The sequence below is a fragment of the Medicago truncatula genome, chromosome 5 (assembly GCF_003473485.1).
Source record: "Medicago truncatula cultivar Jemalong A17 chromosome 5, MtrunA17r5.0-ANR, whole genome shotgun sequence".
Lineage (NCBI taxonomy): Eukaryota > Viridiplantae > Streptophyta > Magnoliopsida > Fabales > Fabaceae > Medicago > Medicago truncatula.
Genome location: NC_053046.1, coordinates 20,426,304 through 20,498,392, shown reverse-complemented (window position 1 = coordinate 20,498,392; position 72,089 = coordinate 20,426,304). Strand labels below are relative to the sequence as shown.

General features: G+C 32.9%; 2 protein-coding genes across 2 annotated transcripts; both read left to right on the top strand.

Moving 5' to 3' along the window:
* Window positions 1-28,431: 28,431 nt before the first annotated feature.
* On the top strand, window positions 28,432-49,562 carry LOC11442092 (agamous-like MADS-box protein MADS2). Its single transcript, XM_024783947.2, has 8 exons — window positions 28,432-28,917; window positions 36,921-37,002; window positions 44,929-44,990; window positions 45,084-45,183; window positions 46,816-46,857; window positions 46,947-46,988; window positions 48,949-49,079; window positions 49,309-49,562. The coding sequence occupies exons 1-8, from the start codon at window positions 28,733-28,735 to the stop codon at window positions 49,397-49,399; spliced, it is 735 nt and encodes a 244-aa protein (XP_024639715.1). The 5' UTR covers window positions 28,432-28,732; the 3' UTR covers window positions 49,400-49,562.
* A 7,819-nt stretch (window positions 49,563-57,381) lies between these two features.
* On the top strand, window positions 57,382-63,427 carry LOC11435341 (truncated transcription factor CAULIFLOWER A). Its single transcript, XM_003614186.4, has 8 exons — window positions 57,382-57,718; window positions 59,037-59,115; window positions 59,409-59,473; window positions 59,607-59,706; window positions 60,424-60,465; window positions 60,564-60,605; window positions 62,474-62,592; window positions 63,172-63,427. The coding sequence occupies exons 1-8, from the start codon at window positions 57,534-57,536 to the stop codon at window positions 63,245-63,247; spliced, it is 708 nt and encodes a 235-aa protein (XP_003614234.3). The 5' UTR covers window positions 57,382-57,533; the 3' UTR covers window positions 63,248-63,427.
* The last annotated feature ends 8,662 nt before the right edge of the window (window positions 63,428-72,089 follow it).

Genomic DNA, 72,089 nt, shown 5'->3' with positions numbered 1-72,089 from the left:
GAGTGTCTGAATATGTATAAGAATGATTAGGCAAGTTTTTAGATTGAAATTGAACATGGGTAAGTTAAAAATGGGATTTTTGGGTGAAAAATGTCAAATTCCCGAGAGCACCCAGTTTCTTGTTCGCCAAGGCGAAATGCCAATTTTCTGAACTCGCCATAGCGAGCAATGTTCCTCGCCTCGCGAGCTGCACAGAGGCAGACATCCTTGTTTAGGGTTTTGCGATCCTTGTCGCACGAGATGTTATGAGTTGATCTTTGGGGTAGGAATGGAGGTTGATTTTACTATTGTTGATGTTCTGTGAGTCTGCTAAATACATGATTTGATGTTGTTAGTAATGTAATATAGTTGTATATGCATTATGTTGATGTGTCTTTAGGTGCTCTGATACGTAAGGGGATGGAATTTTGTTGCTATTTTATATTCCTTACGTATTACCTTATGAATTTTCATGAATAAGTTGTTGTTTGAATTATTATGAGATGTTATGATGAGACATCCGTGCCAAAGACTATTTTAGATGTTGAATAAATTCCACTGTGAAGTATTAATTATTATGTTATTGAATTTGATGGAAAATTAGTTAATTATTCCGTTTATGATTTTAAGAAAAAGAAGTGTGACATTCCGTTTATGTGGATTACTCTGATTATTTATATGAAATTTTTATGTTGGGAAAACGGGGTGTTACACCACCTCCCAGGACAACTTTTGTTGCTTTTGCTTAGATTTCATGCTACTCTACTTTAGTCTTACCAAAAAGCCCTTTGCTTGTGGAACAATCTAGTGATGTAATTGTTTAGATTCTAAGTCGAATGTAAACTATATATAGAGTAGCTAGCCATCACAAATATTCATCTTTTCTTCGAATTCAATTAGTGACAATTGTCTTTCTAATAAAAGTTCTTTTCTTTTACTTTACTTTCTTGTTATTTACTTTTATGCTTTCTCTCTTCTTCTCCATGTCTACGATGAACATGAGTGAGTAGACTTCTTCTTGTCTTGGGATGGTTGGATAAGTCTAAATGACATGATCCTAATCAAACCAACCTTTAAACCTTAATCTTATGTAACCCTAATTTCTAATCTAAATTCACCGTTTTAACATGAATGAACGATTATCAAACTGTGGAAACGAAAGTGGATGGTTTGATAATTGTTAATCCATCATCTCAAATATCAATTCATAAAATGAAAGTGGAGCTTTGATATTCGAACAAGTGAATTTAGACAAAGATTGTAAAGGCAGCAAAATAGTCTTTACAATCTTTGAGACAGAATTTCGAACTTCAAGGATTCTAATTGTGATCAAGTCAGCGAAATAGGCTTGGTTGCAACCTAGAACAAAATTCTAATAGTAATCAAGTCAGCGAAATAGGCTTGGTTGCTAGAGGAACAAAAGAGAAACTGTCTCTCAGCCAAACCAAATGTGTCAACAGCAATATTCTAAAATCAAACAGTAAACACATTATACGAAAAAATAATAGAGTTACACTCTCCTCTCCTCAAAGATGCTTGAATCACACTCTCCTCCCCTCTTATGTTAAAATATACACTCCACTCCCCTCTTATTCAAAACATATTAGAAAATATTTCACTCGATCCTCTCTCCCTTGAGAGAAGCTTGAATTACATTCCCCTCCTCTGTTAAGTTGAAATCTACGCTTTAGTCCCACAATTTTTTTTCTTCTAATAATCTAGCAAAAAAATAATCTACCACACTTCAAAGAAAAATAGCATGCGGGTTCATTTTAATATAATCAAATTTTGAATACATATCTTTCTCTATATTTATTCACAGTTTCATTAACATATAGTTTTAAACCCCATTGTAAAATATGAAACAACCCAAAATGAAATTAAAATATGTGAAAAAGTACTAAAATCGATTAAGTATGGTTATGGAAAAGTGAATTTTATACTCTAAATTATAAAATTAATAACACAAAATTTAAATTTAATTGTCATTGACATTTAGATTATAAATAAACGAATTTACATTTAAAAAATGGTGATTCAAAATTAATATATATTATAAAAATATTTATTTATATGTTAAAATAGATTAAAGTATAGTCCATACTTAATTATTAAGGGAGGGGGTTGTAATTCAAGCATCTTATAGGAGAGGGGAGTATTAATTTTATTTTTCAAGGGAGGGGAATGTATATTTTAACATAAGAGGGGAGGGGAGTGTATATTTTAACATAAGAGAGGAGGGGAGTGTAATTCAAGCATCTCTGAAGGGAGGGGAGTGTAATTCAAGCATCTCTGAAGGGAGGGGAGTGTAATCTACTCAACCTTAGAGACTATCAACCTTAGAGATTACCAGTATTACCTCTGGTCTTGTAGTTGCTCACTAATACCGGTTTCTTCTTCCATGTTTTATTCTCTGACTTCACCATCTGAAGCCGTCATTAGGTTGCACCGAAGAGCTACAATCAAGAGCTTCAAGTTGTAACAACAATCTATTTTCTCCATCCTCATCTTCAATAATATTTGCCCATGATTTATCCAAAAATGCTTTGTTTTTCCTTTCCAGTGCAGCTAAATCCATACCAATGCCATGTTCACTTTCAGAATGAATTGGTGAGATAATATTATTGTGATCAGAATTTTGTGCATTGTCTACACAAACTCAGAATGAATAGAACCATATGTTTCTGCCGTTGCACTATCTTGGGCTTTACTGATGCTGTACATCAGCTTCTCATTCACTTCTTTCTCAAGTTGCAAGTCCTGCGCAAGCATGTCAGATTTGATGTTGTTTTCCTCCTCATTACACAAGACATCAAATTTGTTCTATTTCAGTAAATTGTTGGCTGATGTGTTCTCTGGCTGCTGCGCAGCAATCTTGACCTTGTTGCTTAAATTCACCTCTCTCTCGTCGTTTTTTCCTTCCATCATGGACTTGGACAAATTCTTTCATGGGCTCTTTATCCACTCTCTTTTGTGCAGCAGTAACATTTAGTGTCTCACTTTTATGCAGAATTTTACATATGTTAATGTGATGGCCTATCTTCCTGCAATTGGTACAAAAATCAGGGATATTCTCAAAGTATAAATCAACAAAGAACGCATACCCCTTTCTTTCCACCAATACTTTCTATCTCAGCTCTTGAGTGACATCCATGTCCACAAGAACCCTAGCAAAATGGCCGAAAGTTCTTTCCATCATCGGCTTTGTTGAGGCAGAGTCCGTGCAAATGGGAGTACCAACGCTATTGGCTATTGTACACAATTTTTTTGGACGCCAATATTCCCGTGCAAGGCTATAAATCCTTACCCAGACTTTAGCAGTAGTGCTAGTTTGCAAACTAGGGCAAAAATCTTTTGTCAAGGAAAACAGTTTCAAAATTCCAGGATTCAAATTCCACGAAGCATTTGATCTAACTCTTTTAAGATCTTCAAGGGTTGAGAAACAAAACTCATAATAGCCCTTCCCCAAAGAGGTAACACCCCACTTGCCCAGATTCTTCCACAAAGGAGCTAGCTTGTTCCGTAGGGCATACACAGTTAAAGGTGAGGATCCTTTGGGCCATAAAATTCTAGCATGCAGGTTGTGTTTACAAGTCTCCATGCCTGCATCATATTTACCATGCATGATATATATAGTCCACGTTTCATAGCCGAAACCAAATTCAGGCTGAAAACTAAATTTATTTTCGTGAATTAAACCACAGAAGAACAAAATTTGCGAAGCAAAAATTGGATTCAAAAACGATTGTAATCTTTATCCCTTTAACACTTTCTCGATAGAGGGATTAATTGAAAAATAACAGAGTTAGATAGGTACAACCTGATATCATAACCTCTTCAACCACCAACGTCGGGAGATCATACGACAAGGCCGCCTTTGCCATCTTCTTCGGCGGCATCGAAAAAGAAAAAAGGCCATAAGGGGGCGAAGTGGAGGTTGAAAGGGTGTGGCCCACGTAAGTTTTACCGGTTATCACAGACAGCGCCAACTGTACTTCTAGAAAAGTACAATAATATAATCTAGGTTTAGATTGTTTTTCAGACACCTTGAGAATGATCTCAATGGTGGTATTTATAGCCCTTTGTGGGCTTGTTTTTACTGACTTAAGGCCCAAGCAAGTCGGGCCTTACGTCTTTTTACTAAGCTCTAGATGCTTCTAGAAGCTAGTCGAAGCGGCGCCTCTGAAAGGGCATGCCTAGGCTCAGGAGCCCATTTGAAGGGTGCTTAAGCATTTCTAGATGGCATTCGAGCCCTTAGGAATATATTGACGGTCCAAATGTCTTTAGGTGAAGCAAAGGTTATTGAAGAACAAATGAGAGCAATGTAATTTACAAAGGAAGCTTGTGTTGCAAGAGAGCATCTGAAGAAAAGAGCGACTGAAGATCATCAGAAGCTGTCTGTCAGAAGTTTTCTATCAGAAGCTGAAGACTGGAAGCTGAAGTTAGTTAAATGTTGTTATTCTAATGCTTATGATTGCAGAAGGAATGCAATCCTGGAGCAACGACTACTTCAGAGGAATTTGAAGGCATTGGATGCTTATCGACTGATGAGCGCTAGAAAAGGACAATAGTACAATTGTACAACCACTACTCCACTCACCATATCTGCAACAGTACAAGAATACAACTGCACCTACGTTGGTTACTCTCTATACATGGAATGGATTTGAAATTGTTTCCTCATAGGACAATAACCAAATCAAGAAACAAAACATTGGTGATTATCAAGCTTATACAACGACTCTTTTGATGTGTTGGCTATCAACAACATCTCTTTCACACCTCTATATAAAGCAGTAAAGACTTGAAGATTGTAAGAGACTCACAACAATTTTACTAGTGTCAAAACTCTTCTGAAATTGTTCCACATCAAAGTTCACTTAGAATTTCTTAACAACTTCCATATCTTAGAAATTCGAGAGTCTTAATTGTTCAACCTCAAACAGATCATTGTATTGTGAACACCACTGAATGTATATCAAGTGTTCAACCTCAAACATTTTCTTTATTATTCTGTTTGATTAGAAGTCTCTTGGTTTTGTGCTTGAGCATATGAAGTCTCTTGCGTTTGTGCTTGAGCAAAGGAAACCTCTTGCTTTTGTGCTTGAGTAGTTTGAAGTCTCTTGCATTTGTACTTGAGCAATTGTAATCAAATATTGATTTTAGTGAACTTTCCTTGGAAGTGCAAGGGGGACATGCCATCTTTGGGTGTTTCTCTTCATTGTTTTTTTTTTAGAAGATGATGATTGTCTCCTTCGTGGGTTTCAGAGGGAGATCTCATGTATTTTTTGCAACACCCTATTATATTATTTATATATTTTAATTGAGTTTATATGTCTTTTTATAATTTAGTCGATTTATTTTGATGAGTGATATTTTGTTATGTTATATGTTGGTATATATTAGTAAAATATATTATGTTATTTGGTGTTGAAATATTACGTTATTTGGTGTGGAAATATATTTGGTATGTGGTGTAGAAATATATTTGTTATGTGGTGTAGAAATATATTTGTTATTTGGTGTAGAAATATATTTCTTATTTTGTGTAGAAATATATATGTTATAGAAATATATTTGTTATAGAGATATATTTGTTATAGAAATATTTTATATTATAATAGAATATTGAGACTTGGAGGGCAGATTTGGAAATAAGAGAAAATAAGTAGGTTAAGGATTTATATAAAATGGAGAGTTAGAATTAGAAAATAAGGATTACGTGAAACCTGTTTTTAGAGAAAAGGGGAGAAAACCAAGAGAAGATAAGAGTCGGAGGAGAGAAAGCGGTAGAGTCCTTCGTCAATCAATCTAAGGTAAGGGTGAGACTAACTTTCTCTAATTCAAAGTTGTATAATTCTGAAATTGAGTTTAGCATGTTGTAGGTTGTAGTTATGGGAATTAGGTTTTGAAGTTGTAATTGGTTGTTAATAGAATAGAAAATCCGTAGAATTTGTGTAGAATTGGTGTTCAAATCATGGGTTATTTTTAGTGCAATGTTTTATATGGTTTTGAGTGCTTTAACATGTATAGAAATGGTTAGACAAGTTTTCGGATCAAATTTGGGTATAGAGAAGTTAAAATTGGGATTTTGTGGCGAAAAGTGGGTTTTTCCCGAGTTGCTCTCTGACAGGACGTCCTGTTTCATGTTCTTGTGTCTTTTTCATACGTTTCTGTTTTGAATTGTCCTTTGGTGTAAACATGAAAGTTGTAGATAATTGAGTTAAATTTTCAGTGGCTTTGGTTTGACGTGAAAATGATTTTTGGTTCTTGAGATATGATGAAAATACTCCAAGGAGGTCTTAGTGAAATTTTATGAAAATTCAGCATAACCGTTTCTAAGTTAATCCAAAACTTAAGGAATAATTTCAAACCTCAAAACTAGAATTACTATGAGTTCAATTAGGGTGTTTAAGAGTATTTAACCTATGTTGTGATGGATCTAATTTGGTTTGATGTGAATATCTATGTTGGATAATTTGAAATACATATATTATGTGAATGTTGTATGTTGTAGAAATATTGTTGTTCATATCATTCGAGTTGTTGTTGTTTATGTTGTTATGTTGCAAGTTGTTATTGTTGTTGTCATTGCTGTTGTTGATTGTGTTTATAATTGTATTGTCTTTCAATGAGTCTGAATTAATATGAATGTTGTTGTTGAATAATTTGAGATACATATATTATGTGAATATTGTATGATATAGAAATATTGTTGATCATATCATTGAAATTGTTGCTGTTAATGTTGTTATGATGCAAGTTGTTATTGATGCTGTCATTGCTGATGTTGATTGTTAATATCGTTAAGTTGCAAGTTATTGTCAAAGTCACTAAGGTGTAAGTTGTTGTCTAAGTTTGAAGTTGTCTAAGTTGCAAGTTGTCTAAGTTGTAAGTTGATGAGTCCATGCATACTCATTTAAAGTTGAGGGTTTGATGCTCTGTGAGCTTTTGCTCTTTACGTTGATGGCTTGATGCTCTGTGAGCTTTTGCTCTTTAAGTTGAGGGTTTGATGCCCTGTGAGTGTATTTATGCTCTTTATGTTAAGGGCTTCATGCCCTAGTTGGTACCACATGCATGATTAAGAAGTTGTAGTTGTAGTGACGAGTCGAATTCGCTGATGTCGCATTGTCGTTGTCGTTAAGTTGTCATTTATCAATGAGTTGTTAACGAAGAACTATGTGAAGTATTAATATTTATTAATCGTTGTTGTTTATGTTGTTATATGATGATGTCTATGATGTGATGATTATGTTGTTATATGATGTTGTTTATTATTGATGGATTATTGTATGAATTTATATGATGTGATGAATATGATGTTAATGATGATCAGAAGTTGATTGATGATTTAATGAAGTACTATATGAAGAATTATTATTATTAATTGATAATGGTTAAGTTGTTAAATGCAATTGATGAATTATATGCTTATTATTATTTAATGTGAAATCTCGCCCCTTCTACTTGGAAATGTTGCCTTTACAATTGGGTAACTTGCAGGTAATCAAGGTTAACTCTTGAAGTGAGTGACTCTCTCACGTGTCGTCTTAGGGTCGCTCTGATACGTAACGGGATTGGGAATCTTGCTTGTTTTCCATGTGTTACATGTTTATTATGAATTTTTGTTGAAGATTTGTTTAGACTGGATTTTATAAGTTATTTAACTTGAGGCCGTTGTGCCATTATGATATTAAATTAATGTTTTCCGCTGCATTGATATTTAAATTGTTGACATGAGATGACTGAAATAAATAGTAACTTTACTATATTTATATTTTAAAGAAGTGTAGCATCCTGTTTAGTTGTTTTACTCTGATTTTATGCAAAAAATTTCAACTTGGGAAAACGGGGTGTTACATTTTTCATGACGATTTTCGAAGAAGAAGGAGAAGAGGTCGAAGTATTTGGAGGATCCTTTCTTCCTGAGTTGGAATGGATGATTTCATGGGTATTGCCGTTTTTGTTGCAAGGAGTTTCGTCCGTTGCAGCAGATGTTGCAACTAAGATGAAGAACTCGCTTTGGTTCGTCCCATTAAGATGGCGGCTCGCCTTGTCACGTTAAGATGTCGGGCGTATTATAGCTTTCGTCTTCGTTCTCTCAGTTCTGCGGGAGGCGAGCTTGAATCTTCTCCTGGATGGGGTTCGGCGCTCGGCTATGTCTATTTGCAGTCAGACATAGTTTGGTATATTGCGGATGAGACCGTCTGTGGGTGCCTTCTTTCAACGGCAAGTGTACGAGACGGTTTCATCAAGTAATAAAGTTAGTAAGTAGAGTATCGTATCCACATGGATTGTTCTTTCGTCCAAACGCTTCTAGTTACTTATTTTTGTAAGTTTGACGGTATAAAAGTGAGTTGCAATTTTTATCTGTTTGCAACAGAGCAAATTTACTTGTTTTTGGTTGCAGAAAAGTAAGAAGCAGTTAGGATTCTTCGAATCACCTCTGTTTATTTATCTCTTGGTGACTATAGAAGTGATAAGGTCGTTGGGAGTTTCTTAAATAGGTAGGGCACCACCTAACCCAATGGGCATCATCCACTAGGTACCTAATTAGGTCTTTCCCTCCGATGGCTAACTGCACCTGTTGATCGTACGGTGATCCTTACGTGTGGGGTTTTCCTAATTCAAAGGTAATTTAAACATAGACTTAAATTGGCTTTCCAGTGTTTCCCAAGGCAATGAAGGCCAATGTTCCCTTAGGTTCGCCCATCTTTGAATCTTAGGACAGTCATAGCACACTCTCTCTAGGCTTTCCTAGTAGTTCTACCAACGGGCATCCCTAATCTACGTCTACCTTACTATGGGTTTCAAGAGAATGGTCTTACTAGGTTATAGTCTTAAGTCGGACAGCTAGGTGCTTGTTCCCGTAATTACTAACCAGTTAATTCCTAGCTTCGGTATTGCACTACAAGACCCAATAGGTATCATCCATTGGGTACCTACGTCTAGGGTCAAGAATTCCTATGGTATCTTTGGCTAATTAATAATTAGTTACTTGATAGATAGATAGTTAATGGTATCTTTTGACCCGTGCTCCGCTCGAGTTTATTGTAAAGGGATTGACATGCGAATAATAAAATGCAATATATAATTGGTAACAGTGAAAAAAATAAGTTGTAAGGTCACGTCTTGAAGGTGAGAAAAACACAAGAAGGGGGGGTTGAATTGTGTTTTCGTTTTCTCTATAAAAAATCTTCTTCTGATAAAACTTCAGAAGCAGTTTGTGAATGCTTCTGATGAAATGATCAGAATCAGATATGCAGCGGAAAAGATCAAAGCAGAGAAAATAAAAGCAAGCACAAGCAGTTATCCTGGTTCCTTCCACAAATCGGAAGTAGTCCAGTCCCCCTTGCACTTCCAAGGAGATTTCACTATAATCACAAAGATTACAAAATGCTCAATACTCTCTAAGTATGAGACTTCTCAAAAATGCTCAAGCACACAAGCAAGAGTCTTCCAATGCTCAAGTACTAAGCAAGAGTCTTCTAATGCTCAAGCACGCAGGCAAGAGGCTTCTGATCAAACAAAAATACAATGAAATAAGTTTGACTTGAACACTTGATATACAATCAGTGGTGTTCACAATACAATACGTTAAAGACTCTAGACTTTTGAATTTCTAAGATGTATCAAATCAGTGCAGAAATTCAGTGTGCTTTGTAGAATCAAATTGACAGAGTTTTGGCGCTTTTTAACTTGTGTATCTCTATCTACAATCTTCAAGTCTTCACTCCTTTATATAGAGGTGTGAAAGAGACGTTGAGATGATTAGCAAGTCTAAAGAGTTGTTTGAAATCATTTGATCATTCACCAGTAATCCTTTGCCTGATTTGGGTGTAGTCCTTTGAAGAATTAGCTTCAAATTCATTCCCATCTTGAAGGCATAGCTGTTGTCTTGTCTTGTAGCATGGACAAAACAGAGTAGTGGAGGTAGTGGTTGTACACTTGTACTTTGTCAACTCTGTTAACGAAGGAAAAATACTCAGTGCTATCCAAATGACCGTTGATACCTCCCTTTCAATTCTTCGTTCTTCTTAGATAAGGTTGAAATGAGAAACAGCTACTTTGGATCTTCAGTTTGAATTTACGGATAAAATGTAGCTTCTGGTGATGATATCGCTTCTGATGAAAACCTTGCTTCTGATGAGCTTCTGCTTCTGATGAGCTTCTGCTTCTGATGACGTCATCACTTCAGATGCACTTCAGCTTCAGGAGCACTTTAAGCTTCAGACGTAGTTTTCTTCAGATGCTATGAATTCCTTTGCTTTCCATTGTTCTTCCAAGACCTATTGAAATTACTTGACTAGTATTTGGTCCTGTATACTTGAACAATTATTAGTAATAACCAAATGACAATTTTTAATACCTTGTTATCATCAAAACTCATTAAGGTTCATTGTAAAACACATTTTGTTCCAACAATCTCCCCCTTTTTGATGATGACAAACAATAGTATTTAAAATGTTCAATTGTTGTTGATCTAATTAATAAGTTGACTACTGGGATAGAGTTTTGAAAGCTCCCCCTGAGTTTAATAGATCTTTAAGGTGAGGTTTGTAAGCTCCCCCTGAGTTCTATACTCATTAATTAAATTTCAATAAAATACTCATAAAATATCAGAAGTATTAAAAAAGGTTTAGAAGTGGTTCTGAGCAAAGCTCATCAAAAAGTTAACTTAATCAAGTTATTATAATGGGGCTCAGAGCCTTAAAATACTATACATCTACTCCCCCTTTTGTCATCAACAAAAAGTAAGTAAAAACAAAAGAAAGAGTATCAGAGCAACAGAAGGATAAACTTTAAAATACAGTGTATTAGAGCCAATGACACATCAAATATAGCAATTATTTGCAGAGCAACAACTTGTAAATAGCATGAGAAATAATGAATTGACTCAGAAGTAATGATAAACCAGTTAAAATACATAGTCAAAGCAATTCCATATTTAAAACAAAAATCTAAACATTCAAAAAAAAATTGGTGTGCAACTAAGGTTTGGATAGCTTAGACACTTGTTCCAATAAGTATTTGATCTGCTCAGACTGCTTCTGAAGTTCTTCATCCTTGGCTCTCAGTCTTCTTCTCAGCCCTTCTTGAATTTTATCAGCCCTTGAGATGTAAACAGCTTCTGGATAGAACGGAGTGTTGGCTAGTAGAGGCACATAATCAAGCTCCTTCACTCTAGCTGCTTCATGCATATCATCCAATAATTTCTTCAACATAGCAGAGTGAGATGAGACACATTTTGTGCTCAGTTGATCCAGCAGTATATTGAAGCCTTTCTTCAGATCCATCCATTGATCAAGATAGTGAATGGGAGGTACAGGAACTGTTCTGAGAAGAATCAGTGTCTGAATCTCATCACTTAACCTTATAAGCTGTTCATCAATATATTCAGATTCCAGGATGGTGTCTGGGATGGGTGTTTGAGATGTAGAAGGTTGGTTAGAGGCTGTTTGATGTTCAGAAGAGGTTAGGTCAATTGTTGGTGATTCTGGTTGTTGTTGTTGTTCTGTGTTAGTCTGGGGTTGTTCTATGGTAGTTTGATCTAGGTCAGAAACAACCTGTTCAGGAATAGTTGGTTCAGGAACAGTTTACTCAGGGATGATTGTTTCAGTTTGTGTAGTTGTTTGTTGGTTTTCCAAAACAGTCTTTTCAGGGACTGTCTTAGAGGCCTTTGTTGGTGTAGGTTGCATTTCACCACCTAAATGCTTTTCTAAGTTATGAAGGGTTGATGATTCTTGGTGTTGGGGGTTTCTGAAGTAGTTGCTTCTGAAACTACTTCAGAGGCGTTTTGTGGGGATTGATTATTTTGTGGGTTGGTTTTAGGAAATTGTATACTAACAGCCTCTGGAATAGTTGGTTGAAAGAAGTGATCAGCAGGCAAATTGAATTTTTCACAGATTTTTATCCTCTGTTTAGAGAATTCAATTTGGGTCTTCTCATAATCAATTGTTCCAAAGGTTGTTAGTTTGGTAGGTTTGCGGTTTAGAAGTTTTTCAATGTGTTGACTAAGAGGTTGGTCATCTGATTTAGTGGATGATGATGAGGGTGAAGATGGAAGGTCAGGAATCTGAGTATTGACATTAGCTTTTAAAGAAGTACCTGAAGAGTGAGCTTCTGGATAAGCTGCTTCTGGATCTTTAGATGCTGGTTCTGATGAAGTAGCTCCTGAAGCCTGCTTGTCTTTCAAAGCTTGAGATAACAGTTTTACTCCCTCCTGGACAGTTTCTTTTTCAACCTCAGCAGCCAAAGCAGCAAACTCAGCAGCCTTCTCAGGAGCAAGCTTATACCCTGCAACCTTGAGTTGTTCCTCTCTTTTCTTCTGCTGTCTCAACTGCTTCCTCCTAGCCAACTCAGTTGTAGTATAATTTCTAGCATATTGCCATTGTTCTTTTGTAGGAACAAACATTGGCATTACACTAGGCTTATTACTCTTAGCCTTCTTAGCGCTTGGCTCTTCTTCCAACGCTCCTAGCTGTTCAACATGATCCTCCGTGCTTCCTTAAGAAGTTTTTCAGATTTCTTGTTCTCTTGTTTCTGATGGTTTGAAGAGCAGCTTCCCTAGCATCAGATTTCTTGATTTTCTGCTTTTGAACATCTTCTTCAGAAGCAGCAGCTTCTTCAGAAGCAGAAACTTTTGTCAGGAATTCTTGGGCTTTTGTGCTGCAACCTCAACCTTGGTTTCTTTTCTGGTCCTCTTGGAAGGTTTCCTTTTAGCCTCTTCTTCTTCCAAGTATTCTTCTTTTGAAAGGGGTTTGCTCTTTGATTTCCTGCTCTTGGCAACAGGAAGAACACCTCCAAACATCTGTTCTGGCACATCTTTCAGGCTGATCTTCTCCCTTGTTCTTTCAAAATGTTCTCTGATATAGTTCATCTGAACATCCAGAGGATCTTGCTTACAGATGGGGGGAAAGTTTGGCATCAAATCTGATTTAGCATCAGATTCTTTCAAATCTGTGCTCAGCTTCTTAAGATCTTCTGCCTTAATCAGATGCATGGATCTCAGAGTTTCAGTATTTATAATCTTTCCTCTAACAGTTCCCAACTGTTCATCTGTGAAGATTTCTGCCTTCTTCAGCATATTAATGATACCTCCTTGATAAAAAATCTCAGAGAGTAGCCTCTCATAGGGTATCCAACACCTATTTTTCAGCTGGCTCTCTCTGAGCTGTTGTACCATATGCCTGAAGATGTATATGGGCACATTAGCCTTTACACCAGTTATGAAAAAGTGTAAGAGGATTTTGTGTTCCAGAGATGGTTGATCACTACCACCACCTTTTGGTAGTAGGTTGTCATTTTGAATTTTCAGCATCACTTTGGTCTTGGCATTCATATCTGCATAGGCGAAGTCCTTGACCTTGTTGTAGAGTGTTTTATTCACAACATCATTCCAGGGGCTATCTTTGGGCTTAGTGATTCCAGCTTTATAATCTCCTTCTGCTGGTGTTCTGAGGACGAAAGCAATCACATCCTCATTGATCCATACAGGAATCCCCATGATGCTTGATCGTATCTGAGTTTTAGTAAATGGTTCCAAGCCCATTTCCTTTCTGGATTTTCCCTTGAGTTCTGGATTGAGAAGAACTTTTTCATCTTCTTCAATCTTAGCAGCATCTCTATCATAGATACTGGCTCTAACCCAGAAATGTCGTACCAAAGTTTGATAAGTTGGATCGTTCAGAAAATTGAAGTAGCTTCCCAAGCCTTGCGCTTCATAGAAACTTCCAATATCACAGTTGTGAGCGGCCAAAGAAATAAAATCCACTGGATTTTCTGATTGAATCTTCAAATCCCATTCCTCCAAGGACATGGTTCTTCCTTTAATCACGTAGGCAGGAGCCTCTTCTTGTTGCATGTTTGATGATGAACCAGGTGCAGAACTTGAAGAAGCCATAAGATTGATTGAAGAAGAAAAGGGTTTCTAGGTTTTTTGGAGTTTCTTAGCAGAGAAGGTTTGAAGTGAAATGAGAGTGTGAGTTGTGAAGTGAGTAGTGTGTGTTTGTTTAAGTGTTTTTATCAAAAACGTTTGCAATTCAAATGAGACAAACAAACATAGCATTAATGACAAATTTGGGGCGCGTGTTAGTATGTTTAAAAGCAAATAAAACATCATTGCCCTTTTTGTTATACTCCAATACAAATAGACCACGTCAGAGACTTTTCAGAAAACTAACATTTGGGTAATGAGACAGCTGTTACAAAAAAGTAACTGCAAACGATCCCACTAGCCATGCTATTCAGAAGCAAAGAATACCGCTTCTGAAGTTTTAGTGCTGACGTCATCTTCAGAAGCACATTTTCCTCAGAACTTCAGTTAAGAGCTTCTGATGGACCAGATGCTTCTGAATGGACTTCAGAACCAAACTTCTTATTCAGAGGCAAGCAAATTTTCAATCAGACACAAAGTGCATGTTCAAATTTTTCTTAATAAAATCAAATCTTTCAACAGATAAAGGTTTTATAAATATATCAGCCCATTGATGTTCAGTATCAATGAATTGTATATCTAAAATTCCTTTTTGAACATAATCTCTGATAAAATGGTGTTTGATCTCAATATGCTTGGCTCTAGAATGTAGAATTGGATTCTTAGACAAACAAATAGCAGTAGTATTATCACAAAAGATGGGAATACTGTTAGCATTAATCTGATAATCTTCCAACTGATGTTTCATCCAAAGTAGTTGTGTGCAACAACTTGCAGCTGAAATGTATTCTGCTTCTGCTGTAGACATAGCAATAGTTGCTTGTCTTTTGCTTGCCCAGGATATCAGATTCTCTCACAGGAATTGACAATTTCCACTGGTTGATTTTCTTTCAATCCTGTCACCAACATAATCAGCATCACAGAATCCAATTAACTTATAATCTAGGGATTTCCTATACAGGAGTCCAAGATTAGTTGTTCCTTTCAGATACCTGAAGATTCTCTTAACTGCAGTTAAATGAGATTCTCTAGGATCTGATTGAAATCTTGCACACAAGCATACACTGAATAAAATATCAGGTCTAGATGCAGTGAGGTATAACAGAAAACCAATCATACCTCTGTATAGCTTCTGGTCTACTACAGTTCCAGTATCTTCTTTGCTTAAGGTGCAGGTTGGATGCATTGGAGTGTTCATCACTTCACAATCTTCTAGCTTGAACTTCTTCAGAAGCTCCTTTGTATATTTTGTTTGATGAACATATACTCCTTCTTTACTTTGGTTGATTTGAATTCCAAGAAAGAATTTCAATTCTCCCATCATGCTCATTTCAAATTCATCCTGCATTAACTTAGAAAATTCCTTGCAAAGAGATGCATTAGTAGAACCAAATATTATATCATCAACATATATTTGCACAATCAAAATGTCTTTCTTAAGAGTCCTTCTGAAGAGTGTTGTGTCAACTTGTCCTCTTTCAAAATCATTTTTAATTAAGAAATTACTTAGCCTATCATACCAAGCTCTGGGAGCTTGTTTCAAGCCATATAGTGATTTCTTAAGTTTATAAACATGATCAGGATGCTTAAGATCCTCAAACCCATGAGGTTGTTTGACATACACTTCTTCTTCAATGACACCATTAAGAAAAGCACTTTTGACATCCATTTGATATAATATTATGCCATGATTAATTGCATAGGATAGAAGTAACCTGATTACTTCCAATCTTGCAACTAGAGCAAATGTTTCAGTGTAATCAATGCCTTCTTGTTGACTGTAACCTTGTGCAACAAGTCTAGCTTTGTTTCTGGTTACTTCTCCTTGTTCATTCAGCTTGTTTCTGAATATCCATTTTGTTCCAATAATGTTCTTTTGACAAGGTTTGGGTACCAGATCCCACACATCATTCCTCTGAAACTGATTTAGCTCTTCTTGCATAGCTAATATTCATCCATCATCTGAGAGAGCTTCTTCAACAGTTTTAGGCTCAATTTTTGAAAGCAAACCTATCAAAGATTCTTCTTGTCTGAAATGTGATCTTGTTCTTCTAGGACTATCTTTGCTTCCAATGATTAGCTCCTTAGGATGTGAAGATTTGTGCTTGAATTTTGGTTGAATAACCTGCTGAGTGTTATCTTGAATGTCCTTAGAAGCATTATCATTCTGTATTACTGGAGTAGGTTCTGCTTCTGAAATAGACTCAGCTTCAGGAGTATGTTCAGCTTCTGGACTAGATTCAGCTTCTGAATGCTTTTCAGAATCAGAAGGTTGATCAGATTCTGATGCATCTTCAGAATCAGTTGTACCTGCATTACTTTCACTTTGCTCTGGAGTTTTACTTCCAGGCTCTCTATCATCAAATTTAACGTGCATAGATTCTTCAACACAATGTGTTTATGAATTATACACTTTGTACGCCTTTGACCTTTCAGAGTAACCTAAAAAGATTCCTCTTTGAGCCTTGGCATCAAATTTCTTCAGATAGTCTTTAGTGTTTAGAATGTAACAAGTACATCCAAACTGATGAAAGTAAGAGATATTGGGTCTTCTTCCTTTAAAGAGTTCATATGCAGTTTTCTCCAACATATGTCTGATATAGATCCTATTTTGAATATAACATGAAGTATTAACTGCTTCTGCCCAGAAATGTTTAGCAAAATTGTTTTCATGGATCATGGTTCTGGCCATTTCTTGTAAGGTTCTGTTTTTCACAAAAGGATTCAAATGGCTCATTTTCAAATTCTCCACCATGATCACTTCTGACTTTCAAAATATTTAATTCTTTTTCAGATTGTATTTGAGTGCAGAAGCTGCTAAACACTTCACATGCATAGTCTTTACTTTTAATGAATTTTACCCAAGTCCATCTGCTGTAATCATCAACAATGACTAATCCATATTTACTTCCATATAAAGATGCAGTGTTAACTGGTCCAAAAAGATCAATATGGAGTAATTCTAAGGGTCTTGAGGTTGATACAATGTCTTTGGATTTGAAAGTACTTTTCACAATTTTTCCTTTCTGACATGCACCACAAAGTGCATCTGAATGATAATCAATGTTAGGCAATTATTTGACAAGTTGTAACTTGCTAATTTTAGAAATTAATCTCCAATTTGCATGTCCCAACCTTCTATGCCATACCCACTTTTTATCATTCAATGACAGAAGACAAACTACCTTCTGATCAGCTAGATCAGAGAAATTAATTTTATAGACATTCTCAACTCTCTTTCCCTTGAATGTAATGGATTTGTCATCCTTGTTGACTAGTGTGCAGTTGGTCTTACTGAACATTACATCATACCCATTGTCACAAAATTGACTAATGCTCAATAGATTATGCTTCAGACCATCTACAAGCCACACATTATTAATTGAAATGGAGGAATTACCAATAGTACCTGTACCAATGATTTTTTCAGTTTGGTTGCCACCAAACTTCACTTCTCCTCCATCTTTCATGGTAAGGGTGAGGAACAAAGCTTTCTCTCCAGTCATGTGCCTTGAACACCCGCTGTCTAGGTACCATGACCTTTGTTTCTCTCTTGCCCTTAGGCACACCTGCAATTTTAACCAATTCAGATTTAGGTACCCATATCTTCATGGGTCCTTTTGGGTTAGTTCTGGAGGTTTTACTTTTCCTCCCTTGTACCTTAAGGTGAGTGCTGAGTAGCTTCTGATCATTCAATACTTTAGGTTTAACACCTTTGGGTATTGTTTTCTCAGAAGCAGTAGCTGCTTTGTTCTTCTGATCCTTTGGCTTTGGGATTTTAGATTCTGGTTTAATCAGATTTTGAGGAACAGGTTCTGATCTTTTCAGAATTTTAATCTTTTGAGTCTTAGGATCAGATTTTGTCATAACCGTAGACTTGAGGTTTTCTGGCTTTGATGTGATCTTAGCCTTCGAACCAGAAGCTTCAGGTTCTGACTGAACAGCAGTTACAGTATCTGTACCTTCAGGCACAAAAGTGGATTTCAATCCATCCTTGATACAATCACAGTAGCTCTTGAGACTGTATTATTTGGATTTCTCCTTAGAATATCCAATCCCTTTGCCATTGTTTTTGTATGTGCTATAGATAATAGAAGGAACTTTGCTTCTGTCTATGCCAGCCATAATAAAATCATCCAAGGCAATCTCATGTTTGTTGCCTGAACCTTTATCACATTTTTCTTGTAGCTTCTGACAAAGAATCTTGAGTTTATCTTCATATGTTGTTGATATGAGGTTAAACCCTTTGAGTTCTTCTTCTGAAGCTTTCAGTTCCAATAGAGTTGTTTTTTGTTGTTTCATTAAATCAACATATTTTTCTTTTAAATCTGTCAACTCATTGGTTCCGTGTTCAAATAGTGATAAGAGTTCTTTTAGAGAATCAACAAGTTCTTGTCTAGGAATTTTGGAATATACCTCATTTTAATCTTCTGAATCTGATTCAGCTTCTGATACTGCTTCTGATGATACTGTTGCCACTAACCCCGTGGCTGCTTTTGCATCATCATCTGCTTCTTCTTTATCAGAACCAGATTCACTGTCCAAATCATCCCAGGTCGCCATCAAGCTCTTTTTTATTTGCTTTCTGAATTTACTAGAGCTGAAGCTTGGTTTCTTGGGTCTGCTTTTAGACTTCTCCTTCTGAAGATCAGGGAAATCAGCAATGAAATGACCAGGCTTCTTACAGTTGAAGCACCCCTTCTGATCTTCTTTCCTGGAGTTCTTGTAGCCACCTCTCTTGCTCAAAAATTTCTTCTGCTTCCTTGCCAGATACTCAAGTTTGTTGGACAGCATAGCCATCTTCACATATTGATCTTCATCGGAATCTCCATCAGGTGATTCTTCTTCAGATTCACTGGCTTGGTAGGCTTTGGAAGATTTTGAAGATTTTCCTTTAGATGGTAGAGCAATAGATTTACTCTTTTTAGAGGACTCATGCTCATTCAGACTCATTTCATGTACCTTGAGGGAACTAACAAGATCTTCAACACTCAAAGTGTTTAGATCCTTAGCTTCCTCAATAGCAGTTACTTTGGGTCTCCATCTAGAAGGCAAGCTTCTGAGAATCTTGCTAACATGATCAAAAGTAACATAGCTCTTCTTCAGTATTTGTAGTCCAGATACTAAAGTTTGAAATCTTGAGTACATCTCCTCTATACTCTCATCATCCTTCATCTTGAACAGCTCATACTGATGAACTAGCATTAGGGCCTTTGCTTCTCTAACCTTCTTGCTTCCTTCGTAGTTGGAACAGAGTGATGCAAACATTGCCTTAGCAGTGGATTTATCACTCATCTTCATGTATTCAGTACGAGGAATAGAAGCAACAAGAATCCCTCTGATCTTGTGATGCTTTTTATAAAGCTTCTTCTGAGCAGGAGTGTGTATTTTTCTGTCAATAGCAGCTCCTTCTTCATCCAAATCCAAATCATCAACTCCATCTTCAAGAATATCCCATAGTTCTTTATCCAATCCCATGATATAGCTGTACATATTGGTTTTCCACCATGAAAACTCTTCTGGATCTCCATTGAACTTCGGAGCTTTTCCAGAATCTCATTTCCTTTCAGCAGTATCATAGTCATGTTTGACACTATTGTATTTTATAGAAGTAGTTGATTCCTCTCCATCAGACATGTTTTTCTTGGATCTTGATCTGTCACACGGTTAAGTGCTATGATAACAGAGCAAGCTCTGATACCAATTGAAGGTGAGAAAAACACAAGAAGGGGGGGTTGAATTGTGTTTTCTTTTTCTCTCTAAAAAATCTTCTTCTGATAAAACTTCAGAAGCAGTTTGTGAATGCTTCTGATGAAATGATCAGAATCAGATATGCAGCGGAAAAGATCAAAGCAGAGAAAAGAAAAGCAAGACACAAGCAGTTATCCTGGTTCCTTCCACAAATCGGAAGTAGTCCAGTCCCCCTTGCACTTCCAAGGAGATTTCACTATAATCACAAAGATTACAAAATGCTCAATACTCTCTAAGTATGAGACTTCTCAAAAATGCTCAAGCACACACGCAAGAGTCTTCCAATGCTCAAGTACTAAGCAAGAGTCTTCTAATGCTCAAGCACGCAGGCAAGAGGCTTCTGATCAAACAAAAATACAATGAAATAAGTTTGACTTGAACACTTGATATACAATCAGTGGTGTTCACAATAAAATACGTTAAAGACTCTAGACTTTTGAATTTCTAAGATGTATCAAATCAGTGCAGAAATTCAGTGTGCTTTGTAGAATCAAATTGACAGAGTTTTGACGCTTTTTAACTTGTGTATCTCTATCTACAATCTTCAAGTCTTCACTCCTTTATATAGAGGTGTGAAAGAGACGTTGAGATGATTAGCAAGTCTAAAGAGTTGTTTGAAATCATTTGATCATTCACCAGTAATCCTTTGCCTGATTTGGGTGTAGTCCTTTGAAGAATTAGCTTCAAATTCATTCCCATCTTGAAGGCACAAAATCTGCAGGCATAGCTGTTGTCTTGTCTTGTAGCGTGGACAAAATAGAGTAGTGGAGGTAGTGGTTGTACACTTGTACTTTGTCAACTCTGTTAACGAAGGACAAATACTCAGTGCTATCCAAATGACCGTTGATACCTCCCTTTCAAATCTTCGTTCTTCTTAGATAAGGTTGAAATGAGAAACAGCTACTTTGGATCTTTAGTTTGAATTTACGGATAAAATGTAGCTTCTGGTGATGATATCGCTTCTGATGAAAACCTCTCTTCTGATGAGCTTCTGCTTCTGATGACGTCATCACTTCAGATGCACTTCAGCTTCAGGAGCACTTTAAGCTTCAGACGCAGTTTTCTTCAGATGCTATGAATTCCTTTGCTTTCCATTGTTCTTCCAAGACCTATTGAAATTACTTGACTAGCATTTGGTCTTGTATACTTGAACAATTATTAGTAATAACCAATTGACAATTTTTAATACCTTATTATCATCAAAACTCATTAAGGTTCATTGTAAAACACATTTTGTTCCAACACGTCTTTCCATTTGCAAAGCTCTAAATATCAAAATATATAATTTTTGTGTTGTGTGTGAAATTTTTACACAATTTATGGTTTTTTTTAGAGAAACACGTTTAGGGATTGGTATATATTGTTGGAACAAGATGTGTTTAACATTACCCTTTGAGAGTTTTGATCATAACAAGGTATTAAAAATTGTCAATTGCATATGCTAATATTTGTTCAAGTGTAGAGGACCATAGACAAAAATTTGACATCTTAAATAGGTTCTGGAAGAACAAAAGAGAGCAATGGAATCAACAAAAAAGGAAGCTTGAAGCATCTGAAGAGAAGTGCTCCTGAAGTGATGACGTCATCAGAAGCAAGCTCATTAGAAGCATCTCATCAGAAGCTGAAGTTCATCAGGAGATGCAAGACTTAAAGCTTCAAAAGGTTGTTCAATGGTTTTAATCTCGTCTAAGCATTGCAGAAAACTAGAAGAGTGAAGCAACGACTATTTTGAAAAGATTTGAAGGCATTGGATGCTTGTTCTTTAAAGAGCGTTGACAAATACAATTGTACGAAGTGTACAACCACTACCTCCACTACTCTGTTTTTGTCTCTGCTACAAGACAAGAAAAACAGCTTTTCCTGCAACGATGTTCCTTCACAAATTGGAATCGATTTGAAATTGATCCTTCATAGGAAAATAACCATATCAGGCAAAAGATCATTGATGATTGATCAAAGCTTCAAACGACTCTATTTTGATGTGCTGGAAATTTACAACGTCTCTTTCACACCTCTATATAAAGGAGTGAAGACTTAGAGATTGAAATGGACTCAACAGCAATTTACTAGTGCCAAAACTCTGCTGAAATTGTTCTGCATTCAAAAGTTCACTTAGAATTTCTTATCAACTTTCGTATCTTAGAAATTCTAGAGTCTTAAAAGTCTGTATCTGATTTGTATTGTGAACACCACTGCTTGTATATCAAGTGTTCAACCTCAAACATTTTTCTTTGTAATTTTGTTTGATTAGAAGTCTCTTGCAGTTGTGCTTGAGCATTAGAAGTCTCTTGATTGTGTTCAGGAGCATATGAAGTCTCTTACAGTTGTGCTTCCCCCCTCTTGTTTTTTTCTCACCTTCACTTCTTTTCAATGTCTACCGAATGAGCCTACTCGTCTTTTCCAGCTTGTTTTGACTTAAACAACTATTGTCGCTTCAGCTCCGCTTCTTGCTGGAATTCAAGGTATCCTGGCTCTTTCTCCAGCTTCTCCATAAAAGAACTAGTAACCTTCACATTCTTTAATAACTTTACCAATTGCTCGAAATTTTGTTCTTCGGTCTCCTCATTTGGTACCATTGTTTATGTGCTTTTGGTTGAGTCCATGGTTACCTATTTCACACAATAATTGTAAGTTCGAGAAATATTCCTAACAAAGAATAATTTTTTCTTAATTTTAGATTTAAACAAGGGTTGGGATTAATTCATATGCGGTTACTTGACTCTAATTATATCCTAAATGCAGACTCAATCTAAATTAACTATTTCTAGTTCATACCTAATGAAACTATTAATTAATCCTACAACTCTATTACTAAAGCTACTAAACCTAAATCTAAATGCAAAATTTAATGACCTAATTAACTACGACTCTATTACTCGATTAGCGTGTTTAATTCGATTAGCGTAGTTGCGCAATGGTAAGTGTACCCGTCGTTTTCATCAAGTAATAAAATTAGTAAGTAGAGTATCGTATCCACAGGGATTGTCCTTTCGTCCGAACAATTCTTGTTACTTATTTTTGTAGGTTAATGGTATAAAAGTAGTTGCAATTTTTACCTGTTTACAACAGAGTGATTTTACCTGTTTTTGGTTGCAGGCAAGTAAGCAGCGGTTAGGATTCTTCGAAACCCCTCTGTATATTCTTTGTTGGATAATAAATAATATAAAATCACGTTTATTCATCTTAGGTAGACTATACAAGTGACGAGGCCGTCAAGAGTTTCCTAAATAGGTAGGGCACCATCTGACCCAATGGGCATCATCCACTGGGTACCTAATTAAGCCTTTCCATCCGATGGCTAACTGCACTTATTGATCGCACAGTGATCCTTACGTGTGGGGTCTTGCTAATTCAAGGGTAATCGAAACATAAACTTAAATTGGATTTCTAGTGTTTCCCAAGACAATGAAGGCCAAGGTTCCCTTAGGTCTTCCCATCTATGAATCTTAGGACACTCATAGCACACTCTCTCTACGCTTACTTAGTAGTTCTACAAACGGACAACCCTAATCTACGTCTACCTTACTAAAGGTTTCAAAAGAATGGTCTTACTAGGTTATAGCCTTAATTCATACAGCTAGATGCTTGTTTCCCTAATTACTAACCAATTAATTCCTAGCTTCGATAATGCACCACACGACCTAATGGGTATCATCCATTGGGTACCTACGTCTAGGGTCAATAATTCCTATGGTATCTTTGACTAATTAATAGTCACTTACTTCCTAGATAGGTAGTTATCAGCAAAGGGATATAAATATCAAGATATAAGCATCCGGTTAGTGATAACAATCCTAGATAGGTAGGCGCATGAACAGTGCGGTAGGCGAATGGATGCCTACTCCATGTGCTAGGCACATTTCAAATGTGCTAGGCGCATGGAACCTCTTTCATGGGCCCAAATTCTCCGATTTTCTGTCGTTTTAAATCTTCATCTTCAAATAACTTTCCTCGGGAATTGGGAATAGAATTCCTCCCATTTGTAAGTCTTATGAGGCTTCTTGAATCTTCATTCTTTGCTTCTTGAATCTTCACAATTCTTCGGATGTTCTTGATTTTCCGATTTGCATGATTTCTCCGTGAATTACTTCAAAAAACCCCTCAAACTGCTATGTTTCGGGAAAACTAGAATTACAGACACAAATATAGAAAAATTACAAAAGTCCCGAAATCACAGGCAATCGTTCTAATACTCCTCCATTTTGTTGCTATTTCCTACTAAAATAAACTGAAAAACATGCTAGGAATAACGTAAGATGACCTGTCATCAAAACCCCAAACTTAGATTGTTGCTTGTCCTCAAGTAACGAAAGAAAAACATAATTTATTCTTTACATTTTTTGCAGGAAAAACATACCTTTCTATGAGTTGTTCTTAGGAATCATTCATCACATTTATATCAGAAGAGCAACTAAACTTACCACTATACATTCAAGCAGGTCTGGCTTGTTGAAAGTAACCTATATTATCAGCCATAATCTTTTCTATGATACACGTATGTATCTTCTAAAGCTTGTAGGGTTGCTCACGGCATTTTCCCACTCCAGTCATCACATGAATGTACCTTGCTACAAATTTACAACAATTCTAAACAGATAGTCAATTTAAAGTTATTCACACACTTGGAGGACTTTGAGGGTTATAACTTGGCTTAGGTTAAGGGTGGATATATTTTGGGAAAGTAGGCTAATAAAAGAACTTGGAGTTAGTTTACTAACCTAGAGATTCCTAATAAAACATTAATGCACTGCCATCCTTCCTTCCTTGAATCAAACAAGATAGGTAAAACAATAGAACTATTTGGCTTTTTATTTTTGACAGAAATATACTTTGTTTTGAAGAGACCATTTTTGAGCTCTTGATTTTTTTTATTTTTTTTTTCTATTTTTTTTGTGTAGATCCATGGTCATCTATATTTTTTTCATTTTTTCTTTTTCTGACCAACGTGTTCTACTGTTACCACACCCCAAACTTAAGATGTTGCTAATTCCAGAGAGCAATCCCAAACTTAGTTTCAAGGCATGTGCAGTCATAAAAAATATTTACCTATCTAACTCCAGTGAAATTAAACAGGGTTCATGTATGTACAGGACTGTGACATGATTCGTCACTAATAAAGAAAAGAATTTTTAGTCTGGAGGCTCAAAGTGGTCCCACAAAGGATAATAAAAATATAATAGGGTGGCTTGAAAGACTCTAGGTACCAAAGTAAAATTTCCTCGTTTGTAATATAACTTAACCGATCGTCCGTAAAGAACGGCCGCAAATTCAAGCAAAAATAACATTCATATGGAACACTGATAATATGTATTGGAAATATTTATGCATCTAACAACCTACAATGGATATGGAGATATTTTGAGTTTACGTGCTTAAACTTACTTTTATCTTTCTTTTATTTACTTTGTTTTAACGTTTTAATTGCAATCTTAAACTCGTCGAGAGACGGTGCCTTTTACTATCAAACTCGTCCTGCTTTCTAAGCAACCTGAGTGCATTTCGTGGCCTTTTTTCAAACTCTTTTCCAATAAAAAAACCTTTGCACAACGGTCTTGAGATTTCTAGTTTAATCTCGCTTGTAATAATCAAAATTATCCCCCATTTGCCAAAATCATAGGCAAACACTTATTTGGATTTTCAGGTTCAATGTTATTTATCATAAAAAAGCAACACTAAATTAATTTTCTTAAAAAAAAGCATCTAATGACAATATTTTTTTATGGGTTTTTCTAACGACAACATTTACTAATTTAATATGATGGTTTATTATGAAGATAATTAATATGATAGTTTAATAGAATAGAGAAAATTATAATTTTTCAATAAAATGATAATTAATATGATGGTTTATTATGAATATAGTGGTACATTTATTGCACCTTATCCTATGCAATGTTGCATAGGTTAGAAAAACCCTTTTAAAAATAAATTCAAATTCAAATTGGCAAGGATTTGTGTGGGAACTTTTTTTTAGGGTTAACCTCATTAGCATTTAATGCATCACAATTAGAGGAAAAAATCTAGATTTAGGTGTTGCATGACCTAATAAATTTTAAGAACAAGTGAAGTGATAAAATGGCAAACTACCATAGTTTCATTTTTCCTTTTCTCCTCAAATTATCTTTAAAATCATCTTCATCCCTTAACTCCCAAACAAAGTCTAATAAATGAAAGTATAATTCAAAATACATAATTCATCTTTAAAGAAATAATAGTGTAATTTTCTAGAATAATTGTTATTACTATATTCAAACCGGTATAAGAAATATGAACAACACAAATTTAGATAATTATTTGCGCTATTTATGTTTATGAAGTAGATGGGTGAGACCTATATTACCCTCTTTTGTTTAGAGGGTAATTTACACTCTCATGATATCAACCAATCAAAATGTTATATACATAGGTAACATTAAATGTCAAATAAATGAGTAGATTTTTTCTAAAAATAAAAGAGTTAATCTTAATTTTTTTTTTTTGAAGGAGAGTTAATCTTAATCATAAGGTAACTTTTAATACTTTTAATTTTTATTTAATTTTTTTTTAAACAACAAATGATTTAATTTTTTTTTTTATATTAAGGTGTTCAATCTTAATTAATTTACACTATAAGACTTATAACAAATAAAATTTTACATCAAATTTCTTTCATCTGGATGTCCTTAAATTCATCATTTACATTCATAAAATTTCTTCCATTCCAGAACCCCGAACGTGAGACAAAAACATCTCATTCTTTCGAATTTCTTCTTCTTTATTCTTCCATATTAATCAATTTTTGTTTCTTTTTCATTCTTCTTCCCATTTTGATTGTTCAATTTTGTCGTTCCAAATTGCTGCAATTTCCAATTATCGTGAGAATTGTCGTTGTTTCTAGAACCGCGTCAGGTATCGTGACTTATTTTTTTTATTTAAGCAGTCAACCTAATAAAATCTGTTAACACGCATTGATCTGTCTCACTATCAGCAAAAGCTTTTAAGTCCAAATAAATGAACAAAAGGCTCATCACATAACCATTTCAGCATCAACCAAAAAAATACTAGCAAACTGCCACAACATCATAGTGGCAACACCTGCTAACAGCCCTCAAAGTACAACGGATGATTTCTCAATTGTTATAATTAACTACCTCACAACCAAGAAAAATCAAGTCATCATACCTAACGTTGTACTGGAAATAACGGTAATTCTCACGATATTTGAAATCATGACGATTCTCACGAAAATTGAAAAATGCGGCAGTTGGGTACGACAAAATTGAACAATCAAAATGGGAGGAATAAATTTTATGAATATAACTGATAAATTTAAGGACATTCAGATGAAAGAAATTTGATGTGAAATTTTAATTGTTCTAAGCTAGTCCTGTAGTGTAAATTAATTAAGATTGAACACCTAAATATAATTAAGGTAATATTACATTATGGGTCCTTTATCTTATTTATCTGTAACATTTTGGTTCTTTGTCTTTATTTTTTCTCGTTTAGGTCCTTTATCTCTCTTAAAAGCACATATACATCTTTTTTCGCATTTTTTTTTATTAAAACATACATAATTTTATTTTTAAAAATATATTTTTATTAAAACTGAAAAAAAATCCAAAAATATGATGAAGATATTCATCATCTTCATCTTCTTCCTTTGAATCTTCATCATCTTCTTTAAATAAAAAAAATTCTACTAAAATATATCTTCAAATATCGTGAATTGAATGTTATATATATTCACCTCAAATCTTATTTTAAACACAAAAATCAAAACCTTAATTTCAAAAATGTTGCAAGGCGGATGATGGAGACTTAATCACTGACGCAAGGTTAGGCTTTACGAAAGGTAAGATTGTTCTGGAAACAACAAAATTGATGTGCAAAGCTGCTATCAATTTTGAGGTTATTTTTATGTCGGACTTGAATATTGAGTTAGAAAATAATAATAATATACAGCGTGACAATTTATATAACTAATTTTTTTTTTTTGAGGAAACTAAATCTCTTTCTCTATAGGGGTTTGATTTTTGTGTTTAAAAGAAGATTTGAGGTGAATATAATATTAATTCATGATATTTGGAGATATATTTGTGTAGAATTTTTTTTGATTCAATGAAGATGATGAAGATTCAAAGGAAGAAGATGAAGATGATGAACATCTTCATCATATTTTTGGATTTGTTTCATTTTTAATAAAAAGATATTTTAAAAAATAAATTTATGTATTTTTTTAATAAAAAAATGAGAAAAATGATGTATATGTGCTTTTATAAGAGATAAAAGACCTACATGGAAAAAATAAAGATAAAGGACCTAAATGTAACAAATAAATAAGATAAAAGATCTCTAATGTAATCATGTTTATAATTAAATAAAAACTAAAAATATTAAAAGTTACCTTATGATTATAATTGATTCTTTTTTTAGAAAAAAAATTAACTCATTTATGACATTTAATGTTTCCAATGTATATTATATTTTGATTGGTTAATATCATGAGAGGGTAAAATACCCTCTAAATAAGAGAGGATAATCTAGAAAAAACCAAGTAGACGTTGTCCTATAGACAAGTTTATTTCCACAGTTTGATCATTAAATTGATCAAGTGTATGAAGAAAAAAAAAAACTTACACCTCATACAAAATTATTTTGTTTGTGCATATAGCCAATATTTTTAATGAATAACCAAAAAAAATGACAGAAGATATTATTGTGGCATCAGATATAATGTGAGCACTAGGGCTAGTATGCTAGGATAGATAGCAACTGCATTATCTTTACAGAGGTTACTTTCACCTACTTTAAAAAATGGTCAATATATTCCCAATATCTACCTTTTATTAAAACAAAACCTTTAGGTAATAACCATAACAACCAAAACTCAAGGACATAGAATATCATATCATCATAACCTTACACAAACAAACAAGAGGTAGAGGAAACTTTTTGCAGAAAATAGTCTACAAAATATATTTATTTATATATATACTGACTCTAATTTCTCTTTCTTCTAGTATTCTGAAAAAGCAAAGTTTTTTTTTTTGGTCATAAAAAAAATATATATAAAGCAATAAAATAATGGGTAGGGGAAAGGTAGAGCTAAAGAGGATTGAGAACAAAATAAATCGTCAAGTTACATTTGCAAAGAGAAGAAATGGAATGCTGAAGAAGGCTTATGAACTCTCTCTCCTTTGTGATGCTGAGGTTGCTCTCATTATTTTCTCTAGCCGTGGAAAACTCTATGAGTTTTGCAGTGGAACTAGGTACATGAATCTTTTTTTTTATTTTTTATTAATTATTCTCTTGTGTGAAAAATCTTTGAAACCAATTATTTGTGGATCTTTTTCTCTTGATGCTTGAGTTGTTTAATTAATTGCTTAAAGATTATAACTTGTTGGTGAAAAATTTGTGCACATATTTTTCATCATGATATTTTTTTATCTCTTTTTTTGTTTATGGTCTTATATGTTCTTTGTTCTTTGGGTTTCATCATATGGGAGTAACTAGATTGCAGCCACAATCCATGATGAATTTTATTAAATTATTTCTTATTGTTCTTTCTGTTTATGTTTGATTCAAAATTTAGTAAAAATATTGCAAAAAAAATTAATGAGATTAAACTGACTTTTATTATAATTTCTTTGTCATGTCGTCTAATTATCATAAATTAAACCCTATCATGATATATATGCTTAAAATCTACAAATTATCAGAAATTAAATCCTTTTATGATATATATGCGTATATAATTGTTAGTATTATTTCTCCAAGTAGTAAATTATTTTTAATTGCAGATTGAAATTTCTCCTTCTAAAACTAAGTTTTATTTTTTTATTTTTAATTATGGAAAATTAAAGAAAGGAAAACTGTCTAGAAGAGGGAGGATGGTCTCCCTTTAATGGAGCTTCAAAATTTTATAGAATTGTTGAAAATATAATAATTCAAAGTCATTTATTTATCTTGTCTCTAAGTTGAATAATAATATGCCTAAGTGAGGTCATGTCTTTGATGTTCTGTCGGTCTTGAGCAAAATTATTTTTGATTTAGAAACATGTATGTTTCTTATCTTTGATACCCTTGTGTTGTCAGGATATGATTCTTTTTCATAGAAAGATAAATTAGCATTTGATCGTACAAAATGTCAAATAAAAAAAACAAATTATCATTCAATTTAAGGGATGATATTAATTAAATAATTTATAATATTTTTATAAGCATAATTAATTAATTGTTGAGAAACAAATCTTACTTTTGGCTTTTTGTTTGTCTTACAGCAGAATAATACCTCAAGTCTTTGTTTTAGGAACATTTTGACTGACAATGTTTTCTTTTTACTTACATAACCAAACCTGATTTATTTTTAAAAAGAATATAAACTTACTTTTAAAAAGACTATAAACTCAAAAAACACTTACAAAGAAATTTGTATATTTAGCTCATTTCAATGCCACTAGCATGATTTAAAATCACAATCTTTATATCCAAATCATGTCTTATCACCATTAGACCAAATTCTTTGAGTTAATCAAACATATATAGTTTCTGAATAGAACTCTTTTTATGGTTACTTGTATATAATTTTTGTTAAAAAATAAGTTATTAAACCTATGATATTGAACACTTTAGGTTTTTAAGTTAGTGGTCTAAAAAATAAGTTATTGGACCTATGATATTGAAGAATGGATTTTTTTTTTTAAATGAATGATTTTTGTTTCAAAAAATAATAATAATTTAGTCACATCACTTAACATTATTTAATCATTTTCTTTTTTATTTATATTTTTGGATATTGTCTAATCATTAATTTGAGATTGTGTCACAAACTTCATAGATAGATAGTTTGTTCTCATTGGACTTACTTAGAGGTAATGGAGGAGTCTTTTACATAAGGATCTCAATTAATTACCGACGACTATAAAATGATCATCTCTCTCTTCAACAATAAATGAGACCTACGTTAAAAATAGAAGAAAAGTAGATAAAAGTCGGTCCTATTATATCAAATTCATATGATTTTTGGTCTTTTAATTTTATTTTTTATTTTCAAAATGAACACATTAAAGTACATATTAGTCAACTTAAATAAAAACTCTTTTTAATTTAATATTATTAAAGTCATTGATTTCTTAACAAATACTTTATTAAAAAATTAGAACTAAATGATGTTTATACTGAGTTAGACAAATATTATCATGTCCTTTTATAAACGTGGGGAAATCCTTGAACTTGAAGTCTAGCAGAAGTAATTAATTTTAGGTTATATATAGGCCGTTTCTTCAACTGATAAATATTTGTCTGGTTGTTTTCCAGCTATATTTGGACCTTATTAATTACTGGCATGCATAGCAGCATTTTAGTATTACTTTCATGTATATCATCATATTTCTCACACACCTAGTGTTTATTCCTTTGTCATGTATATCATTTTTTTTTTTACTAGCTTTTTTATATAGTAGTGATATTTGAACAACTATTTGTAACAATTTTTGTAACAATTTACTTTTTCTATCTTTTTAGTGGTAAAAAACAGTAAAGAGAAAAAAAAAAAATAAGAAGATAATGTTTATATAAGAGATATAGTTGTAAAAAAGTTGTCATAAAATGGTTTTATAAATATTATTTCTCTTTTGTACATAATTAATATCAAAAGAGCCCTTAATACAAAACAAAAAGAGTAAATTACACTCCCCTCCCCTCAAAGATGCTTGAATTACATTCTCCTCCCCTCTTAAGTTAAAATATACACTTTACTCCTTCAATATTTTTTTTTATGTTAAATTTTATACTCCCCTCCCTTATAAGATGCTTGAATTACAAATCCCTCCCTTAATAATTAAATATGCACTACACTTTAATCTATTTGAACATAAATAAATATTCTTATAATATATATTAATTTTGAATCACCATTTAAGAAAAATTACTTCATTTCTTTATAGTTTAAATGTCAATGATAATTAAATTTAAATATATTGTTATTAATTTTATAAATTAGAGTATAAAATTAACTTTTAAATAATCATGCTTTAATGATTTTAGTAATTTTTCACATATTTTAATTTTGTTTTGGGTTATTTCATATTTTATAATAGGGTTTAAAACTACATGTTAATGAAATTGTGAATAAAAAATAGCGAAAAATATGTATTCAATTTTTTATTATATTAAAATAGACCCGCAATACTATTTTTTTTAAGTGTGTTAAATTATTATTTTTTGCTAGATTATTAGAAATAATAAAAAAGAATATTGATGGAGTAAAGTTTAGATTTTAACATAAGAGGGGAGTGGGATGTAATTCAAGCTTCTCTTAGGGGAGGGGAGTGAAATTTTTTCTAATATGTTTTGAATAAAAGGGGAGGAGAGTGTATATTTTAACTTAAAAGGGGAAGATAGTGTAATTCAAGGATCTTTGAAGGAAGGGGAGTGTAATTTACTCAAACAAAAACCAAGCTAAAAACTGTTATGCTAATGGAAAACATCCTTAACACCGACTACACATCAAGGAGAATAATGAAACTATTAAAGTTGCATACCAACGCTTAAAACACTAGTAGGACCAAAGCTAATAAATTCAAAACATCAAGGATTAACAGCCACCGAAAGCATACCAATCAATTATAATTGCTAATGGATGAACCAAAAAACACTAGTAGCATAATAGCAACCAAAACAGAAAAATTTAGCACCAAAAGTGTGGTTAGTTAACTATAAGTTTGTCCCAATGAATGGTAAATTAATCATTAGTTTTGACTATAAATAAGTTTTATGTTTGAATATATATAAGAGAGGTAAACCATATAACATGGACTGATCCATCATACCAAAGTTTTTCCAAATACAATTTATATATTAAAGGATGTCTTCAAGAACTAAACTACTATTTGGACCTGTGTGATGCACAAAATTTAATTATTGTAGTGACTAAGTAAATATTTGGTATATTTTTGGAGTAAAAATTCGCCAAAAGATCTAAGGATATCCAACAATATTAGAAACGGATCCATAAAAAATTTGAAAACTAATTAAGATAAAAAAAAATAAGAATTTCAACTTGTTATTAAAGAATATATAAGAAAAAGAATTTCTAATTAGAATGATACAATTATTACCTACAATACATCTAAAATGGATAGAAAGATAGTTGTGTGCACACCGCTGCTAGAATATTTCAAATTTAACAATAAATATTAATAGTGAGCATTATTAATTCAACCAAGAAAAATAATAGTGAATTATGTTAGTAGGAGGAGTCAACTCTTTAACGTTAGGCTTAATAGATTTTTTGGTCCCCTAATTAATTTTAAATTTTCATTTTGGTCCCATTATTAATAAAGTCATGTTTCGGTCACTCAAGTTCATCTCCGTATGTCAAAAAAATCCGTGTCCGTTAAGTTTAACACCAAATATATAAGGTGGACCAATATTGTAGGTGGTCTATCATAGACCTTATTAATTTTTTTAATTTAAACCGTTTGATCTTTTTAAAGAGGATACTATCATTGAATTATGCAAGTCTATTTTATCTTACAGTAAACAAACAACACCTAATTTTATTTCCTTTTCATCATCTTCTTCTTCCTCCCTTTACTTCATAATTCAACATCACCTTATGAACAGATGAACAACCCCAAAAAAATTTCTAGAAACAAAACAAAACAAAAATCAGATAATTAACCTCTCTCTTTCAAATTCCAATTTCTTATTCATTCGTTGGTTTCCCAGAAAAGCAAAATCCCAAACTTTCTACAACATAAACCCATAAATCTATACAGCACAAATCCACAAACTTATTGATCTGTCAACACAAAATCCAGCAAACAAAATCCAATTGTAATCTATAACAAAAATCCAATGTTGTTGTTTCACAAAGTCCTTTCTTCACACTTCACCTTTTCAAAACGATGTCGTTTCACAAAATCCCAAATTATTGAAAACAATTTTCTTCAATGTCAGCCACCGATGGTGTTGCAATCGCCGCGGAAGCCGCAACCGTAATTGACATCTCGTCGAGAATCATTTCTATAGTCCACCACCGCTTCGTAAAAACATAGAAAAACAAGAACAACAAAGGTCTTCACTTTCTATAACCTCATCGGAAAAAATAGACCCGGTTATGCTTCCGGTTACTCAATTTCTTCACGCTCTACTTCTGATATATCAATTTTGATTTATTTTTGGAGTATATTACGCCTCATGTTCCTGCACAATATCTTCCTAAGGTTTCAATTTTCATCACCTTCAATTCAATTACGTTTTTTATTTTCTTTTGAAGAGTTCAATTAGCATAATCATGGACCGTGTTGGTGAATTAGTGAATAAATGAGATTTTAAATAAAGGGTCAATGTTTGATTCATAAAGGAAATGCCACTGAAACTCAAGATTCAAAGGACTAGAATGGGAAGGTTGAAGAAGAGGATTCGATTTTGCAGAGAGAAGAGGGAACTTGAAAGAGAGGGTGAATGGAGGAAGATAAGCCCTAATTTATGGGTTTCTAAAAAAAACCTTGCCTTTTATACTTGCCACGTGGGCAAAAACTAACATAAGTGTGAGGCTTTGACAAAAAGGATTTTTTTTGACAGATGGAGGTAAAATTTAGGGAGTCAAACATGACTTTTTATTAATTATGGGACCAAAATGAAAATTTGAAATTAATTAGGGGACCAAAAAACCTATTAAGCCTTAACCTTATTACTTGTGCTCTTACGTTACGGTTCTCTTTTATTTATCTTATATGGGTCCCTTTTTTTAAACAATTATTTTTTGTTGTAAAGAGTAACGAGTAGTGATATATTGGCAACAAATAATACAAGAAAATTTGATACTGTCAAATCACAAATACCATAGAAGAATATAAATTATAGCAATAATTTACACTTTAGTTATAATGTGAATAATACATAACATGTTTTATAGGAGTATACAATTAAAACTATTTGGAATTAAAATTCTTAATGTCCTAAAAAAGGGATCTGCCAATTTTTTTATATATAATTGAGAACCTCAAAACACATCAAGCCATACAACCACCAACACCTAATGAATGATAAAAACTACCACACCATACATATAAAATGCATAAATAAAATCGATGTTGTCTTGCAAAGAACCATTGTTAGGCCAACACTTTGATGTTACTCACCACTTCAAACAACAATATAATCACCTTCATACCTATGAAGAAGACAAATGACTCATTGATAATGGAAAAATGAAGAAAAACAAATGTGAAAACACCATTAGATTAGAGGACAAATAAAATAATAGAGATCGATAAAACCATGTACAGAAATCAATAGTAACAAATATCAAATTACAAAACTTTTAAATTCAATAGCATATCATATGCATATAAAATAAAATAAACGACAACTAATAAATCAGAACCAAATGTATTAAAATAATAACATGATTTGGAGGAAAAAAATAGAAGAATTTGAAAGAAAAAGTGACAGAAATAATTGATTCATGACACAGTAAGTGGTCAAAGAATTCATACATATAACATTTTGGCATCAAAACATGAGATATACTAATACCCACGTAAGAATCAGTTTGTTGACTGGGTGGAGAAACAATGTATTCTTATGGGAGATATTAGAGGTTGATGTAAGAATTTAGTAGCCCAAAAATAGAGAATGGAAATTTAGTAATAGAAAACAATTATGTACATTTACGACTTGTAATGTAACATACGATCAATAATTGAGAGGATTAGGGTTGGGAGAGGCATAGAATTAATAAATTAATTGATAAAGGAGTTTTGTGGAAGGACGAAATTGAAATGAGGTGACAAAAAATGGAGGAAAATATAGGCAAATTAGGTATTAGGTTTTGCATGACTATTCTCTAATTATATAATAATAATGATGATAATAATAATAATAATAATAATAATAATAATAATAAAATAATAATAATAATAATAATAATAGATGTTTGTAAATTTGTATTATCATAAAATACTCATTAACTAAAAATGAAAAATAACTTATTAACTAAAAATGAAAAAAAAACTCATATATACGGTAAATAATGAAGTTGTTGGCACGTTTTATTCCAATTAATAATGTTAGGATTACAAATAAACATAGGCTAGTGAAATTAGCCCAAATAAAATTGTTATTATGCCTAAAATAGTATATAGTATTCAATGATAGATGCTCTTTTGGCCCTTCTATTTGCTTTTTATCATGAAAAAGAACATTGATAGTTATCTCTTTTTTTTAGGGAATTTGATAGTTATCTCTCGAAACTAATAAAAACACAAAATATTGTTTGGAAGTTATCTAGGACAGTTTGCGCATTTGTGTGGAACAAAAGAACAACTATCGTCTTTATTTTCATTAAGCAATTTTTCAGACATTATAGTTTTAGCCACACCAAAAAAAAATTCCCAGATCCACCCTACCATATAATTAATGTGTTTAGGTTTTTTGTGGATATGCAGTGGCTGATCTTTTTGTGGTCCTAAAGCATTATCTCATTCTTGTTTTTTACACATCTTTGATCTCCCCCAACACCTTATATAAATGCATGGAGAACATGATTAATTCTTTGAAGAATCGGTGTATAGCTCTAAAACTGAATCATCACGGAAAGTGACGGACTAGGAATCGTCATCATGTGATTGCTTTTCAGCCCTATTAAACCTTGTGTTTGTTATCAGGCTTTTCAGCCCTTTATTAAAAGAAAAAATTGTTATAGGATTGCCTGCATAATTAGTCCACAACCTGACCAATTAGAGTGTAGTTTTTGTTGAAGTCATGCTTTATATTGTGAATTGGTATTAGAAATTTGAGAGACTAGAAATTGTGTGATTTTCTCCTCAAAGGACCCAAATGTGGATAATTAGTGTTAATACAACTCTACCTCTTGGAAATGACTCCTAGCTACGAAAAGAGGGAGTATTTGTTTATTTTCTGAATGAATACATTGTCCATTAAATTGTAATCTTAGATAGTCTGTGTTTAGTACAACCATATATTTTATCTTGTTTGCTCTTCAGAAAAAAAATAAGGTCATGTTGGTTTGAATCCTACATACAACATTGCACTAGAATATTTAATATAATAAAATAAAAACTATACGATGTATAATCCATGGTTGTAGCTTTTGGGGGAATATGAAGTGATAATTTTTGGGTCTTTTTACTTGGCTGTATTTTTTTATGTGATTTATATGCTCTTCATTATTTTATCCTTCCATTTCCTTAATTTCAAAACATATATAAATAATTATGCTAATTTCTAGCTATGGTTTTAGCATGGCCAAGACAATTGAACGGTATCAAAGATGCAGTTATGGAGCATTGGAAATAAACCACCAACCTGAAATTGAGACACAGGTGTTCGTTTTTCTTATTTAGACTTTAAATGTTTTAAGTGGATAAATAAGCTATCAAATGTAAACCTAATTATACATGTATTCTAACCAAATACTATATGCATTGTGTTGGGCTCAAGTGTTAGTTAATCTAATATCGAATAGAAAAAAATGTTAACTATTGCTTTTTCCATCCCTATTTTTTTTTTCTGCTCGAAAATACACTTTGTTTGGATTATTAAATCGGAACGATTTTTTGGATTATAGAATTTTTAACCTACTTACAATATGATTATATAAAATCATATGTAGATGTTAATGATATACATTTCAATTAATCTACCCCAAGATTTATATTGTATCATCAAGATTAAGGGTTTTATCCTTTTCAATCTTGACTCCATCCCTGACCTTCTTATGAGCACCAACGTTCACTTCAAGGTCACGGTTTCATACAAGGTAGAAATCATCATCTCCTATTACCTCATAACCCGGCGCTCGACTTAGTTCATTATAGGCTCATCCTACCGACATATATTTCTTCCAATTTATTTGCATCTTCAAGACATTGTTGTCTTCATAGCACGAAATTTGGAGGAATTGGACAACCATCCCTCAAATATACCATCATAAAATGATTGATATTCACGTGTGCTAGACACTTCATTCGGTCTTTATGCGAAGGTTCACTGCGTAGAGGGAAAAAGGTTTTCGATTGCACTTTCTTGATGGACAGTAGAACCACCACATGCATGTATCTCTATGGAATAAGGAAACCCATATCCGGCATAATTAGCTATTTATCCGTTGGAGCGGGACCAATACCATCACCGGGCAGAGCGTGTAAGACATCTTTGAATCATTTACCGTTTACCCAACCCAATCAATCGGCGATAACAATCACTATCTTCACGAATAAGCTCTTTTAGAAGGTGATAATCGATCATCTAATAATCATCAACAGATATATTTCCTAGGCTCGCGACTACACAAAAACCACAATAACCATCACTAACTACATCCATCACCTTTTTCAATAAATTCATGCATGAACGACGATCATAGGTCTTTGTGTGGGAAATTGACTTTACCCAAATATGGCTTAGGAGGATTAAGAGCCATATTACTTTTACATGCACTTTTCCTAATTGACCATGTTGACTAGGTTTGTGAAGCCTGTGTATTTAGATCCCAAGAGTCAACATGCTCTCAGAGTGAAGGCGGTCGCTTTGTTGACCGTTGATGGTCGTATTTGCCAAGTCTGGCAAATCTTTTACCAAGTAATAAAGTGTAAGTAAAGTATCGTATGCCTAGGGATTTTCGTTCCAACTACGCAATTAGTGTTACTTACTCAGGGAAAATAAACAATAAAATATAATAAAAGATAGGGGTTTGCAATTTAGTTTGTTTGCAGCAGAGCAAGAGTTTATGAGTTAACCTATTTTTGATTGCAGAATGTTAGCGACGGTTATGGTTATTAAAATCTCCTATATTAATTTATTGGATTATTTAATTAATGGTCAAACATTATTCAGATTTTACATCTTCTGTCTAAGTGATGACTATGTGAGGTTTTATTACCTTACAGTTGTTGAGTTGCACCTACAAATCACATGAGTTTATACGTGTGGGGCCTTACTCTCTCGGAGGTTTTGGTTTATTATTCAGGTTAGTGTTTAGGGTCTTTAATTATGTAGGGAGATACACTTTTGCACGTAGAGGTACGTGTGGGTTCTTACTCTCTCAGAGGTATTTGAATCAATGACGGACATTAGAGTTCCTAAATTCAATATGTTCTAAAGGTTCCCTCGTCAATTAAATCTTATAAGGATATAGACATATTCTCCCTCTCGGTAGTTCTACAAATGGGCAACCATATCTCATCTACATTACCAAGGATGTAAGAAGAATAAAGTTATTATGTTGATTTATATCCTTGAGTTACTACATTTCCCTGATTGCGTGGTCCACTATTAGTTACTTCCTGATTCAAGTAGGTTTACACCAATATTAAGTATGTCACCTTCGTAAGTACCGTTATCGCAGGGCTGGTTCACTTCAGAAGAAGCAATGTCTTACGCTATAGTAAAATTAAATAGGATTCGTAAAATAAATGAATAAAAGACTTAAATTAAAATAATCCAACAAATAAAATAGAGATTCATCTTAGAACCTACCCTAATAAGGTTTTGTTACTCATGGTAACAAAAGACAAATTACAAAAGAAATAAAATATATCCTAGAGACTTAGAGTGAGGAGAGACTCCTCCCCTGAAGCTCATGGTGCTTGTCTTCCTCTTGAACCGCTTCATTCTGAATGAGAAATAATGAATGAGAGGTTTGATATTTATAGGTAAGTTTACAACTGGGTTTGGGTTGAAAAATAGGGCTTTTCCACTAAAAAAGTGGAAAAAGTAGTTATGACTCGCTCCAAACATGCCTAAGGCGCATGGCTGGGCGCATAAAGCCAAAAATCTATGCCCCAAGCGCATGCTTCATGCCCTTGGTGCATGGCAGCATGCCTGGGGCGCACGAGTGTGCTTTCTTGTGTGTAATGTTTCTTCGTCTTTTTGGGTGTTTCGTTCCTTATAAGATGTACTCTTCGGACTTGGGAACAAAATTTCTCCCTTTGTAATGTCTTGTGAGGCCTCTTGAGGCTTTGTTCATGGGGTTCCCAAGGTCTTCACAAGTCTTCAAAATTTCTTCAAAACACCATAGAATTGCTATGTTTCATAAAATACTAGAATTACATGACTCAAATAGAAAACGTTACAAATGTCCTAAAAACCATAGACAATTGTTATAATACTATTGGCTCGGGTCTACACCCAAAATGATAGTTATTGATGGAGGAACAATGATTACATCTAGTTTGTGTAAGGAGAATTTCATTTTTTATTCATTCAAGTGAAGATTACATCAAGTAGATACTTATTTATAATCAAGTATATAAGTGTATGAGCTAGCTTGCTTATCAAGTAACCTTACTAAACTAACTCAATTACACACTAAGTAGCTTAAGTAATAAGCTCTAATATCTAACAATGCCTCCCTTAAATTGTACAATACCAGAAAATAGTTTACAAGAGAGTAAGTCAATCTGATCGATCAAGAACACCTAGTTTAGCTCTCAGCTTGCAAAAGGTTTCAAGTTTGAGGGGCTTAGTCATAATGTCAACCAATTGATCTTGTGAGTTGCAATGCTTTAGTTCCATGACTCCATCTTGGGGTAAGTCCCTAAAAAAATGAAATCTCACATTTATGTGCTTGCATCTTCCATGCATGATAGGATTCCTAGATAGTTTAATAGATGAACTATTGTCACAATATATCACAGTTGCTTCCTTTTGATCCTTCACACAAATGGCTTAAAATTCTTCTTAGCCAAACCCCTTGACAAGAGCATGAAGCTACTGCAACATTCTTAGTTTCGGTAGTGGAAAAAGTAACAATAAGTTGCTTCTTAGATGACCAAGATATTGCACCATTTTCAATGATGAACACATAACTTGAGATCCTTTTCCTAGCTTATGTGTCACCATCATAGTGTGAATCTGACCAACCAACAAATCTCACCCTTTCTTCTTTCTTATACATGACTCCAAAGTTAACAATTCCATTTAAGTATCTCAGAATTCTTTTAGTAGCTGACAAGTGCATTTCAGTAGGTCTCTCCATGTATCTAGCAACTAAACACACTAAGCATGCAAGGTCAAGTCTGGTAGCAAGAAATTACATTAATCATCCAACAAAATGATTATACTTACTTGCATATATAACTTTGCCATTTTCATCTTTCACCAATTTACTTCCAGTTACGATTGGATTGCACACCATGTTACAGTTTTCCATTTCAAATCTTACCAAAATCTCAGTAGCATACTTGTTTTGACTGATAAAAATTCCCTCAACAATCTGCTTAACTTTTACTCCAAGGAAGTACCTCATTCTTCCTAGATTAGTCATAGCAAATTTCTTTTGCATTGATTGTTTGAATGATTCAAACACAACAATGTCATCTCCAGTGTATATTAGATCATCCACATACAGGCTAACTATTAGCATCTTTCCATTAGAGTTGTTCTTCAGAAAGAAAGTATGTTCATGAGAGCATTTCATAAAATTTTCTTGAGCAAAGTAAGATTTTATCTTGCTATACCATGCTCTAAGTTCCTGTCTTAATCCATACAAGGCTTTCTTCAATTTGTACACCTTGCTTGCGTCTTCTTTCTGATAGCCTAAGGGTTACTCCACATATACATCTTAAATTAGCTCTCCATGAAGAAATGCATTTTTAACTTCAAGTTGATAATCTTTCAAGAAAAAAACATCAAGCTAATAAACTTTTCAGCCTTTACATACATCAATTGCTAGAATAGCTCTTATGGTGTCCCATCTTGCCACATGTGCAAACACTTCATTGTAATCAATTCCAAGCTTTTGAGCATATCCCTTAGCTCTTACTCTGGCTTTGTACTTCTTAATTTCTCCTTTCTCATTCAGTTTGGTCTTGAATACCCATTTGACACCAATTTTTTTTTGCAACCAACAGGTAAAGTAGTAAGTTCCCAAGTGTTATTGCTTTCAATGGAGTCTATTTCTTGCTTCATTGCTTCTCTCCAAACCTTCACTTTAGATGCTTCCTCAAAGGTGTTGGGATGAAATGAAGCACCAAATAGAGCCAGATTATTCAGTTGTTCTTCTTCTTCAGCATCTCTTCAGTCACATAATCATCTAGATAGCTTGGAGGATTTCTTGTTCTAGGGGGAAGCTCTGATTCATCAAATGACTCAAGATCCATCTCTTCTTCATGATCTAAAGAAACATTCTCACTTATATCTTCAAGCTTAGGCATCTTAGGATCTACTTCATTCACTGGCACATCATTTGTGAACTCTATCACATCATCATCAACTAGTATTTTACTTGCTTATGAGTTTGTTGCAGCATTCCAGTTCCAACCTTGTGATTCTTCCAATATGACATCTTTACTTATCACAAGTTTCTTGCTTTTAGGGTCATATAGCTTATAAGCTTTAGATTATTCACTTAACCCTAATAGAATACGTCTAAAACTCTTATCATCCAGCTTCTTTCTCTGAGCATCTGGCACTTGTGAGTATGCAATACACCCAAAAACTTTGAAATGATGCACTGATGGTTTCACACCACTCCATGCTTCTTCGGGAGTCATATCTTTAACATATAATGTAGGACTTCTGTTCAAAATATGAGTGGCCAAAACAACGACATCTGGCCATAAAACCTTTGGTACATTTTTAGCTGCAAGCATGCTCCTCACCATGTTCATCAAAGTTCTATTCTGTCTCTCATATACACTATTCTATTGTGGTGTGTGAGTGTTAGTAAGTTGCCTTCTGATCCCATTTGAGCTACAAAATTCATTAAAAATTGCAGAAGTATATTCATCTCCTATGTCTGGCCTTAAACACTTTATCATACATCCAGATTCTTTCTCAACAAGACTCTTGAAAACCTTGAACATTTCAAATGCTCTTAACTTTTCTTTCAAAGTATATGTCCATGTTTTTCTACTGAAATCATCAGTGAAGGTCAGGAAATATTTGCTACCTGCATTATAGTTTGGTTTAATAGGGCCACATATATCAGAGTGAATCAATCAAAGCTTCTCTAAAGCTCTCCATTGAGCTTTCTTTGGACTAGATTCTCTATGTTGCTTCCCTAACAAGAAATCTTTGCATTTTTCTTCAATTTCTTGCAATTTTGGAAAATCTTTCACCATTTCATTCTTTATTAAAATCTTCAAACATTTCCAGCTAAGATGGGCAGATCTATAATGCCATACTCTAGCATCTTCACATTTTTCAATCTTTAAGCATTCATGGACAATAACTGGTGCAGATATGATGAACATTCTAGTGGTGCTCATTTGTGTTGACTTAATCATTCCCCTCTCATCATGATTGAACCTTGCAGGTATCTTTCTTAAACACAATTGTCAAGCTCTTTTGCTGAAGTTTTCCAATACAAATTATTTCTAAGCCCATGCAAGTAATAAACATTGGTTATAACATGAATCATACCACCAATGAGTAACTTCATATTACCTCTTTCCATAACTGACATTTTGGAGTCATCTCCTAATTTCATTGGTTATCATCAAAATCAAATAACCAATCCTTTGTTCCTATCATATGATTATAATAACCTTAATCAAGAAACCATACCTCATCTTTGACATTTGTGTTCAATCATGTTTGAGCCATGAGATGAAATTCACCATCTTCAAATTCAGCATAATTTGAATTTGGTTCCCATAGATGACATTCATTCTGATAGTGTCCTAGCTTGTGACACTTATTGCATTCAACTAAATCTTGTTAATTCTTCCTCCACATCTTCCTCTTTGCTTGAACGCCCTCTTCCTCTCCCATATCCCACAGATCCTCTTCCACCATTAGAAACCTTCAAAGCTTGCTCAGTATCAGTTTCTTGGTTTTGAGATTTCATGCGTTGTTCTTGAACAAGTAAACTACTATGTAATTCATTAATGGAAAGTGTTGTCACATCATTGGATTCTTCAATAGATCACACCACATAATTGAACTTGCTTGTTAAAGATCTCAAGATCTTTTCAACAAGCAGAGTTTGATCCATCTTTTCACCACGAGTTGTTATCTTGTTTACAATAGAAAGTGTTATTGCAAAGTATTCATCAATGGATTCGCCTTCTTTCATAGCAAGAATCTCAAATTATTTGTGTAATGCTTGCAATTGAGCACGTTTGACCTTTGTAGAATCATGATACTTCCTACGCATTGCATCCCAAATATCCTTAGCTGAATCTTTGATCAAGTTTCTTTCCTTGATTGTTCTATCAATGGATGAAGAGATAGTTCTTCACCTTAAGATCACAAAGCTTACTATCCTTCGCAACTTTCTCTTGTTCTGGAGTTGGATTTTCAGGAGCATTGATCATGCCAGTTGTAATCAAGCTCCAATATTCTTTGGAATGAAGCAGATTTTCCATTAGCATGGCTCAATGATCATAGAAGCCATCACACATAGGGATAGAAGGTTCTACGAAATTTGCAGAATCCACCATGGATGAATGCATAGAGTTTGAGAGGAATAAGATGAAGGAACAAGCGTAACAAGATTGTAAAAAAAAAATTCTTACCAGAAGTTGTGCTTTCTAATTCTTGGTACAAGCCCTAACCAGACTCTGATACCACCTGTAAGGAGAAATTCATTTGTTATTCATTCAAGTGAAGATTACATCAAGTAGATATACCTATTTATAGTAAAGTATCCAAGTGTATGATCTAGCTTGCTTATCAAGTAATCTTACTAAACTAACTCAATTACACACTAAGTAGCTTAAGTAATAAGCTCTAATATCTAACAGTTTGAAATTATTTCGAAAGGGGTGTTCGGAGACATCTCAGAGTCAAATGAATCGGAAAACGATTTACTTACAAAATGACAATTTGTGGGGAAGGTGTGCCACAAAAAATTTAGGTGGATTAGAATACTAAAGCTCTTGTCTGGAGAGATATGTTAATCGTTGAAGTGCTTTATAGCTCCACTACGAAGGGGTAAAGGTAGTGAGGGATTCAAATTGCGTGGCATTCAGTGATTTGGGATATTTAGAGAGCAAGAAACGAATTGATCATCCTCTCTTCCAAGGTTCCAAACGTTGATGAAATTGTCGAATTGATAAAGTGTGCTTATTGGAGGTGGCTTTCGGCTAAGAAAGAAGGAGGACAATGTATGTACTCCTTGGGAATTTCAATTTTTCCTTATTTAAAACTTTAAAACATCAAATCCAAATAAAATGTGAATAGATTGAATCTACTTAAAAATTAACTTAAGATTTACTTTTAATAAACTTTATTGCCCTAGAATACACTTTATTGGCTTATGGAAAACCCTAACATGCATGTATCATCATGCCCTTGAATAGAAGCGCTATCAAGAGTATATCAAGCTAAAATCAAAAGTTGAAGCACTACAGCAAACACAGAGGTACAATGCTTGACCATATTTTTATTTAAGAGTAGTTATGAATCTTTGTATATATTGGTTGTATGAAAATAATAATACATATTCATCCTGTAGGAACATTCTTGGAGAAGAATTGGAGCAGTTGGATATCAATGAGCTTGAGCAGATAGAACGTCAGGTAGACTCTTCCTTGAAGACAATCAGGTCAAACAAGGTATGCAAAAATTATTTTGCATTTGAGTGTGTTGAACTAGGTTATTTTGCACCTATGAATTATGATGATGTTATTTTGCACCTATAAAATATTAACCAAAACAAGTAACTTTTTAGAAAAAGTGATGTAATTATTACTTTAATTAAAAATCAAAACTTCTATTTTCATGACAAATTATCTATTTATAGATTCCATAACTATTACCTTGAGGGCACTGGTTAGCAAGATCCGAATAGTTATTAAGTAAAGATAAATTTCAAAGTGAGTAGTGCTTGCAACACTCTCCTTTCAACCCTCTCTCCACCATTCACCTTCTTATTAGCTTAAATCATGTTGGGTTTCAAACTTTGAAAATGGGTTTCACGAAAAGTGATGGGTCATGTATTGATTTCATCAAACAAGAGAATAAGTGTTAAAGAAAGTGTTGAAAAGAGAGTGTCTCTAACATTCCTCATTCCAAAAATAATACTACAATAGTTTTAGAACTGTATTCCTGACCTAAAATTGTTGACACCACTCTCAACACTATTTCAATAACTTTTACAACTATTGTTGAGTAATATTTTTCCTAGTACATGTTTTCCTAGTCATGTAATGTAAGGTAGAGGTTCTACATTCCTTTAGATTTATGAATTTATGAAAGGGAGAACCTTGGGATGTTAGAAACAAACTTGATTTTAAACTCTAGATTCAATCATGTTAATCATCATAAAAAACTAATATACGAAAGCATGCATGAATTCATGCTTATACCAAAATATTCATTAAGAGAGTCTTTCGTGATTATTTGTCTCCTTGTGATCATAAGATATCAACAATAGCAAGTACTAGTGTGATAGGAGACCATGATCTCTTTATTTATAAAACCTAAATTAAGGTTAATTATTGGTATTTTCATTTTAACCAATCATAAAACTAGAATTACCATTTAATTTATAAACATTAAAGACATACCTTAGTAAATACTCATAAGTTCACTTTATCAAACCTTATTAAATTATTTTAATTGGATTAATGATCCAACACGGGATTCTAATGAAAATCCATATATTCAATTTAAAGTCTACCAAATGCTTTAAGTGTTGTTGATAAATTCGAATGATACTTTGGTACCAATTAGGAACTTGTTCCATTAACACTCTACCAACAACAAATGTCTTGCTAGTGTCTTGGTTTCTGACACTGAGAATCTTTTTAATTGTTAGTGTCTTGGTTATAGCATATAAATATGTAGGAACACTTCTTTTTTTTTTTTTTTTTTCGCACCGGTTTCCGATCCACCAATGGTGGACGACTAATCCGGCTCATGCGTAGAGGCATGCGCACTGGCGAAGTGTTGTTCCACCTGGGAATCGAACCCGATATTCCCCGGATACATCCTTGAAAGGAGCTCCTTGCCACTGGAGCCCAAGCAACTTGGTTTGTAGGAACACTTCTTACACATACATTTTTGTCGTCTGATATGACTTGAAGAAATTAATTGTCAAATTATTTGTCTACCAAATTGCTTTTAGGAAATATTCCATATATAGCATAGTTGTTTTAAGTTCTTGACACCATAATCATAAGATACTGCACTAGATTATGATACTTCTATAAACAATAAATTTATTTATCTGTTCCTGTCTCCAGACACAACATATGCTTGATCAACTTACGGACTTGCAAAAAAAGGTAAAACTTGTTTCATTTTCTATACCATGCTTTAATATACACAACATGTACTTATAAGTTTCCCAACTTCCTTTTTGATGGACACACAGGAAGAGATGCTACTGGAAACTAATAATATTCTGAGGAATAAGGTATATATAGAACAACTCTATACTAAAGATTTATTTAGATATGATGCTCATGTTCAATCCTTGTAGATATTTCTTTAAATTTTGGAACTTAGTTTATTAACTCTGAAGAATGCCTTAGCAATTTTTGAAATATGCATTCTTTTATAAAGACCTAAGAATCCTAAATTTGACAGCTACAATTTTTAGCTAGAGATTCCTTTGTGAGAAGAACATTTTCTTAGTTTTTATTGAGAGAATGTTTTGCTTTTTAGACTTGATTTACGAATGAAAGTATCTCTCCTTTTGTAGGATCCAAGAGAGGTTACATATTCTTTACATTCAATCCACACCTACCAATAACTAATTTCATAGCATGATTGTTTGGATTAGATGTGAGACTGAAAAAATCACAATGAGCCTCTGATTTTGAAAAAAAACTAAATTTGTAGATTCAACAAAATCATGGTGCCACCGTAATTTTGTCAATCTACTAATTTAAAAAAATTAATAATTGAACTACAACCCTTGAAACAAAATGACCTTAACACTTGACCAGCCTAATGAAATTGAATAGTATAAGATGGACGACACATTATTGATAGGGAAGGCTTTTGTGGAGAACTTATGGTCAATAAAGGTGATCCTAAGATGGTTAAATATTAACTTATTTAAATGTGAACTTCACGAAAAGTAGTTTGTTTGGTGAGGTATTCTTCCATGATCACAAAACTAAATCAATACTGTTTGGACACACACATCAAAAGATGATGTTTAAAATATTCAATCATTTTTTTTATCAATTTCCTCTTTATTATTAAAAAAAATATTTCTTTATGTGTGTGTGACCAAACACTTTTTATTTGATCATGTGATCATATTAGAATTTCTCTTGTTTGGTATACTAGTTAGAGCGAATCCTAGAAAGGCATCTTCGCGGAACACAATGTTAGGGTTCGAGATGGGTGTTTCATGGGAATTTGCCTCCAAGTTGTGCTTAGTGTGAGGGCACTCCGGAGGTGGAGGAACATTTGTTTGGGTCGGGTGAAAACTACTTATACTTCAATGGTTTTTGGGTCGGAAATTGATTACTTCAATGGTTTAAGTTCCCTAGAATGTCTTCTAAGGTAATTTGATCTTTATTGTGAGTTTTTGCTTAAGATTGGTCATTTTTTGGGAGGGTGAAAACTACTTATCTTCATCAATTGTAATGGTTTAGTGCCCTTTATAGTTATCTCATCTTATTCAATAAAAAAATTGTTTGCTATTCAAAAAAAATAATAAACAATGAATTTCATTAATTTATTAGAGGTTGTTTGAATTCATTTTTACTTTTACAAGCTTTATTATCAGTCAAATTGAAGTGCAGAAATAAATAAAGAAAAATGAGAAATTCTTGCATGGTCTATCACCTAACACTTCATATTTAGTCTCAACCAATGAAAATATGATATATAATTTAAATTTAAAAAACTGTAAAATTAAAAAATAATTTTTTGTTGTTGTTGTTGTTGTCTCTCTAGATCATGTTCAACCATTTATTCAAGCGGTTTCATTACCAATATATGCAACTGAAAGTGCACCTCCATTAAATTTAAATGATGTGTCCTATTTTCATTGGTTGAGACTAAATATGAGGTGTTAGGTGAGAGACCATGCAAGAATTTCTCAAGAAAAATTATGTGAAAGTCTTCATCAAAATGAAGTACAACAATTATGAGAAAATAATGAAGTACAAAAAATAATTAATGAAGTACCAATAAATATTTCTTTTCCTATTGATGGGACTCATGGGAGTAATTGAGGAAAGGTAGGGTCCAATTTCATCTTCAAATTTGGAACTGTTTTGTTTGTTTTATGATTTTGTTTTGGTAAATAATTGTTTTTTTTTTTTATTGCTCAAAACTTTTCAAAAGTTTATTTTTGTTTTCATTGGGTACCACATCATTTGATTAAGCCTATAATGTCCTTGTGAATTTCATAGTTGGAGGAAATTAATGTGACCCTTCAACCAACATGGGAATCTAGGGAGCAAAATGCAACCTATAGTGACCACCCTCACCAATCAGAGGGATACTATGAGAAAGCACGTTGCAATAGAACATTGCAAATTGGGTAATGTTTTTCACCCGAGTGTGTTTGGATGGGGGAATGTTTTGAGAGAATGTAATGTTTTGAGGGAATTCAACTACTTTAAGGTGAATTCTATTGTTTGAATTCACCTCAAAGTAGTTGAATTCCCTCAGAATATTACATTCCCTCAAAACATTCTCCCATCCAAACACACTCTAATTGTTGAAATGTTTGTTTTTTCAAGAAGCTGATTATTCATTCTTCTCTACAGCTACAATTCTCAGGCGTTAAATGAATCAGGTGGAGATGCAGGAACCTCATCTCATACTGCCAATGACTTCATGCATGGATGGATGAACTGAATTTATAAATTAATTTAACAAAAGATTCTGAAAAATTAAAGCTTTTGTTTTCGCCTAGAATAAAAGGCTATAGATGTCATGCAACATAAATTCTTAATGAGACATGTTTCTTTGAGGAATTTGGAAAATTCTTGCCAAATTCCATTTATCCAAACTATATTGATTAATCATGTATAATCTACTTCTTTTAAACTTAATGAAATATTTAAGTTTTCAAATATAAGAAGCTATTAAGCATGTTATATAGGGCTATTATGATTGGTGTTCAATCCTAGCATGTTAACTCATTGGACTATTGTTTTGATGGATGCTAGGAAGACTTCTCTAATACTCACTTTTTTTTTTTTTTAAATTGCTCTTTAAGCAGCTTGTGGTGTTCTCAGACACCCAAAATGACGTATTTGCCACCGACGACACTTAACCGTCATTTGCTATACAAAAACAACAATTAACTTCTGTTTCTGAAAACTTTCGTATATCATTCAACTTTCTTTCACCACACTATTCATTCACCAGCTTTGTTCCCTGTTTCATCCAAAAACCCAAATGTTCAATTTTTTATTTATTTTGTTGCAAAATATTTATCTCAAATCATTGAAGGAGATTATTAAAAGGTTTCTATAAACATTTGATGTCAAGAAACAAGTATTGCATCTTTTAACCCGTTTACATTGTTGGATTGTTCAACTATATTTTCGTGTAGTCTGACAAAAACACCTAACAACAGTTAAATACGATGGGTACCAGCGACCGTTAATTGTCGTCGCGGCCCAATATTTGATTTTTTTTGTTTTGTTTTTATTTTCCATTTTATTGCATGTAATGAATGAATTTATTATTAATTCTTCTTGTTTTTTTTTACAATGTTTTGTTGTTTATTGATAGATATTTTTGAAAATATGGTTGATAGTTATATTGAGTCAAAACGAAGTAGTCGAGTCTTCCATCGAATTGAAACCATCTATGGTTGATGTGAAGCGAAATGATGTTAAAGCTTTCGATAATGTGAAACCTTCTATTGGAGCTTTCGTTGATGTGAAATCTTCTCTTGTTGGTTCCGTTGATGTGAAAACTTATGTTGTTGGTTCTGTTGTTTCGAACTTCGTGATAATATAGTAGACATGACACCTTACTTTTTCACCAAAGATACATAGAAAGTAAGAAATGATATGATTGATTGGGTTTGTTGACAAGAAAGAAAGTCGGGCTTTACTTTGATTATAGAGAAATCCACTTTAACAACCCAATGTTAGTGTTTGCTTGTGAAAGAAGTGGTGAGTACAAAGCACCGAAGAAGAAATTGAAGCTTGAAGACAAAAGTTCAAGGAAATATGGGTGTTTGTTTAGGTTGCATGCTTATTTAAAGAAGGAAAATAATGAATGTTGGTTGGCAATTCTTAATGAAGTTCACACCATATGTTGGAGCCAAAGTTTGAAGGTCATTTTCTTATGGGTAGGTTAACTAAGAAAGGTAAGAAGGTTGTTGTAGGGATGACAAAGAGTTTGGTGCAACCTAAGAATATTCTAATGAATTTGAAGAGTAAAAGAAAAGACAATTTAACAAATATAAAACAAGTGTGCAATAAGACGTGAAAAATACATAAATCTAATTATAACTGAAAATTCAGAGATGCAACATCTATTCACATACAAATATGTTCATTTCATTATAACCAAATGTGAGTCTTCTACTATTTCAGATATATGATGAGTTCATCCTTAATATTAAGTTGCTTACCACTACTCCAATAGTTTTTATCATTGACTACACCTATAAAAGAACGTGTACGAAATTCCATTGTTTGTGATAGTTAGGTTAACCTCAACCCAAAATACATATTTTGCTAGTTTTGAACTTAAAAGACAATATTCCAAAGATGATTAAGACAGACAATGATACCACGTTGATGAATGTTGTTGCCACTGTTTTCCCTAAAACGATTGTATTACTTTGTCGGGTCATATTGTTAGAAATGATATAGATAAATGCATCACAAACCACATAGTCAAATCTAAGGATGTCAAAGTGAATGGGAAAGAAATGGAATTGAAGGAGGTGAAGTCCAGTGAGTTAGTTGACATCATCATGATAACTTAGGGTAATGTAGTTGAGTCTCATTCAAAGAATCATACGCTGATGTGTAGTGAAATTCTGAGATGTCTGTAAGTAATTTCTCAAGTTCCTTACCTATGTTGAAAGTACCATATTGAATATTGTGACAGAAAAATTGTGAGGACATGGATAGATTGTGTCTTGCAACATGGAAACACATCAACTAACGGAGTTGAATCTGGTCATGGAAAATTGATGAAATATTTGAATACTAGTATGGGACATTTAGCTAAATGTTGGATAAGCATTTCACTAAGATACAAGGAACTTTAGGAAGGAGTTATAGTATTTTAGAACATATATACAAAGAATTTTTTTTTTACTCTGAGTTGGAGGGTAAGGTTTCCAGGGCTTGCTTGAAGTTTAATTTTGACAAATCAAAACGTTATGAGGTAATTGTCATTGATAAGAAAAAAATGTGGTTTTGTGATCAAGACATTGTATGGGTTGCATTATGTATGCATTCTTGCTATGAAGATTCGTAACGAGATGCCTATTCAGCTGGATGAGATAAACCATCATCGACAGACGTGATGTTTTGAGGCGACTATTGGTGAAGATTGTTTTTCTGTCATGGATGAGTGGAATGGTATTCAAGAACATCTTTAAAAAGTTCCTTACAAAATGAAACTACATATCAAAGAGATGATGCGTCAACTAGCATTTCCATAAGCGAGCATTTTGACTCCACCACCAAAATAAGGTACAAACAAAGGACGCAAAAAAAAGAGTAATGTATACACTGAATGAGGCTTCGACTAGCCAAGATCCATCTTTGTGGGAGCGTGTTGATTCACATTACCGAGATAGCCAAATTTCAAAAACAAAGCCTTCATTCCCTAAAAGGAAAAGTGCTCGTACTGACAAGGCATCACCTTGTCCGTTTCTAAGGACTACTACGGTCCCAAATCCAAATTTACCCCATATTGATCATATGCCTTTGTTCATGCTTTCATATATTGAAAAAATTGTGGATGTTAAAGGTGATGATAATTGTGGATTCAGGGTTGTACTTGGGCACGTTGGTATGTCTGAAAAAAGTCATTCTTTGATTCACAAATCACCTATTATAAGTTAAGTAGTCATAAAAGTGAATGTATGCCAATATTTAAGTTTGGTGAACAATTTAAATATATCATAAATGGTTTGTACCCTCTCCAAATAGTGGTGGAATTGCACTCCAAAAGAAGTGGCTTGTACCATAGTTTTTGACTAGAATTTTGATGGTGGAAACTCTCATTCTTTCAACTCTTTGATCTCCTGTTGCAAGTGCTTGTGAACTAAGAAAATCCATTGATCTGATAAGTGAACACTTATTTTGATATTTCCTAGCGCTTGGTATATTGAAAGTGATTTGCTGATAAATCACCCTCATGGTTAATTTATAATTGTGTACATCAATAATAGTTCTTCCTAAAATGATAGGTATCTCATCATCTATTTCAAAAACTAAAATGATAAACTCTGCGGGAAATACAAACTTATCATGCCTAACCAACACATAATCAATTCTTTATTTTGAATGAAAAATGCTTAAATATTGAATTTGATATCTAATTGATACTGGATCTTAAGTCACAAAGTGACATGCAATAGTAAATTTCATCAATATTAAGTTCCCAATTGTTTGAATATTGACATGCTCAATATTCCCTTGCATTTAAGGGATTCTTTAATGCAAAAGTTTCAGATTTCAATTTAAATGGTAATTGGAGAGTACCCAGATTACTTGTCCAAAAAACATCATAGTAATGTGTACATCAAGCACATTATATGATAATTAACTTGGGTCTATCCTTATCGAACTTCATATCCTATTGTATCTTTATCATGTAATAATTATCAAATAGATCCTTCAAGTGTCTTTATCCTATGTTACAATTTTTCGAGCTTTAAACATGCACAAACCTTTTATTAGAACGACACTTCTTTAAAATGCATGATTCTTTGTCTTTTTTAAATAGCTCTTGTATATCCTTTGAGAAAAGAACACTCACAAGCTTGTAATCAATTGATGATGATAAAGAAAAAAAAAACCATATATATATATATATATATATATATCGTGTTTCTTACATTTATTTAATATTTAAATTTATTCTTATTTATTTGTTACATGTGTTATTTGTCTTAAAAATTGAGAGAATTATTGAAAAGAGAAAAATTCAACCTAAAAGAGCCGAAAAGATTGTTCTCTTTATATATTATATAGATATAAAACATTAGTTTTTTTGTTATATTGAAGAAATAAAAAAAAATAAAAAAAACTTTTGCATTAGAAAGAATATTTTTCACACTATTAAAAGTTTGGTTGCACAAGTTCTAATATATCATTATATTTGTTTTTTTTTTGGTACAAATTATATTTACTTTTTTTAAAAAGTGTCCTAGAATTCCTTCAAACAAAAATAGTGTCCTAGAATATTAGTTAACATTTTTTTAAATAAAATAAAGAATATATTAACCCATGCTCATGTGTAAATTTGCATAAGTTAAAAAGTTACAAATAATTCCTTCAAAAAAAAAAGTTACAAATAGTAAATTTATCTTAAAACTTATATCCTTCAGTCACTATTATAAGCAAAAATCTACTTTTTACATTCATTCATTTAATGATGCACATGGTCTTTATTATAGACCACATACATCATTAAATGAATAAATCTAAAATGTAGTTTTTTCTTATATTAATGACCGGAGGGTGTATGCACTTTATTTTAAATACATTACTTTTACTACCTCCGTCCCTAATTATAGGGCCTTTTTGAAAAAATAACGGGAATTAAGATAGTGGATATTTGTATTAAATATGTTTGTAATTACTATTGTTTTTATAATTTTATCCTTTAGAGAGAGTTGGTTTATGTTTTCAACATGTTATTTATTGCTAATTGAAGAAAAGAATGTATAATAAATGGGGGCATATATGTAAAGAAATAATTAATGTAGTTGAAAATAGCAAATGGATCTATAAAAAGGGAAAAAAAAAAGTTTTCAAAAGGATCTTATAATTAGAAACGGAGGTTGTAATAAATATTTATTTCTTTAAAAAAAATTTTCAAAAGGATCTTATGTTTTGTAGAACTATTGACCGATCAATCTTTGGTAAGTGTGATTAATTAAATTAGTAGTAAATTTGGTTGGTTAAAAATTAAAGAAATGGAACATTTTGATAAGACGGGTGAGAATTAATTTGTGTGATGCTGTCTTTCTTATCTGTCTCTTTCTTCCCATCTATGCTGCCTACCATGTAGGGAGCCATCAGAGTGCTCTCTCAAACATGAATGATGCTCCCACTGGCCACTGTCACTGCCACATAGTGGAACTGAAACCCTTTGTATTTATTTAAGAAACATCTCACTACTGTTTTGTCTATACGTAACAACATATATAGTACACTGCTCAACCAATTAGATATCGACAAGCTTGTAGCTTTAACTAAATTTCTTCAGTTAGCTTTCTCAAACCAGATACCAAAAACCACTTGTCATCTACCCTAAACCTTAGAAGTATAGTTCTTTACCTGTCTACCAGTACCACTCCCTTCTCCCATACTAATTTTACGTATAAATTTTTTTTGAATAATAATTTTACGTATAAATGAGTAATGGGTAATGAATAAGTAATAATTATCATCCTTAATAATTTTTTTTGTTGCATTTTTTTAGATAAAACAATACTGGTAACCAAAAGATAAATGGTGGATAATGCTTTTTGTTGCTATAATCTAAATCATCATCATCATCCTCTAAAAGGACTTATTTGAAACAATTCAAAAACTAAAAAGACTTGTTTGGGACTTTTGAAACTTATAGGACTTGTTTGGGACTTTTGAAACTTAAAGGACGACTTTGAGAAAAACGAAAAACTTAAAAGACCTTTAGATGCATTAAACCTAGTATTTATCTACGTAGAATTAATTAGTTTTGTTTCATTATAGTATAGAGAAGAGATTAATTTGTTTACAAAATTGATTTTTAATTATTTTAGCGACACTTTACTTTCTAAAAATGTTTTTTATTTTTATTAACAAAGATATATTAGACTTTTATTTTAGGTGGACTTAAATGGCCTTATCTTTAAGAGAGGAAACTAATTAATTATGTCACGTGTTAAAATAGTACTGTAGGCACATTAAAGAGAGTCCTATATAGGAGATTATTTATCCTATATACTACGAAACAGTTCAAGGGATTTTAACTACTAGTGTCTACAAGATCTTTTTTTCTTTTGGGAGAGTGTTACAAGATCTAGCAAGTCAATAAAAAAAGTCGAGCAATTTATTCTCATATTAAAACTCTGATATTAACCAAATTGCTTGGGTTCTAGTGACAAGGAGCTTCTTTCAAGGACATACCCGGGAAATATTGGAATCGATTTTTAGGGGGAACAACGCTTGGCCAGTGCGCATGAGTCGGATTACTCGTCTACCTCTAGTGGGTCAGAAACCAATGAAAAAAAAAAAAAACTTTGATATTAAAGTTAATGAGCGTAAGCTCAATAATGACATTTTTTTAGAGAGATAGGTGGTTAGGGGATGTGTCTTTAAAAGATAGGTTTCAGAGGCTGTTCGATTTGAATGAGAATAAGCGGTTGACAATAGCATATATGTTCTCTTTGGGATGGGGTGAGGACGGGGAGGCATGAAAATGGCGTCGTAGGTTGTTAACGTAGGGGAAGGATCCGGTAGAGGAGTGTAGGATTTTACTTCAAAATGTGTCTTTACAAGTGGAGATTGAGGATCATTAGTGTTGGAATTTGGAACTGACATTTGGGTACTCAGTGCGTGGAGCGTATCAGCTACTAACTAGTCTGGAACCACATCCTGCTACAGTTGTGTCAGAATTTACCAGGCATAAAGATGTCCCCTTGAAGGTGTTTTTGTTTGTGTGGCGACTTTTTCAAAATAGGTTACCCACTAAGGATAATCTATGTAGATGTGGCATAATCCTTTCAGATTCTCAGCTTTGTGTTAGTAGTTGCGAGTCTCTTGACTTATAATATTTTTAGTTCTTTTTGGCATCTTGTTCACAATTGACTTGGTTTTCATTAGTTGATCCTTATGGAATTGTGGATCATTTTTGAAAGGGCTATATTAAAGAAAAAATCTTTTATAAATACATCACTAGTTACCTAAAATTGCGCTCTTCCAAAAAACAAAAAATTACCCATATCATATATCCCTCTTTTTTTTTTTTTTTTTCATAAACCATATTTTTTTTTGGTACAAACCATATATATTTCAACCCTAGAAAATAAATAAAAAGTAAAAACCTAAAATTAGCATATGGATTTTGGCATAAGGGCCTTTTTACCAATAATATAAAGCATATTAACCTATCGTTGTATGTAATTAAGGACCTGTTTGTTACGGATTAAAATAAAAGTGATTTTGACATAAAATAATTTAGAGATTATTTTTTAGAGATTTTATAAAAAATCAAAATCTATTTTGCGTTTGTTTAGCGTAGTAAAAATCACTTTTTATTAAAAATAATTTAGTTTGTTTGGAAACAGCTATATAAAAGCGATTTTATTGTTACAAAATTAGTTCAATCTTTAGATCCATATTTTCTTTCTCCTCTAAAAAAATCTATTTTTGAGAAGCTGCTCTTAACAGCTTCTCATTTGTAACTGTTTTTAAATTTTTTTTAGATTCTGATTTTTTTAAAAATCTATAACAAACAAATGCAATATTCCTAAAAGTGATTATTTTTTAAAAAAAATAGATTTTTTCCTAAAAAAAGCTATAACAATCGGACTCTAAATTTAATTGATTATTATAGAAAAACATACATACCTATACTAGTCTAAAAAAGAAATTAATATCCATGACCAAAGATTTGCACACACACACTTGGCTATATTTGCCAGCTTTTTAAGCATGCTTCTTGAGTATTGTCCCTTTACCTTGTTTGGGAGCTGGGATTTTCTCTGCTGAAAAAAGGGCAAGAACTATCTAATTAGGTAAAGAGCTAGGTTTATAACTAAAAAGAGACAAACATAAAAAGAAAAACTATTATGGGAAGGAGTAAGGTGCAGCTTAAACGGATCGAAAACAAGATCAATCGACAGGTTACTTTCTCAAAAAGGAAAACCGGTTTGCTCAAGAAAGCTAAAGAAATATCTGTTCTTTGTGATGCTGAAGTTGCTTTGATTATTTTCTCTCATAATGGAAAGCTCTTTGATTATTCAACTGATTCATGGTAACTAATATACAATACCCTTCTTGTATTATATGCATATGTATAATTAAATAATATCTCTATCATATAAAATTATAAATCAATATAGATATAAAAAGTTATATAACCTACCTATGCTAGCTCTTTTTTATTTATAACAATTTTTATTTTGTTTTTGAATATAACAATTAGGGTAGAAATATAAATGATTCCATTCCTATTCCTCTTTCTCTTTAACACTATTTTTGTTTGCTCTCTCATCTTCAAGTAAAAAAAAATAAAAAATATTAATATGTATAAATATATACATATTTAAAAAGGAGATTTTTGCTATGTAGAAGATGATTTGTTCTAACTTAAAAGGAACAACAAATCATTCTTGTAGATGTGATGAATCTTTTGCAGTTTAACTCAGATTCAGTAGTTTGTTTATAAATTATGCATTTTTTGTTTGGTTTTTCAGATCTAAGATGTGATGGTCGATCCATTAGTTATGTATACTTGTGTTGCTTATCAGTTCCAGTTTAATCCATTAGTTATGGAATGGAAACATGAATAACTTTTGTTGTTTTTGTAACCATCACAAATATTATTAATTTTTATTAGTATATCACAAGTATTATTTTTATAACTAGAAAATAATTTATCGTTAATTACCTTCGTCTCGTTAATATAATATAACAATTAACATACAAACATTTACCATAAAAAAAAATCTCTATTCAGTACGAAATTAAATTCGATTTTCACCATTAACAATGATTGTCAACTTAAGAATGAATGTAACATTGAGTATTTAATTTTTTTTTTTTTTTATGTTCTAATATATTCGACTTAAAGCGTTCCATTGACCACAATCGCAGTAAACCACTTCAAATGTGGCTTGTACTTTATCGCAATGTCAAATTTATTTTGTATTTGCATTCGCAATTTAAAACCATACATCAAAATGGACATATTTCGTTACCAAAATTAAATATTATATAGTAGAGCCATGTTCTCAAGGGTGTGTTTGGATTGAGGGTTTAGGAAGCGAAAAGAAGGAAGGATTTACTTTTCTTTTTTAAATTACGTGTTTTTATAAAATAAATTAAGTGTGATTGAAGTATTATATATATGATCGTTTATCATGATAATATGTTAACTTTTTAAAAAACATTTCATAGTGTCTGTAGTTTAAAAATGAAAAGTAAATCCTTCCCTCCTTTCCCCAAGTAAACCCTCGGTATAAAGAGTGCTCTCAAGGGTGTGTTTGAATTGAAGGTTTCAAGAAAATAACATTGTTTGAGAACTATATATTATAGTGTAATTTTGCTATACTGTTTCATTGATTAAACAGCATGGAGCAGATACTGGAACGCCATGAAAGGTATGGCTATGCGGAGAGACTACTTGTAGGAAATGATACTGATACTCAGGTTTGTCCCTAATTAAATATAATATAGGGTCATGCTAATCGATGCTCTGAGACACTGATTAATATATACATGATTTACAAACAAATAAATATACATCTTCCCTCAAATTCTGTCATGTAAAGGATCTTAGTGTTTCTGCAACAAAAACTTTGGAGCATATACTTTTACTTTTGAATCATCTATATTTTGCATCAAAGTCCTCTTGAGAGTAATTGGTTATTGAGTAATATACATATAAAATATGATAAAGTAATGTAATCAAAGACCTAAGTAGCTATGTGTACGTTATTCAGGAAAACTGGACGATGGAATACACAAGACTCAAGGCAAAGGTTGAGCTTTTGCAGAGAAACCACAGGTATAGCTCTTCTAGTGTACTCCCTCTATATCATTATTATGCTCTTTGCTCTCTCAGAAAAAGAAAAAAAGATTATGACCAATTTAATTTTAATTTGATCATTCCCTCATAAACATATTTGCATGTAATTCAGGCACTATATGGGAGAAGAGTTAGATTCAATGAGCCTTAAAGAGCTTCAATGTCTAGAGCAGCAGTTAGATACTGGTCTCAAGAACATACGTACCCGCAAAGTACACATTCTCAATTACACTCTTTTCAGTTTACATATGAGCATCTTTGAATTTCCAACACCCCATTGTATATATAGATGGAGAGATATATGTGTATACATATGAGCATCTATACCAATGAAATTAAATTTAATTATTTTTACTTGTGGATCTAAATTTTAAGGCTTAATAGCAGTTTTCGCCTCTTAACTTTCACGAAGTTGCGATTTTGGCCCCTAAGAAAAAAAAATTACAAAATCGCCCTCTAAGTTTTGCAACTTTAGCAGTTTTGGCCCCCCAAAGCAAAAAAAAAAAAAACAAGAAAATAACACGTGGCACCTCACTTAGGGTGCCATGTTAGCGTAGACCGAGTCAAAATTGGTCTTGGGGGTCAAAACTACCACAGGTGCAAAACTTAGGGGGCAGTTTTGTATTTTTTTTTCTTCTAAGGGGTCAAAATCACGACTTTGAAAAAATTAAGGGGCTAAAACTGCTATTAATTATATTTTAAAATATTTGAAATTTTTTACTAAAAAATTTGTAAAAACGGATTTGTGAATAAGTATACAAATTATGAAAAGTCTATGAATTCGATTATAATTCAAGAATAAATTTAGGGCATCATTGACTCTATGGGAACCTGGTTTGGTATAGGATGGTATTTTTTACGTGCATATTTTTACAAAAATAAAGCTATTTTGGTACTAATGATAGAAATAATATATAATTTGGTGACAGACTCAAGTCATGTATGAAGCCATTTCTGAACTTCAGAAAAAGGTACATCCTCAAACTCCAAGTTTATCAATGCTTTATTTAGTTTTGTCTATTAGATAAAGAACTAATATGAAGAAATATCGTACTCTTTTATATGGCAGGAGAAAGGGATTCAAGAGCAGAATAACATGCTCTCAAAGGAGGTAAGCAACATCACTTTTAATGCTTGTTAGAACTAAACAAAGGGAAAGGCTCTAAACTATTTTTCTAATATAAACATAGATACTATATTAATCTATTGGATTACAACACCAATAGAATAATTTTAGGTCTGATTACAATCTATTATGGAAACACCACACACATGCTACCGCTTTAGATGGAACTCTACTCTTCCATAATACTTCAACCGGTTTTAAATACAAGAGAATAATATTTTTTTTAGGTTTATTAAATTTTTAATGTATTTAGATTATAATATAAACTAAATACATTATTTATACAATAAATCTAAAAAAATAATCTTCTCTCATATTTAGGATCGACAGAAGTAATTTATACGCCCTTTGTTCTTTAAATTTTGTTAAATAAAATACTCAATCAAATTGATTATAAGGAAGTACATTCAGCGATGATGCAATTGTCCTCTTATATTTTCCCTTTCTTGACTGAAACGGTTAGACAAGCACATGGTGGAGTAAGTATGAATCTTTTTTTTTTTTTTTTTTTAAGAAAAGTATGGATCTATTTCTAAATACCACTAAAACTCATTAAATGAATTGTACACTTACACATGGATGATGGATTGTTAGATAAAATAAAGATCCATAATTTGAGAGGTACTATTCTTTAAGAGAAAACAGTAACCTTATTGTATCTAATGAATACGACAAACAGAGGGAGTATATTTTACTTATAAAATAAAAGAGTTGTTATAAATTATTACTAATTTTATTTACATCAATTCGGCATCTTATTTTTGTTATCTCCTTCTTATCCCACATCGTATAAGTGATAGTTTAACAATGTATTTATAAGTGGGGATAATCCTCACCTCACAAGTCGGTTTTTTTGGTTGTATTAAGTCCAGCCATGATTTTTAAGATGGTATCAGAGCGTCTCCAAGATCCACTGGGCTACCTGCTATCAGGTTTCTGCTATTGGGCCACCCCCATTTATGTCCACGAACCAAGCCCAATAGTGATGATCGTGAGGGGGTGTGTTAAGAGCCCCACATCGGATAGGTGATGGCCTGACAATATGTTTATAAGTGGGGGCAATCCTCACCTCAAAAACCAGTTTTGTGGAGTTGTGTTAGGCCCAAACACGATTTCTAAGACTTATCACATCATTTTGGTACTATACAATAGATGTATGGGCGTCAATAGATAATTATCCTAAAATAAAATAAAATTGTGATTGTTTTTAGGGTTAAAAAAGTAAATAGTCCTCATAAATATATAAACATTTGATTTTAGTCCCATTAAAATATTTTTTAGGCTTTTGATCCCTCTAAACAATTTCATTCATGAAATTAGCCCCTGCTCTACATTGAGAACAGGGACTAAAAACCTAAAGAATATTTTTAGGGGACTAAAATCAAATGTTAATATATTTAGGGGATCATTTTCTGATTTAACTCTTGGTTTTTTATTTCAGATAACAAATAATTTCTCATTATAATTTATTTATGTTTTGACAAGATCATTGTAATTTTGTTCTTGTGCTCTTTCTAATTCTTGCCATTTGCAAGATCGTGATTGGTTTTCAGTATATAAAAACTAAATTCTAAAATGTAATCTAAAATGTTTTTATTTTAGTAGTTTGGATTTGATATTGGATCTTCTTCAGATGTTTGAACTCAACCACTTAAACTATGTATTCGGGATATCCTGAATCATTATTTAATATACTTCAGTAACTATTCAGATATATACTTTAAATAGGAAATTGCAATTTTATTTTCTTTGGTTTACAAATTACATTCACCTTACACAGTAAAATAATTATTTTGCTCATATATAATTTCCATGTATTATTGCAAAATAATATATTTGTGATTTGAAATTAGATCAAGGAGAAGGAGAAGGTTGTTGCACAAGAGGCTGCTGCTCAATGGGAGCAGCCAAATTACAGGGTTGATACATGTTTCTTACTACAAGATCCCCTTCTTCCCGGTTTGAACATGGGGTAGGGTACAAACTTTTCTTTTACAACATAATATTGATATTTTGCACTTTCATTAGGTCTTCTTCTCTAGCCATAACAATTATTATGGTCTAAAGCTTCCGAGAATTGTTGATGACACATATGTATTGGCTAAGAAACACGAGTAATTTACTCAAATGCCCTTCTTCGGCAGTTAACTGCCGAATTATGAAACCAGTTGCAGTTAACTACCGAGGAAAACTTCGGCAGTAAACTACCGAGGAAAACTGAAAATTTCGATAGTTAACTGCCGAGGAAACCTCAAACCTGTTTTTTTTTTTTTTTTTTTTTTTACGAAAACCATAAATTGTCATTAATAATATTTATTGATTTTGAATGTTTCAATCATTATTTTGGTACGTTTCACACAATTGCAGTATTATACTTATGCCGGTTCCATAATTCGGCAATTAACTGCTGAAGGGCATTTAGGTAAATTATTTGTGTTTCTCAGCCAATGCATATGTGTCAACAACAATTCTCAAAGCTTCCTATAGTTGAACAATCACTATAGTAATCAAAGTAACATTCACAATATGTAACTTTGTTTTATTTATTCAGTGGCAATTACGGTGAGGGAGCACAAGAATTGGGGAGGAACGGGCTGGACCTGACCCTGGAAACACTATATTATTAATTCTTGAAAAAGCTACTTTATATATTACAATTTGCAATCATATAGGAACAAGTATATTTCTTAATGTTTGAATGAAACCTTATATTTGAATCAATGTAATATGGTTTTCAATAATTATAAGTGCTTTTGATGTAAGCGGAAATATTAACTTTGTTATCAAATCGTATTTTCAAATTTGGTGTACTTTCTCACTATCTGAATACTTGAATTTCTTTTTTTTTTTGAAAATTTGGTATCCGATCAAGAATCGATTAATTCGAGGGGACCAATCCCACCACCCACTTGGTATCCGATCTGAATACTTGAATTATTAACACGTGGATGTCTTATTGGACCTTAGTGGCAAGAATGGACTCTGGGTCCTGACGATTGTGCCTTGGTTTCAAGGCTTGTTAGTTATCTCAAAATTCATGTGTGATAAAAAAAACCTACACATTTAAAAAAATATAACTGTTAGGCAACACCCAATAAAAAAGTTACTTCCATTTTTCCTCTTTCCTAAGTAATTGTTATCTATATCTCCAAAGAGTTCAACTTTGTTACAATTACATTTGTCCAATGCATAAATGTGCTACATTTACACTCTGAAGGGGGCTGCCATGGTGAAAAAGCTTTCATCTTGCCAGTCAACTAAGATATGAATCTTTTAAAGAATTTAGTTTTCCTTAAGAGGCTCGACAACTCTTTCTTTGCGCATCGAGGTCTTGCTTCTAATATATCTTTGGCTTTATTTTATCCACCTTGATCCCTTTGTTATGTGCCAGAAACCCCTGGAAGTTCCCAGCTAAGATCCCATACGCACATTTGTTTGGACTCCATGTGGAATATGCAAGAAGACAGATCATGCCGAGAAATATTGTCAATGGCGCAGAAAACCACAATGTGGACACTATAAAAAATTTGAACATTTGGGGAAGAACTGCTACAACAAAAATAAGCATCAAGAAAACTCCATTGAAGAGCATGAGTATGAGAAGGATTAACGTGACTATGAACAACATCATTTTTATGCCACCCAAGATTCCAATGACCAATTAAATAGAACTTTGGTACTTGGATAGTAAAGGTTCGACTAGGAAATGACTCAGTCGTTGAATCTAAAGGCAAAGGCACTATGATGTTTGAGACTAAGTGTGAGAGTTAACTTAAAATCAGGTTCTGCAGAAATCGTGGCACGATAGTTGGGCAACGTAGCACGATTGGAGGTTTTAGTTTTGAGGCAAGTCATTGGATTTTTCGTGGCACGATGGGATTGCAACATGGCACGAAGGTGCGCTAGCAGCGAATAACAGAAACATATTTTTGGGAGCAGATTTGTTCCAAGATTTAAGCGATACTTTTACTATAAATATAGATCTTGTATCAGAGTAAACTTTGAGATAGAGGGGGCTGAAACAAGGGTTTAGAAAGGCAACAAAAAAATTAAGGTTTGTATAGAGTTTGTCTCTTTGGAACAAACACAAGGGTTTAAGGGTGTTTACACCGATTTTTGGTAATGTAAACTTCATTATCCATCAATGGCTTATGACCGGATAATGTCTTTTTAAAGAGTTCGTTCAAGTCTCGCGGTTTATGATATCACTTCATGCATTCTTTAAGAACAAAATTATTGTTCATTTTTATGTTAGAATTGCATCCAACATCTTTTAATAATAAGTTTTCTCATGAAAACATAATAGAAAATACTCAAATGAGCATTCAAAAGAAAAAGAAAGAAAAGAAAGATGAAAAGAAATGCAAATTGCAAAAGAGAAAGGAAAATAAAGCAAGAACAAAGCAATATTATTAAATTGTAGGGAAATGTAAAGGGTGATTGGAATCCATTTTTGTTCGCCCCTGAACCCATCTGCCAACGCGGCGTGGGTGTTGCAAGGCTTTTAGAAAATAGGATCCAACCCTTTGTTCTTATTACAAACTGATATATATATATAGACTTTGCAGGAAAAACTACCAATAACTTCCTATACTTAGAGCCCTACACTTGGCATAATTACAAGACATTAAAAATAACTGCAATAAACTTCAGCCTTGTTTGTCACCACATGTTCGACTTTGCCTTAATATTATTATTGCTACCATTTTCACGTTGAAATACTCCAAGTCATAATAATAGAATTTAGACATTGGATCTTGAATAAGGATGGATCTTGAAGCTCACGTTCCAACCAATACATGGCCAAGAAATTCTTTATTTCACTAAGTCTTTCCTTCACACAAATCAGTCACTTGATAAATTGATGGGGCTTCATTAACCACATGTATGAAATATATTAAATCACTTTGTCGAAAACACGGCGTGTCGAAGTCCGCATGCTCTTGGTCGAAATCCCTTTGCACTTTGCAGCATGTCGAAATAACACATCTGCCTTGTCGAAAACATAATCATTAGTTCGACCAAATATTTCATTTTTGGTGTTAACAGAGAATCTGTTAGCCAATATTTGTGAAAAGGGTATCATTTAATACAGTCAAAGGTTTGACCTAAGAAGATGGACTTAACTTTATAAAAATATATCGAAGATGTGTCCGCAGCGAGAATCGAAGACGCTAAATTCGGTTCGATGTATAAAGAGAAGTTATCGAAGCGCCATCAGCTTTGTGGATAAGGTCAAAACGATAGCAACGGTTATATTCGATATTCAAATCGAATGGCTATGATTAGGTAGTTATAGGTCTATTTGTATAAATAGTAGTTTTTCTTAGGAAAAACAGGTCACAATTCAATCATACTCAAAACTTACACTCAATACTGTCCGTATGGAAGCGACAAACGAGTTACAAGTTGCAAAGTATGAATATGTGCACCAACTTTCATTAAGTCTTTGCAATTTCAATACATTTCTTTAAACATCTTTGCAATTTACTTAAGCATTTCAAAGTACCTTTCTTTACTTAACGTCGATTGAATTCAACTGTGTTGGATTTGATTATTTACATTTTGTTCTTATCTTTTATCGAAATACTTTACGAACAAATATCACGTTTCAATCATATAATAAAAAGCACAATATGCTCTTAAGATTTATTGGTTGATCTTGCAAGTAAACATCTTTGAAACCAGCGATTGTTTACCAAATTTTAGAGTAAACAAAGGGTTGATTCACCTTGGGAAACACTATTAGGATTGAGTCTCTTGGTTACGGGAAGAGATTGAGACTTTGGGTAGAATTAGGCGGGAGACTTATTCTTGTAACACATTGATATCTCTTTTGTAACGTTACTCATCATATAGTGAAACGGAGGGCTGCTCTCCCCCAGACTAGGTCAATTTGGACCGAACTGGGTCAACAAATTCTTTTGTGTTCTCTCTTATTTTCTCTCGTTGTTTTCTAGTTTTGGCTTGTGTTTATAATTGTTCCATACACTTTGATTTTTTGGTTGCCTGATTATTACTTGCTCCACACATCAAGTTTGTTATTGGTGTGTTTTCTCATTGAATTCACAACAATTGGCGCCCACCGTGGGGCAAGAGTCAAAGGACATTATGGAGCAACTTACGGAGTTTAACAAAATCCTTAATGACTTGGAGAATATTAAGGTGCAACTTGAGTATGAGGATAAAGCTATACTCTTGTTGTGTGCTCTACTGAAATCTTTTGAATCGTTCAAAGATACTATGCTCTATGGGAAAGAAGGCACTGTTACCTTGGAAGAAGTTCAAGCGGCTTTGAGAACTAAGGAGTTGACCAAGTCCAAGGACTTGAGAATTCATGAACACGGTGAAGTCTTAAGTGTCTCAAGAGGGAATGGTGGAGGTAGAGGTAACCGGAGAAAGAGTGGTAACAAGTCAAAATCTGAATGTTTTAACTGTCACAAGATGGGTCACTTCATGAAGGATTGTCCGGAGATTAATGGTAACTCTGCACAAATTGTCTCTGAGGGTTATGAGGATGCAGGTGCTCTGATGGTGTGGTGTTGTTTGGAGGATGAAGAAGGTGATGTGTCTCACCTTGAGGTTGATGCCTAGTGGAGTGGTGGTCGTCTAGAGAGACGTTAAACACTCGACATCAGCCTGGAGAGGCGGTGGTAAGAATACTCATGATCAGTCTCGAGAGGCGGAGGCAACAATACTCATGATCTACCTGTTGAGGTGGAGTTTCAAGGTTGAAGACATAGTGGGATGTACGCATTTGCTAGTTGAGTTAGAGTACACTCAGCGTGAGGTGGAGTGGAACACACCGGTAATGGTACGGCTATGGAGGACCTTGGATGTTATGCTCTATGGTGAGCAAGGGATTTGTTCATGAAGACGGAAGGCATTACGGAGGTTGAAGAATGTATAGCACGGCTTACGGGATTACCCTTAAAAAAATGCCAAGGGGGATTGGATGCAAGGAGACCTTTAAGGAAGCGGGAGATGTCCTGTGTTGAAGAGGTTATGGTGAATGCTTGTGGAACTACCTAAAATTCCTAGTGTAGTTGGACTGCAAGGACCTTCGAGAAGGAGGAAGACATTCTGATGGCTGAAGAGGTTAAGGTGCGTACTTGTGGAACAACCCAAAATTCCTTGAGTAGTTTAGACACAAGAATCTTCAAATGGGCGGAAGGCATTCCGATGGTTGAAGAGGTTAGGGTGTAAACTTGTGGAGCTACTTGGCGTAGTGCGAAGCAAGGGAGAGAGTAGCAATGGTGGTTGATGTTAAATTGGCATCATCACTGATTTGAAGTCAATGTGGAGAATTGTGAGAGTTAACTTAAAATCAGGTTCTGCAGAAATCGTGGCACGATAGCTGGGCAACGTGGCACGATTGGAGGTTTTAGTTTTGAGGCAAGTCAATGGATTTTTCGTGGCACGATGGGATTGCAACGTGGCACGATAATTCAACAAAATCCCCTAATCCCCAAAACAAACGCACCAATAAACAATTAAACACATGTAAACACACATAAAAACATATAATAAATAAATAGAATAATCCTAACGAAAAACGAGTTGTTACATAGATTACACATTCTAATGGAGTCAAAAAAGAGAAGCATGATTATAGCTTAATGGAGATCATTTTTGCGAGGTTCTAGGGAGGTAAAACACATTGTAAATACATCGAGTATTTAGAAATCACTAGGGAAAAGATTGCAATGTTTTTAGTCACGTTTGTAACTCTCTTGAGAGAAAAGTAAAACGTAGAAATTAGAGTTTGCTCTTGAAGTTAATTTCTTATCATTTATTTTTGTATTTATTGTAAGGAGTCATTATAATCCCTTACTCTTAAAAGTTGTTAGGTTTGCAATACCTTAACCCTAATTTTTTGGCTCTAAAACCGCATCATTAATTGCTAATTTCCCTCTAATATTCATGCATATCCTCAATTCCAATTACTTATTAAAAAAAAAAAAATGAAAAATCTGTGTCATTTGATGAAGTGTGTTGTATACCGTGCAATCTATGACCCTTTAGTTATCCATGCTATTTGATAAAAATAAATAATGCTATTATTTTATTTGGTTGTGAATAGGCAAATTCACACTATTTTTTCGGCCATTAATTAAGGTAAAAACGATACACCTTCCTTATGACTAAGGCATTCCCATAAACAAAAAATATCCAAAAGCTGGTAATCCAATAGATTGGTAACAAGAAATGGGACGGTTTTTTGTTTTATATGTAACTTAAATTGCTTACCTATGGATATAGTTATTGTGTTACATTGCTTTATTTTTTAAAACATTGTATTAAAGAAAAAACTATTTTTTAGCACTTGAGATGTTAAACCAGCTACTAATTTTTTGAGCTGTTAACTTAAGAGGCTATTGATTTCTACTCCTTCGTTTTTTAAATATAAAAAAAAATTGATTTTTTAGGTTAATTCAATTAATGATGTATGTAGTTTATATTACTACATACATCATTAATTGAATGAACCTAAAAAAATTAATTTTGCTTATATTTAGAAATGGACGGAGTATTTAAATTTAAATAAGCTAATATTCTTTTTTTTTTTTCGCTCTTCTATCCTGTGTAATTTATAATTGAGCTGTTAAGTTAATAGTGATATAATTCTTTGATAAAATAAATAAGCTACTCCCTCCGTCCCGAAATTGATGGTCCATTTAAAAATGTGTAATTTTGACCTAACTTACTTAGACCATATTTTTCTACCAATATACAAAGATAAATAATATCATATAAGATGTCGTTAAATTCCTCTCGATGAGTATTTTCAAAATATCAAATTTACATAATTTTTTTTAATATATTACTTAACATATTTAAGTTCAAAATAATGCATTGACAAACGTAATAGGGTCAACTGTGTCATCTATTATGGGACGGAGGAAGCACTATTTTATTTGGTTGTGACTAGCCAAATTATAACACGTCAATTTATTATGTTTTTTTTTTTGAGCAAGTCCATTTATTATGTTGACACATATTTTATTGGAAACTCAGCAATACATTTTCAAAGGCATGTCTTTTGGTTTCTCCCATCCTTTCATAGTGAGTTGTGAACGTAACATATACTCCCTCCGTATTTTAATATAAGCAAAATTGACTTTTTAAATACATTCATTTAATGATGTATGTGTTTAAAAATTAACGTGTGTTAATGCCATTAAAATATGGAGGGAGTACATAAATAATGTGGCTGTTCACATTTCCTATGTGTTTAAAAACCAACGTGTGTTAATGCCATAATATATAAGTCCTTTCAATTCTTCTGTTCTGACTTTCACATTCCCACCATATTTTTTTAGAAAATTATTTTTGCTGCGTTGAACAAAGTGAAAGATACGTGTAGTTTTGTTTGATTGTTGCCTACGAATAGCTTTCAATGGAATTATATGTCAGAACAAAAATCAAGTGCATAAGAATGCTTTACAATTTACCAGGTTTTTAACATGTTTAAGCGTGTAGTTTTTTTTTATTGTTGCATATGAAAAGGTTTGTATGGATTTATTCCCTCCGGTCCTTATTATAAGAAACAATTAATTTTTTTGGTTCATTGTGTAAGTGATGTATCTAGTCTATATTTACAATAAGATACATTAATTATTCTATGAATCTAAAAAGTCAACTTTTTCTTATAATAAGGACCGGAGGAAGTATATATCAGAGCAAAAATATGTTTCAGTTGAATGCGTTGCAGTTTATTTGGTTTTCAAAATGGTTAAGCGTGTAGTTTTGGTTGATTGTTTCATGCGGACAATATACATACTACGGTGAGGAAGGCGTCGGCGAAAAGTACTCAGACTAAGGTTCAGGAAGGTGCAACATATGAACTAGATAAACATTAATTTGACTGTTTGTTCAATTTTAATATCTGATACTATATTGTCTTTGTGTGTTCTACCTATATCATATAATTTTTTTTTTAGATTTTTTTCTTATATACGGCAAAAATTTACAACTCATAAGACCCGTGCGGCGCACGGGTCATCAATCTAGTGAATCAAATAGATGTTCTCTCCTTCAAATATAGGTCGATTTGAGAATTGAACTAGATAAACAATTTTTCTATGTTTGTTCCTTTACTCTCTTTATCTCATTGTGTTTGGATATTTAGTTTGGTTGTCATTGTTAATTGATTCACTTTCACTATTGAATATTTAACACTTATTAAACCTGTTATATAAATAACTGATGCAAATCTAATTTATTTAGAGACCATTTTTTTTTTTAATAGTCTAGTGACTGGAACTCGCACAATTAAATGTGGAGAAGTTGGGTGTCTGAGTTTCGAACCAGACCCCTGCATAAATTATGCAATGTCTCTACCAACTGAGTTAAGCTCACGTTTCCAATTTAGAGACCAATTTAATAAATTTTATAACAATCTCAACACTGCCACTACTTTTTTTTTTTGGAGGGGACGACCACTACATGTTCATTAAATTGGTTTCTAAGAACGAAATAAAAAATATGTTATAAGTATTCTTTGCACCTCTAAAAAGAAATGTTTTTTGCAATAGTGAAAATGATATTTGTTTTTTTTCTTTGCGTGCGCGAAAAAAAATAAAATTCTCTATAAGAGAATATAAGATTTAGACTTTGTTTAGGAGTTTGGAGTGGAAGGGAGAGGAGAACGTTGAAGGAATGAAATTAGAGGAAAAAATAGAGAAACCTTCCAAAAAAAAAATTAGGATTTTTCTAGTTAACGAAAAAAGAATACTTATGATTAATTTTCTTTTAATTTTGTGAGTATTATAACAATATATATCGAATTTGGAATATTTAATCAAACCCTCAAAACTATTCTTGAATACAATTTTTTATTTCCTCAAATTAAACGAATTTTGTATTACGAAGAAAATTAAGCCACATAAAACCCTCTCTTTTCCAAAGCTCTTCATTGTTTGTTTTTATTTATTTCTTCCTTTTTTTCAAGCTCTCTCTTCCCCTCCTTTCTAAACTTCCAAACAGCCTTGAGGTCATGTATGTACATACTTATTTATCCTAACATTATAGTTGAAAAAAGGTGATTCCAAGTGTGTTATAGCTAGCACTATGTATGAAGCTAGTATAGCCACGTTTATAGAATTTCTGAAAAAGGTGAAAGAAAAACCGTCTAAGAACATTGTTTATGCATAATCCAACTGTGTGAGACCCATTTGTAAAGGTATCCTATCTCTCTAGACGATTTATTCCAGATTGTTATGTTTTAGGTTCCTTACACAATATCTTGTACCCACATATCCCAACCTCTCTAATTACCTTATCCTTATCTTTTTAATACTCTTATTATCCTACTCACAAAGGGTGCATATAATTGGAGGGTACGTGCGGTGCGAGTAACTAATGGAATGAGGAGGGTGCATCCTATCATTGCTTTCATTAATTTATTTTTAATGATGGAAATATAGGTCTAAATCAATTAACAGATTTTATAACACATTTTTTTTT

What these genes read in the sequence shown, in the direction of transcription:
- LOC11442092 (XM_024783947.2), top strand. Translation starts at nt 28,733, where the DNA reads ATGGGTAGGGGAAAGGTAGAGCTAAAGAGGATTGAGAACAAAATAAAT. An exon ending in AACCTGAAATTGAGACACAG is followed by an intron (nt 37,003 to 44,928) that starts GTGTTCGTTTTT and finishes GCCCTTGAATAG; the next exon opens with AAGCGCTATCAAGAGTATAT. An exon ending in TTACGGACTTGCAAAAAAAG is followed by an intron (nt 46,858 to 46,946) that starts GTAAAACTTGTT and finishes ATGGACACACAG; the next exon opens with GAAGAGATGCTACTGGAAAC.
- LOC11435341 (XM_003614186.4), top strand. Translation starts at nt 57,534, where the DNA reads ATGGGAAGGAGTAAGGTGCAGCTTAAACGGATCGAAAACAAGATCAAT. An exon ending in CTTTTGCAGAGAAACCACAG is followed by an intron (nt 59,474 to 59,606) that starts GTATAGCTCTTC and finishes CATGTAATTCAG; the next exon opens with GCACTATATGGGAGAAGAGT. An exon ending in CTTCCCGGTTTGAACATGGG is followed by an intron (nt 62,593 to 63,171) that starts GTAGGGTACAAA and finishes TTATTTATTCAG; the next exon opens with TGGCAATTACGGTGAGGGAG.